The following is a 72,089-nucleotide window of genomic DNA, read 5'->3' on the forward strand; positions in this document are numbered from 1 at the left end:
AGGATGGAGGAGCTAGCCAGAAGGTGTTTCAAGGGCTCGAGCCCTTTCAGCCTTTTGACAAGCATGGCTGTGCAAATGCAGAGCTGTGACCTTGGCAGCGTTTTTTTTTACCCCGCTCCGTTTTTAAAAAAAACCACGGGCGGAGGGGATGTTGTTCCTGATTCCTACTGACTGTGTGTGCTCTCACTCGCTCTTTCACATCTCAAAGACAAGCTCAAAAATCTAAGAGGTGTAAAGATAAATACATCCCACAAGACATCATCATTCTCTGAGCAGAATGAAAGAAAATGAGAACAAGCTGGACGGTGAGTTTAACATCTCTGCTCTTTTCTGCAGCACTTCCCCTGTGCAGGATTTAACCTCCACGACTGTTGAAATGTAAACTGAATGAATGAAACAAATTTAGGAAACACGACCGTTATTTATTTTTCACAACACGACCCTAAGTATTTAAGATGCAAACACATTCATATTCATGACACTCTCTCCGGGACAAAGCCAGATTAAATCAGAAGACCGGGCGAATAACAGGCGGATGGATTCCTTGTTTGAAAGTTTCAGTAATAGTGCTGAAAGTCCACAGAAAGAAGTGATGAATGAAGCAGAATCAGGTCGTTTGAAATCCTCCTTAAACTTAATGTGTTTTAGGTAACTTGTTTCTTGGTGTCTCACTTCTTTTTATTGGCTTTTCTTCGACCAGAATCCTTTTCACCGCGCAGGGGGTACTTGGCTGGAATAATCTTTAAAAGTGGCAAATATGCTGCGCTGGTGGCTGAGTGGTTAGTTTGTGCTCCACAGGTACAAAGGCTGTAGTCTTTGAAGAGGGCGGTGTGGGTTCAAACCCGATCTGTGACTCCTTTTCTCTGCAAGTTATTCTCCACTCTCTCTCACCCTGATTCCTGACTCTATCCATCATACTGTTTCCACAATAAAGTCACAATAAGCCCAAAAATAAAAGACGTAAATATCAAACACTGACTTATTAAATGTGATCACTCGTTTCTCGTCTAATTTAAAACATATTAACTGTTTTCAATACTAGTTATTAATCCAGACAGCAGCAATCAATGTGTTGTTTTTCTATTTTGTGCTTTTACTAAATTGTAAATATTTAAAAAGAATTCACTACAGGATGTAAGACTGGCTACACACCAGATGATTTTAGTACAGATTTGAGACCCGATTCACCCCACAACCATACGGGGGCGTGGCCTGATACCAGGCTTGTCGCTACCGTTTATTTATCCAAATAATCCTCAAGTGTGTGGTGTCAAAACGACCATTTTACTTCTCCTGATCGAGTCTGAGCCTCTCCGATCTCGAATCCTACATATCAAACAAGTTTGATATGTAGGATTCTAGATCGGGCCACCTCTGTTGGAATACCTGCAACAGCCAATGAGAGTGTGCAGACCGGGAAACATCACCAACTGGATGTTGCGTCCTTTAACAGCACACAAACATGGCAGCAAACATGAACACAACTGAGCCCCCGAGCCAAGTGGAATATTGAAGAAGAGCAGCTTGTGTAACTATGGCAACAACATGAGTCTCATGAAGACAAACCACACAGCCAGCTGACCACATCCATCGTCCTCCACGTCTTTTTTGTCTTCTGAAGTCACGTTTGATCACGCAAGTTTCTGTGAGATCTCGTGTCTGTGATATCGTCTCCAACGTTTTTAAAAACAGTTAAGATCTGAAGACGGTCTCGTGTGAAGCCAGCCTATAGAGAGTAATAATAAGATGTGTCTGTTTGAAATGAGTTGGGTCTTTTTTTTCCGTTCCCCTTCAGTAGACGGCAGACATTTAGCACATCCTGTGCAGAGCAGAGCGATGTCAGAGTTAACATATCTACCAGTCGGTACATGCTGAGACAAAGCCTGTATGTAATCTAGACATGACATCTTTTCTTCTGACTCGCTCCATGCAGAGGAGAGAGACAGATTGTTAAATCCACTCAACGTTGTGCACTTTAGGTATGAACACATTTCTCTGTTCAATCAGATGTCTGCAGACGATTCCATCCCTCTCTCCTGCTCGAGTGCAGTATAACAAGTTTGGATCTTTGCATTGTTGTGTGCTTTCTATACTGCAGTAATGTGTGCTGCAAATGCAATCTTTGTCATATAATATTTACAAGTTAAAGAGCACTTTACAAATCAAATTATCCCTCTTGATTACTGGTAATCAATTGTTTGTTTAGCCGCTCATAAACAGTGATTTTCCCATCACTTCTTCACTTTGCTCAGACTCTCAGATTCCATTTTTGCATCACCACGCTTTTGAATTTGTATTTTTTTTCCCGCTCGGTCAATAGCAATTGATCAGACGATACCTGTGCTTCCCTACACTGCCCAGACACTTCAAACGGCAGCACCCCGGCTGGAAAAGCTAAGGTGTTACTCTTTATTCCCCGAGCATCAAACACATCCTCGATCAAACGTCAAACTCTTCAAACAAGGTGTCATCTGCAGCTGTCCACTCGGGTTTGATGTGAGGAGGTGTAATGATACAAAGGATGAGCTGGAGCTCTACAAGATTGAACCCGATCGCACGACACCGCCTCTGATATCTGAGTACGCTATCCGCTGGAGAAAACCAAATGAAAGCTGACAGCGTACACAGCCCGGCTCGGTCCGTCCGCTCAGGTCTAATTTGTGTGTCTGTTCCAAACTGAAGCTGCAATCTATTACCTGCCAGTGTTAGAGTTAGGAATCAATACTTCACATTGTTATTTTAGCATTCACAGATGTAGACACACTTCCTGCTTGGCTACCACACCTGCAGGCCGGAGTGACGGAAACCACTAATACAGCTTGAGCGTGGTCACAAATCAAAACCAACCCTCGAATGGCCTACCTGTTTACACAGGAAATCAATCCATTTGAACTATGTACAATTTGCTACACCACTTTACTTGTGGGTTGCTGCTATTTTTTTTAAGGCAGAAATGGACACAGACTTCTCTGGTTTCACTGCGGGGCCCGGGCACAGGAAGCCGGCAGCCTCACGCAGGTCCGAGAGGCAGAAAAACTTAGCCAAGTCCAATTTGCTGCTGGTCTCCCCGAGGAGAGGAGCGGTGTTGATTTTGGCACTCGCTTCCAGTCCCTACCAACAAATCCTGCCTTTTTTTTCCAGACATGTTGGCTCAGGATCTCACTGGAGAGCCAGGGAAGAAGAAGAAGAAGAAGAAGAAGAAGAAGAAGAAGAAAGAGTGAGGGGGGAAAAACAGCCCCGGGGCTGGAGGAAGATATTGTATGCATGTGCACTCAAGCACAAGGTTTGTGGCCAGCTGCTTAAGGATTTTTCTGGGGAGTCAAGATTATCCACACAGTCAATAGAGAGAGAGGCGGAGGGAGAGAGAGAGAGAGAAAGGGAGAGTCGTGTCTGCTGCCAGTGCAGCTCAATTCTACAGGGGGGAACAGAGAGACACTGTCAGCGCCTTTTTTTATTCCTCTTTTTTTTCTCAGCCCCTCGCCATAAGAGAGCAGCTCCACGTTTCTCAACATGCATACAAGCATCCATACCAGAGATCTGTAGCTCTCACTGGTTCACATAACTTATGTGAGTTTAGTTTAACTCAGAATGTCACAATTGTCCTCTGCGGGGTACGTGACACTGAGGCCTTCAAGTCTACAAATCCTTGAATTAAATACATTTGAGACTCAATGGAAAGTAAAAACCACATCCTGGACTTTCTAGTGAAGTAACACAAAGGTTAGAACATCATCTGCTAATGCCACTAAACTTACATGATTAGTATTTTGAAATGTGTTTGTAGAAACGGCATTACAAGAAGATGGTTACTTCTGTTTCTAAACCCTAGTGAACACTCTTCATTTTTCCCAGATTATTTGTTTTATTTTTTATTTCAGGCTTTTTTGTGACGTTATTTTAGAGACAGGACAGTTGATAGAGTCAGGAATCAGAGAGGGAGAGAGAGAGTGAGAGAGAGTGGGAAATTACATAAACTCATAAAAATAAATGTTTTTAGTATTTAAAGTAGCGATGGATGAATATTAAAAGCTGCAGATTTATTTTGCAGATTTATGTAACAAAGAATATTCCCCCTGGGTGCGTTGATTTCCTGTGTTTCTAATTGGCACATCATGTATTTTAAAATTGGATAACACCTGTTTCACAGTGGTTATTTCTTCATACATACATGATATTCAGGTTTTGATTGCATCAGAAGAAGAAAAAATAAGTTCTTGAACATAACACACTTAACACTCGTCTTCTTTAAGTCATGGTCGCTGGTTTTCTGTGGACTTTAAGATTTGATTTGAAGGCGGATCTTTCCCACATCCTGACTCTCCCCTGCTGTCTCTGTGAGTGCTTCAAAGAGCAGGTATCCTCAGCCCCCCCCCCCCCCCCCCCCCCCCGATTGAACGCTCCCAAGAACTAAAGCTTATAAAGAATACAACAGAGAATATAAATAACATTCAGATTACATTCTGGTCAGAAATATTTTTGATATCAAGGATTTCACAGGAAATGTTGAGAAGAGAAAAACGCTGTAGGAGATGAAAATCAGAGGGACTGATGTGACGTCTCCTCTTTTGTCGTGACACACTTGTTACAAGCTCGCCACGTTACAACATGGGAGAAAAAAATCCCCCCTCCTTCATTTGAATGGTTTTCATCTCTAAAGACTTGGTGTGACCACTTCATCAATTTTAAGAATCTCGGTGTAGAAAACTTGTGCGATTTGCCCTCCACTGGGAGGCTTCCAGATGTTAGAGCACCAAGCGATTAGCATGGCCCTGACATTAAGAGGAGGGGGAGTCTGGGATACAAACATATTAATAAACCGCTCTCCCCGCAGGCCTGCAGCCGCCCAGCTGCTGCTGCTGCTGTGCAATCGGCTCTTCACATGGCTGTAAAAATTGTTTTCTTCTGCCTCTTTGCAATCTCAGCGACTGTCTCTGCACATAATCAACTCATATCAAAATCCTTCTCCAGCTATGCGGACCCCCACAGTGCCACCGGCCACACACTCGAGTGAGGGCATGGTGACACGACAGATGAAAAAAAAAATAGAAACGCTACCAACCCTTTGGCAAAATAGTAGAAGAATATATTAGCTGTTTATCTAATGAGGGAGGAAAAGGGCAGAGATGATTTCTGCAGTGCTCTCCAGAGCGCTCGTGTTGAATAAATAACACTTCTCAGATACTCCCCTTAGAAACGCCTGCATAATTATTTCTAAAATTTGTTTGCAGAGGTATCATTTACCCCCGTTTCCGCGCTGCAGCTGCACAAAATGAATTTGTCATCAGGTTTAAAGCTTTTTTGGCAGGCTATCCCGGAGCCAGCCGAGGTCCTTGAAGTAGGAAACGGCTTTCCTGCTGCTCGGCTCTTCTGCATCCCAGCAGGTCCGAGGATTAAATTTACGCCTGTCGTCAAAGCCTCTGACAGGCCTTAAAGGGAGAGCGGCGCTGCTCCGGCTCCCCCAGATATCACTCCTAGAGGACAGGGAGACGAGGCCCTTCTATAAGGGGGGGAGGCGCAGAGAAAGTGGTGCCCCGGTGAGCTGGCATAATAAGACTCCAGGCTTAGACTCCACGCATGCCACTACACACTATGTCTCTCTCCATCTTGCCTTTTCTCTCTCCCCACAGCCATGTCATCAGCGCATGTCGCCTCCCTCCTGCTGATGCCGCCTGCTCCCATCAGTCTCCCTCTATCTGCCGCCACCTCTCCTCCGCTCTCAGCCATTTAAAAAAACATCTAGAGAAGCACAAGTTCCCTCGATTGTACTCAGGAAATTCAAGATCCAGCTCGGACGTGCACTTTTAATCGCAGGTTGGTTTCTTATGCATGGCACAATGTTTCGACTCAGCACGTTACACAAGTGCTTCATAAGGAGAAAGTGTAGGAGACATGTGATCAGAAACTTAAAGGGCGTGCAGGAGATTAAAAGTCTTTTAGACCAGATGCACTTTTAATCTATTATTGAGAATTTAAAGTTAATGTTCAGAATTTAATTGTACAACTTGTGGTACTGAAGCAGAGACTGTGACCTTTACTGTGTGGATTATTCTGGCCCCTTGAGTTTGGCATTTTGGCTGCCCTCATCTTATTGGTGCTTTTTTGGAACCAGAAGTGACCATATTTGGACAAAATGGTCGATATAAGCTTTGTTCTAAGCAACGCAAGACGTAAGCAATGTCACCCGGTGGTTTCTGAAGATTTTTGAAGCCGAACGATGGCGGTCACCTTGCTGGAGAGGGTCTCAACCAAACTTTAGATCAATCCAAAAACAGGTAATGATGCAGCGCTGAGGCCTTTTGGAAGCTTTCAATTTACCCTGGAACACCTGAGTCAAGTCAATCAAGTCAAAAGCAACATGGATGCCTCCGGGAGTACCTTTGTTGTGTTAGCTAATACAAAACGATCATGACGCAAAAGCCACATGACAACATGAAACTTCAAGTGTGAATGATTGATTTACACCAAACAAGACTAAGTTGTCAATAAACAGTAAAGTGTACAGCTTATGCTTTACTGTAGACGCACGGAGCAGCCACCTTTGATCGTGATCTCAGGGTCCTAAAGTGCCTCCAAGTATGAGTCAGAGTTCAAACTTCAGGGGTCATTTTGGAGGACGTATCTAAATTTCTGACTTCTGAGATTAAATGGAAAGCACCATTAAGCCTCCGGACAAACAGCTACAACACACCCGCCTGTCACTCAACTCAGCCACGCCCCTAATTATGCAAATGTATGAACAGTTCTGAGGCTTAATAAAATCAAAACAGATGAGTTATGAATAACGTCAACCCTCGTTCAGTTTGTTCCCAGAAAGAGAAGAGCTAAAGAGACCAAATTAGTTTCTGAAGCCGGCTGTAAAGACATTTATTTCTGCTCTCACAGTGAACATGTTCATACTGGAGTTAATGGGGATTTTTGTGCTTTTTGGAGTCAGCCTCAAGTGGACACTTGAGAAACTGCAGTTTTTTTTGCACTTCAGCATTTGCTTCATTTTTGGACACAGTTTGCACTCATGCCTGTGCATACTGCAAATGTTCATTATGAGTGTAATTAAAAAGGTTTTACAAACACAGAAGATGTTTTATAACGTCACAGCACTGAAATACTGCCAGTAGTTTAGTGTATAGATTGACACCTCGCTTATGTTAAGCTGACACTTCACTGCTGAAATAAAAGGTCAAACTCTCACCTCTGTTTTATGACTTTCTCGAGCTCTTACATAGTCTCGGTGAGCCCTCCAGCACCTCTCAGCTGAGCTATTGATTTTCCTGATCTCCTCCTCCGGCTCTGCTAGTCGTTATAAGGTGTAACAGCGGTCTCCATGAGCTGCTCGGAGCCTGCTCGTCTTGCGCTCCTTCAGACGCTGCGTCGGGCTCAGGAAACAAACCTTGGGAAAATGTTTGTGGGAGGGTTAATGAATTTAGATCTGTGTTTGCAGCAAACACAGCCTTGCTATATCCATCTCAGCGGCCTTGAAGTCGGCGGGCTCGAGGTTAGAGTTGAGTCGTCTCCGAGACAATGCAGCTGATTAGGAAGGCAAACACCAGAGACTGTGGAGCAGTGTCTCGCAGCCAGAGACCCGCTAAACACTACGCCAAGGTCCACAACAACAAAGCCAAGACCCATGGGTAAAAGAGAGAGAGGCAGATAAAGCCTTGAAGGCAGATTGAAACCCATATGGTTTACTTAGCAAATGAGTAGAAAAGACTCAGTGTTAGAGCTGCACATGGAAATGTCAGACGCAAACCAGGTTACACTTTAAAAACTACAAAAATGCCTCTCAACAGAAATCAAAGTTTTATATCATCAAAGATGGTTAAACTTTCTACTTCCTCCACTCCATCTCCCTCGATGATGCACAATGTGTATGTGAAAGGGAATTGACACATAATTTCAAATGTACCTTGCAGGCACATGTTTACCTAAGTACAGACATTTAACCTGTTTTTTTCAGTGGAAAATACTTTTTATTAGAATATTCAACATAACAACAGCTGGTTAAAATGTGTAGATAATCCTCTCAGGAAAGTTAAAAAATGAAATAAACGGTTTCTCCAAAAGCTGGCCCTGGCTGGGACTAACTCATGGGTTGATCTTCACACACTCACAGACGTACAGGGGGATATTGATGTAAGATAGTGAGTGACGTGTGGACACTGCGAGCTCAGCCACTTATTGGAAACACATTGCAGAGTTGGAGTTCATCGCTGACAGCTTGCATTTCACAGCTTGGAGCCCAGACGCAGATACCGAGTCCTCACTGAGGGGAAGCTTTTTTTTTATATGTATCAGTTCATAAAGACGACCAAAGGTGATGAATCATAACTGTAAAACATGACTGTTTTGGGACCAAAAACAGCAACAATTTCTGTCCCTCTCAGATTCCTCTTTGTAACTGTGAGAGCCTCACTTGTCATGCACAGGCTGAGCGCAGATTCAGTTGCACATTTAAACGGGGATAAATAGCATTTCCTGAGGAGCGAGCCAGCTCTTATTGGAGATGCAAGTTTGAGCAGGGATGGCAATTTGTGCCCATCATGCAACACTAATTTATAATGACACCCCTGGAAACGCTGCCTCTCGTTTCATTTGCAATGCTAACTCGCCTGCAGACCACGCTAACACGGCTCAACAGTCGGATACGGAGGGGGCTAATTGCGCAGAGGTGGCCGGTAGCAACATGAGAGCCTATAATTGGAGGACACGCTCAGTGTGTGTGAAGCACCATTTGCATATCACTTCCTCTGTCTCTGTGAGGTGAGGGAACATTATTAGCTGGAACACTCGCAGCGTCCACAGTCGCCTCTCCCTACATTTATTTATCTTTGCCTCACATTTTCTGTGTCAGTCTGTCCGTCCTGATAAATCCGTCAAACTCTTCTCGGTATGTTTCTCTCTGTAGACAAACTGAGTCTGAAGATGATGCTTCTGATTAAGGGCTGCTTTGCATACATTTTATCTAGTGATACCAAATATGATACCCAGTAGTTTTTGAAGAAAAACAAAACTTTAAAAACCAGCTACACCCTCAAATTCATGGTGAACCGGGTCAAACGTGCATGGGCAAGTGTGAGTGCGCACTAAAGGCCCCTATTTGTTCAGCAACTATCGGCACCTACAAGGCTTGCTCATGATACCGCCTAACTTTGTGTATTAGCACAAATTGGGTCTATAATTAGCGAAATGCACAGCATGTGCTATTACAGTTTGTGGGTAAGTCTGTTCGTTTTACAGCAGAGTCTGAGCGATGTCACACGCTGAAGCTAACTGTTAAGATAAAAAAAAAAATCAAGGTTATTTTGAGCTTTAACTGAAGTTTATTTCTGCAGACATCACCTGTATTATAACATTTAAATACATTTTATGTTAATGACTATGAAACAAGTCACAAGTGATTCAGTGTGATGTTTTCAGTGTGTGACCAAAAGGATAAGCGGCATGACTTGTTTCTTTAAAAACTAGAGCACTAACTTTCCGCTCTCTGCCGGAGCACTCCCCTCTCTCAGACCTTATGGGGCTTGTTAGAGGAGACAATACACCGAGGAGGAGCGGAGTCGTCCAGGCCTCCTCCCTGCTGAACAATGAGCCTGTTGTGTCCTCCTCAGTGAGGAGAAGTCCTGGGAGACCGAGGAGGCAGCTGTGGAGGGATCCTGGGACAAGGGCGAGGACTCTGGAAGGAGGAGTTCAGCAGAGGGAGGGGGTGAGGTTATGGTGTCTAGAGGGCCTGTGTGTTGTGGGAACCCCTGATCACCCTGCTCCGCCAACCCCCCCTCCCCCAAATCTTTTCTGACTCCAGAAAAGGCCAATGCGACAGAAGTGCCATTTGCAATGCAGATCATGTCCAGGAGGGAGGAAAAAAGAAGCCAGGAATCAATGGTCCTGTATCAATCTGCTGACTGCTAATGTCCTCCACATTCTGATTCTTGACCCCTTCCCAGACAAACCTCCATTGTCCCCTGAGGGCCCCACCTTTTTCCCTCCAAAGATGCCACATTAGGCGAGGAAAACCCACAACTCCTTCTCCTTTGAAGACCGACGCAGTAACTGTCATTTAGAAATGTGTTTAGCAGGTTTGAGGCCTCCATATAAAGGGCTGAAAGGAGAAAAGAGTGAGAAGGGGGTGGGTGCAAAAGTGGGGGGACCAGTCAGTGTTTGGCCAACGCAACATTTAACCCTTGTGGTCATTGTCATAATATCCTAATTTGTGTCACAAATCTGGTTAAAGCGACACGCTAAATCAGCGAGAGAAAGGGGAGAGTGTCAGGTGACACAGCTCAGCGACAAAAGGAGGACGTTTGAAATCCCTCATCACACCTGAGCAGACAGACCGGCTCGTTATTTTTTAACATGAAGCTTCTAATGGACGAACATCAGCCTGATAATTAAACGCGCCAATTAGCAAATCAGAACATACACTATGTCTTTAATCTCCGACGGGTGATAACATCACAAAGATGTTTCGCTTTTGATAGAAAAACCTCAGAAATATTCATCCGAGTGTTGCTGATCATTCCCTGGGTAGGATGCAATTTGTAAAGTTGATTACAAATCATTGGAGCGTGATGAGCACGTACAGTAACATTATTCCTGATTGCTTCACAGCATGAGAGGATCAAATCATTTCATGCTGCTGGATGTGATGCATTATTGCGTTGACTCCCCGATAGACAGAGATAATCAGTCCTGTAAGGATGCGCCGCGATGATGAAAGTGTTCCTCACAGTGGTTCCTAAAATCTAATAGTTTCAGGTGTTTTCCCGAGAAGGAGTCCGAACTGGCTGCATCTGTGTCCAAACTTCTACACACACTGATTCTATTCCTGTAAAGGTGCACAAAGTTGAATTTCATAAGGAGACGGAGAAATGACACCAAGAAACATGAAGAGAGAATGTCTTCATAATTGCTCACTCCGTGTCCACTTCTCACACTTCTATGGAGCCTTTCAGCGAACTCTGATTAATCTTAACCAGGGTGACCATACGCCCTGATTTGACCGGGTTCATCCCTTTTTTAAGCTGTATCCTGAGTCCCCAAAAATATCTATAAAACACAAACATGTCCCGGTTTAAAACCAACTAAAACACCAAAACACTACACCGTGCATGCAACACTGATTCGTCAAGGCTGGAAAAAAAAGCACCACGAGTCAAAAGGTCAATATGATTTGTCTGTATGTGTGCCGGTCAATCTGGTGGTTGCCGCTGTTTTTCTTAGCTAGTCTAGCTAATCATGCTAATAGGACCTGCTCATAACAACAGGTAGGCGGGCTGTTATGAAAATGAATCCATAAAAAAGATAAAATGATGGAAACCATCCCAGCTATTTTTAACCATTGAAGTGTCTCTTGACCTCTGGAGTGGGGGAGAGGAGGGGGGACGGGCAGAATACCAGCGGGGGAGTTAATTGGCCGAGATTCTGCAGCCAAAAGTTCAGCATGTGCCGGGCGGCTGACCTCAGATTATTCATTATTCAGCAAGATGGAGATGGAGGGTCGTCCTGTTGCACCTTGTATCTAATTGTGAGAACACATTTGGATGCCCCCCCCCCCCCCCCCCCCCCCCCCCACCCGCTCAGGGACTGACTGAAGACTTACAGTCATGACATCGCCCTGAGGTAATAATGGTCACATGTGGATGACACTTTATTTACTGGACACGTTTAAAGCACACAGACTGGTTTATATTCCCTCAATGTTTGGACCAAAATAAGAGCATGAAGTCGTATGAGGGCAGGCTTCACTCATCATGAGGGCTTTTTCATCCACCTTTGCATATCTGTTACCCCGTAGAGCATATGCACACTTTCCCACCAGGCTGCTCCTGCATTAAAAATGCTATACAGTGCATTAGCTAGCAGTGAATGGTGTGATTTGGAAGCCAATCTGTCAGCTCTGCCTGTCCACGAGGAGCCTGTTCAGTCCTGTTGCCTGCTGTTTATTTATGAGCAGGTCCGGGCCCAGCGTTGTTAATCATTCATGAAACTTCGACAGGCCGCAGAAGAAGAAGTCAACACCATGCTGCATCCTTATCCCCCCAACCCCAACCCCAACCCCACCCCCCACCTCCAAAAAAAGAATAGTAAAAGAAAGAACACATTTTGCAGGAATTGGAAGAAATTCTACGGAAGCCCTAAGCGGACATTTAGCCAAACATTTTATTTACTCCATTTTCTCAAGATCTCAACTTATTAATCTCATTATCTCGGCATGACAAATCTAATTTCCTCATTATTAACAGATTCAATCTCATTATCATGGGAAAACACGGCTGGTTAATAACATTTCAGTTGATTCCCATGATAACAAAATGGTTTTCTAATGATCCAGAAAACACAACAATAGTGTGCGCACTGTGAGTGACCAGATCACAACATAAACGCTGCTGTTGTCCACACTAATGAGGTAAGATGTGAGGCCTATTTCTGTTTGTTTTGAGCTTTTCTAAGTCTGAGGAAAGGAGATAAATAACTTCCAGATCTTGAGAAAACAACTAGAAATGATTCCTCATCTCGGGAGTAAACAAAATGTATGGATGCATAGCTGCGCAGGGTTTCTGTTTAATCCAAAAACAAACAACCAGGAATTCATAGTGAGGGATGTTATAACAGTACGTCTTTTTGTTCAGTATTTGATAGCTCAACACCTGTAGCATTTTGTGATTTTGTTGGAATTAGGCTTATGGATGGTACGGGGCAACTAGGCCTAGTGTAAGGCGCCCTGAGTCATACTCCAGACGCTATAAGACGCAAAAAGATTATGTGGCTATTATAGATTTGATTTGGGATCCCTTTAAATTGGATTATGCATACAGCAATAAAGGGTTAAAAATGAACAAGGGTTGCTAATGATGGCTGTGCCTCTGTGATCGCCAATGTCTAATAATTCAACCTCCAATTATATATCGACTCAGCTCGGCCTGCTGTTGTTTTCCCCTCCGAGGTAACTCATCAAATAACACAAACCCATTACATCCACAGCGGAGAGTCATGGACCCAAACTCCATCCTCATTAATAAGAGAAAACAAATAACGAGAGGGGTGAAGGCCAAATAAATGTAAATGTTCCTTAGAGAGAGAAGGGTCCATTCTCTAACTGCCCACCCCAAAAAAATCACTGTTGTAAATCACAGAGTTGAAAAGTTCAAATTAAAATTGTTGACACATTTAGCACGGGGCCCTCGAGCAGGCAGATATTAAACGTAGGCGGGAGGGGGGGGGGGGGATAATAACTCGATTAACAGGAAGTAATGTGCTCCGTTTATAAAATAATATGCTTGACCTCAGTGCAAGCGTCTGGACATATTTTGGGAATTTTTCTTCTGAAAGAGGGGAGGACAGATTAGGTCAACCTTTGCAGGATAATGGAGGCGGAGCTGCAGACGACCATTTCAGTTTGTGAGTGTGTGTTAAAGAGAGAGAGAGAGAGCGCGAGAGAGAGAGCTGGCTTGTGTGTACATGCTGGGGTCAGCTAAGCTCTCCTGGGTCAGTTTGAACAGTGTGAAGATCATAAACCCATAAACCCACTCAATTAGACTCCATCAGGACGCCAGCAAACACTCAATAAATCAGTCTTAACTGACAGCTCAGCTCTGAGTGACATCGTACGAGATGTTTCCTCATGAGTCTGAGGAGGCTGAACTTTAGGTTTTTTCTCATATTTGGCCTGAATACAAGTGAAAAGGTTAAGAGAATTTAGTAGACTGTAAACCAAACTGAAAACAGGTGGGGTTGTTACTCCAAACTACCAAAGGAGCAAATTCCAAGAAAATGTGGCATCACTCCCAGTTTACACTTTCACAAACAGAACTCAGGAGTCCGCCATTGTTGTTGTAGTCGACCTTCCTCCCTCATGGCCATTGCCTGGAACCATGAAGCGCATGTGCAAAAGTCTCTGTTTTCAGAGGAACTGCATATTGTCAGTTTGAACGACAATGGAGATGGTGCCGAACTAACAATTTAATATGCAACTGTTTGTTCTGTTTGTATTCGACTTTTATCTTCATGTTTTTCTGGTAGCAAGGCTCTGGTTCGATTACTTTTGGACTTCTGGCTGCACAAAATAAAAAATAATGACGGCAAAAGGTCTTAAAAAAAAAGTACTCCACAAACCAATGATTGACATCCCTACATCCACTTCTTTCATACTGTATTGGCAACCATATAGATGTGGTCAAAAACTCTGCATTGACGCTTCTCGACACGTTTCTGCTAAACTGACTTCATGACAGGTTCATCACAGAAAAGCCTGGGCTGCATTTACAGTCATTGTTACATAACTTTAGTTCTTTTGTCAAGAGTTATTTAACATCTTACACACCTTCTCAAACAACACAACCTCAAGGAAAGTGATGATTACATTTTAATATATTAGATGAGGCATGATTTAATATTTAATATTATGATCATTCATGTCTTTGTAATGTACACAAATGTGTTTTCATGTGCACATACTGAGCGTGTGTGTGTGTTTAATGTAATCACAAGCAAATTCTTCAGCCTCGTTTCCGCCGCTCGATGACAAGATTGGACAAATGTTGAGGCACAGCTGCACACAGAAGTGCTTCAGCTCTGCTTGGAAATATTTGTGGTGCAGCAGTGCCAGCATCCAGGGATTAAGTGAAGGAAGGCTGCACTCCTCGGGAGATGGAACATCTGTGTTTCTGAAGGGCAGTCCACCAGATACCCAGCGGTCCTGCAGGAGACACGAGGTCCAGCTCAGGCCATTTGAAAAGGTTAGCCAATTAGCCTTAAACCAAATGGATCCCACAGTCTCACGCTGCACTGTGTATTCTACAAACACTGCTGATTGGCTGTGCAAACAAATTCCACAAAGTAAAATAGAAGAGTTGAATAGGTACAAGGAGAAAAGAAAATGCATGCAAATTATCCTCTGTAGCCCTGACGATGATTGATGAGCAGCGATAAATTACTGTACATTAAAAGCTTTGATGCTCTGAGTCCTCAAAAAAAACTACACAAGTTAGTAATTTGAAAGAGAAGCTGGATGAAATACAACATTTTGTAAAGTTTCCATTTACATTTCAAGAGTGTCCTGAAAAGAGCGTGCAGAACAGCATGAAAACATGCGCTCAATGAGGACGCCTTGATCTCTCTGGGACAACAAGCTCCCAACAGGAGAAAAGATGGATTGGGGACTCGGAGGGTCACCACTGTTTGTGTGTTTGCTTTTGCTGTTTGCAGAGAAGGCCTCTTTTTCTTTTTTTTTTTTACGATGCCATCTGCGCTGAAGCAAGAAAGGCCTGCATTGTGTGTACATGCAAGCCCCCTTGTGAATGATCACTGTGTTGAGGCGTTAATGACAATACCATTTGAACTTCCCACACTGCTTTTTTTTTTCTTTCTTTCATGGTTTAAAAGTTCGACTCCGTGCGCCAAGGAAAACAAGAGCGTAATGGACATTTTCTGGCTGAGCAATTATGTGAAAGGAGACGGCCCTGGCGTTTTGTTTGTGATGGTTTGTGGTGGAGTTAAATGCTGGCCGGCTCGAGGGAAAAGTGCAAAAGTTCAGTGGATTGGACGGATGGTTGAACTGGACTCGGGGTACATTTAAAGTTACATACTGAGCAGTAATTTGAGAGATTTCCCATGTGAACCTTTGCTTAAGTCAGACATGTAAAGCCCTGCTCCGGTGTGTTTTGACATTTATATCACCTTTCATGTAGGACTCAAGTCAAGTACTTTCAGTCTAGTTTAATCCCACCGTTTGATTAATAACGTAGGACAAATATCAAATATGTTTGAGTCAAAGTTCAGACATTAACACTTTGGCTTGAATAAAATGATATTTGAAGATTTGAATCATTTAGACGAGTGGTTCTCAAACTTTTTAGACTGCGTACCACCTCCGAAAATATTTGGCTCTCCAAGTACCACCATTATAGTAGATGTTAAAATACACTGTAGGCCTATTTCTACACACATTTTACGCAGGAGGCAAATATATTCATAAAAATAATATTATTTATTATTGACTGCTGGCAGCCACACTGTAGGACTACTAAGGGATAGCACTAGAACTGGCACTTAAACTAACACAACTCTGATATTTTCCCAAATCAAAAAAAGTGCAGCACAATACAAATGACAACTTAATACCAACAACCTGTTTGAGAATATTTATATCTCCAGTGTTTCCCACACAGTAACGATACCTGGGCCCAAGTATATTTATGACCTGTTCTTATTTAATTTTTAATTTATTCATAAAATTGCTGCGTGCGCGCGCGAGAGAGAGAGTGTGTGAGAGTGCAGGCTCCGTGCAACCAGAGCCTCTGTATTATAGGGCTCTGCGTTCAACATAACAAAACTCCCTTTAAAAAAAATCCTTCTCGACTCCTGCGCATAGTTAAGACAGCAAAATAGAGCAGAATCACATCAGCTTCAGAGCTACAGAGAGAGAGAGGGTGAGCGACTGTCCGTACACTCTTGTAAATGCATCACAATGGAAACATCTCCTGGCTCCGTTTTAAAAATGTAAATGTACAGCTGCTTGTCACCGATTCTGTTCTGAACTCCTATAAATAACAGAATATCTGTTAATGTAGACCTACAGCTGTTTGCTGTTGTTTCAGTACTGAACTCCTATAAATAACGGAATATTGAGTGGCTCGATAAAGAAGCTTGTTGTGTCCGATCATTTGTATGTGTTGTTTTTGCATTTTGTGCATTTACTCAATTGCAAATCATTTAAAAAGTCACTACAGGATGTAAGGCTGGCCAGATGATTTCAGGACAGATTTGGTGCCCAATTTGATCCCCAACAATACAGGGGAAATGGCCTGATACAAAGCTTGTCGCTACCGTTTATTAGTCCAAATAATCCTAAAGTGTGTGGTGTCACTACAACTATTTTACTGGTCCCGAACAAGTTGGAGCCTCCCCGATCTGGAATCTTAAATATCAAACATGTTTAATATTTATGAATCCAGGTTAGAAAGTCTCTGACAGAATACCTGCAGCGGCCAATGAGAGCGAGCCGACTTGAAAGTGTCACCAACTGGATGTTGCGTACTCTTGATAACTCACCCTCAGCTCACACTGCAAATTGTATAAAGCACATAATCCGTCTTCACAGCCAGGATGTCATCCGTATTGTTTTTTTTTCTCATGTTCAGTTTTTTGCTGCAAAACAGAAACACAAAGCAGGAAAGCCAGCTGACGATTCTTCTGAAGTCACATTTGATCACATGAGGTTCTGTGAGATATCAGGTCTGTGACATCATGACTACAAACAGCAGGTGTGTGGTCTCACGGTCTGGCTGAATCATCTAGTGTACGTGTGCAAGAATTCTAATTTGAAAATCGATTGAAACCGTCTTTATGTCTGTGGTCTCCCATGGATTTTAAAATCGGCTCATGTGTAGCCAGCTGTAGTGTTTAAAACGATGGCAAAAATGGAAGAAGGCTCCTTAACAGCATCGTCCCAGTTAACAGAAACACATGTTTACATCAGCTATAAAAAAATGAGGATTGTTGTGGAACATTGTTAATTTTAAAGTGATCATAGTTCTGGTCTTAATGCATCAAGTCTGAGTGTCAACAAGTATCATATTATCTGTTCAATTAACAGTGATGAAAAGTCAGTTGAGGGTTATAACACTGACATTGAATGTTGAACTGTTTGAGCTCAAAGGTAACCTCTTCAAGGTCAACTGAAGCTGCATTATCTATTCATTTATAAGACTCGAGTTGGAGAATATCCCGTTTATTGCAGAGTTGAAAGTGGGATTTCCGATCCTGCGATGTCTTTTGGACATGGGATAATCTATATGGCATATTCTGGCTGATGAACAATCATCAGAGACTGTCAGAGCAAGTAATGGATCATTATTCTCACAGAGATTGATTTACAGTCCAGGATGTCGGCCAACCGGCCCTGATGTCATTTCTCCTACAGCCCAGGGTGTCACATACGACACACAAACTACTGGGAGAGGAAAAAAACAAGACGAGGGGAAAAAAAACGTAGTGTTGATCGGAGGTCAAACACGCCTCATCAACAGCTGATGTCTCACCATGTAAAACTTTTCCACTCTGTATCTGCAGCTGCACGCTCTCTGCCTGCGTGCAATCTCTCAGAATGTGCTTGCTCTGCAACCAGCCCCTCGCACAATAACTGTCATTCCCCCTGCTTAATCACATCAATTTGTGTTGCCGTGGCTGTATGGTAGTTGTTGTTGTTGTTGTTTTGCTGTTTCTGAGCATGCCCAGAGGAGGCGTTCTCCTGAGCAGCTACGATGAGGGGTCTGTCTTTTTCTGCAGGGTTGATGCAGGCAGCTCATTAGCCGCCTTTCTCCTCATCCCTAAACAGCTCGGTTTGCATATTGAAGCAAATGGAAAGTGAAGGTGTTGGAGGCAGGAGAGGGATGATGGGAATCCCACTTACCTCCTGATTGGCATTTTTCTGCCAGGGCCTCCTCGTCGATTGGGGAGAATAACAAGTTTCCCCCCCCCCAAAAAAAAATACATTTCTGTCTTCAGAGTTTAGACCCGGGACTCGACTGAAACACTCGGCGCTGCTGTTCTGCTGTGGTTGCAATCACTGCATGAACCCTTAACTGCATTTATACACAACTTTCTTCTACTTTCTCTGAGGTACAAAAAAAGAAAAAAGTAAGCAGCGTTTTCATGCATCATTTATCAACATATTCAAACTTTAGTCAGTCTTATTTATTTAACTCTTTCAATGCTAATGAGCTGGTGATCCAACATTAAAGAACCAAGACGGTGGAAGAGGATTTTAAGTGACACAAAGACATACACTAAAATGATTCAAATGCAGACTCCAAGGGTTGGAGTAAGGGGGACCATCCGTCCCAATTTGACCAGGACCGTCCCGAGTCCCCATAAATATCTATAAAGCACGGATATGCCCAGGTTTTGAACAGTCCCTGTCCTAGTTTTAATCAACCAAAAAAGTAACACCGTGCTTGCAACACTGATTTGTCTGAATATGTCAATCAATGTCATTGCAGAGGCTGTTGCTGTTTTAACCAATAGAAAAACATCACTAACGCACCACGAGTCAAAGTTCAACACTGAGTTGAACTCTACATGTGTCAATCAATCCTGTATTTGCAGCTGTTGCTTAGCTAGCCTAGCTTATCATGCTAACAGGAGCTGCTGCACAGCGACAGGTAGGCGGGCTGTTGCGTTGAACAGGAAGTCAGCGTTTTCCAAAGAGCCTCAGGAGTGTTACAGCTTCCTTCGAAAAGTAAAAGTCAGTAAATATGCTGCATTTTGCTTTCATGGTGGAAATGTCGACATACAAAGTCATATTACAACGAGCAAGCAAACCGGTAAACAGGCTGGTGACAAACTTTAAAGGGCTGCTCAGGAGGGCACCTTGTGTGACCCGCGCAGGTCGTTACATGTGGGGACGATAAATTTAAAGAATACTGGTTTGGAGGTTTGAAAACATATAACATTTGACTAAATAAAAAGTCAGCTCAATGTGATGTCTGATGGAAAGTTGCACTCCTGCAGGCTCCCTTCTGAACACGAGACAGTTAACCTCCAAAAATGTACTTTTTACACATTTCCAGGACTCTGGAGCTGCTCATTCACAATCTCATGAAGTGTAGGGAGTGTGTGTCTCTGTGTGTGTGTGTTTGAGTAGCAGTAAATTAGCATGCGGCTCCATCTGAGGCAGAGAGCACGGTGTGGCTTTCTGTCAGAGAGGAAATGAGCTGAGGGGATCTCCTGGGCCGAGGCCGGCACTTTGGTCGGCAGAAACGTAAAAGAGATGGAATTCCAGGCCTGGAAAAACTCATAACTCGTGTATGAATGTATGGATCCTTCAGAGGCCTGGCAGACCTTTCCAAAGTAAACAAGGTCACTGTGGATGCTTTGTGTAATTTTTCCAGGGGGGGGGCGGGTTTCAAAGCGCAACGTCCTGTGCTAATTAACCCCCGTCATGAAACAGATTTTCTTTCTGCCCACATTAAACACCAGAAGTGTTGATTTTACATTCAAGTCGTTTCTACCTGTGTGAGAATCAAATCCACTCCATCACCACAGTTTGATTTAAGTCAATATTTGATTTACAAAAAGTGCCATTTTTCCCCAGCCTTCCGTCTCAAACCAAGTTTTATTTTACAGCTGCAGCTAAAATCAGATTCAACCCCTTTATGAATGAACTTTTAAATCAGGGAATTATAAGTTTGGGGTTTGAAGGGAGTGAAAAAATAGTCCTCCAGAAACTTTTTTAAAAAGATGTTTAGATTTTGTGAAAGTTATCTCATCATATTAGTCAACTGTTTCAGAGACCCCAGCCTATTCTTAAAAAGCCACAGTTCAGTATGGACCTTACAGTAGACTGAACCCTCGTGGTCGTTCAGTGGTCATCTTTTGGGTCCACCTCAGTAGACTGAACATTTCTGCATGGATACTAATTTCCTGTTTTTTTTTGCAGTATTGTTTGGATGCATCCTTTCAGGAAATGAGTTGTATTTTAACACCCACAATGCTTTGCGAAATTAAATGTAAAACGTCACTTCACATGCGCCTCCAAATTTAAAACAAATGAGGAGGGATCCGGCCGGTTCGGGTAGCGCTCCTTTCAGAAGTTAAGTTGTTAAATTGTTTTCAGGAGTGCAGATGTGAAAATGGCTTTTTGAATGTGGATGGATCAGGTGCAGTGTTGAATAATGTGGGGGACGGAGTTCCACAGGGAGGGGGCAGCTTTGGAGAAGGTTCTGTCCCCCCCTAGGTTCGGTGCTTGGTTCTGTGTGGTGGAGGTTGGCGTTGGAAGAACGGAGGCTACGGGATGAACTCTGAATGACCCCGAGGGGTAGACGTATTGTGCCTGTATCTGCACATGACTTGTTAACAACAGATTGTGAGGGTTTTCCACCTGGCTGGGACATCGTACTACAATTTAAATATCCTTCAACTCTCCGTCCACTTTGGTAGAGGGTCGATTTTATTAACACGTTTCTCCTGTGAAGTCACTGCTCTGTTTCTGTGTGCTTTTCAGGCGCTGTGAGAAATAAAGGCATCACAAACTGAGACAGAGAAGAAAAATAAAAAACACTTTGAAGTTAATCATGCAAGGGGGGTGCTTGTCAAAGATGTGTTTCAGCAGGACCCCAGGCGACACCAGAAACATCTTTTAATCTGCACAGGGGACGTGTAAACAGTCATTAAGACGCTGGGAACGCTATTCAGGCTTTTCAGCTGCCTGAAAGATGCGGGACGCTCTGCCAATGTCTACACAAGCGAGCGCTGCGATGCAAAGCCGACACTTTCAAGAAAAAAAAATAAAATTGGGAGCTTGTGTGAAGAACTTTGTGCGCACCTTTGCGATTGACACGCAGACACACAACACAACACACACACATCTATTCAGGGCTGTGTGCAATGTGAAGGGATCCAGTCAGGCTGGCGATAATGTAGTTTTTCTTCTCCGGGGTTTCTATGGCAGATGTGCTAGCGCTGTAGAAGCGGAAGGGATGCACTGGGGGCTTGTTAATTAGCAGAGTGTTTTGAAAGGCCTCGCGTCCCGCCTTGGCTGGCAGGTTGGCAGCACCTGATTAGTGAGGAATAGCGAAGCGCTGAGACGACGCTCTAGTTCCCCAAAATAAAGAGAGGAAAAACTCACTCTCTCTCTCTTTTTGTACACACACACACACACACACACACACACACACACACACACACACACACACTTGGAGGCCCATATGCTGGCCTCATTTTTTCCTTGTCTTCACCTGACAAATTGCATTCACGCAGTAAAAAGCGCAGACACTGAAGAGGGAATACATGTGTCTCAAGCGTCTCTTTGAACTGGAAATGCTAAGAAGATCGTCAGACATGCAACACTGTTTTCCGACGTGACACATGTTCCTCGGGAAAGATGGCAAACTACCCTGTATGATGATGCTGATATTAACAAATATAAAGTTTACACAGTTTGGTTCGATTCAAATCCGTTTTGAAGTTTCTGTCTGGTCCTGCTACGCTTATGCCACAGATTACTTCCTGGATCAGTGCCTAGTGCCTCTGAAATAGACATATGCATATCAGTAGACAGCCAAACTGGCAGGTTGCATTCATAGAAGTGTGTGAAACCTTCAATCCCAGCATTTGAATGACAGCATTTCAACGCAGGCTGAAATTACAGTTCAGCAAAGGTACACATTACCGTCTGTGTGGATCCACACAGAGAAGGGATGGGACGGCTAATCACAAGTTACAGCAGCTCATGGGCAGCGCTGGATGTCAAAACTGAATGACTGGTTGATCCAGTTTCTCGTTGTTAGGCAGGATCCCAACAGAAAACAAAAACCACGATCATATATATAAGCGATCATGTCAGAGAGGACGAGAGGTTTACACATGTGACGGCTCCTGTGTTTGGCAGATGGTGAGCTGTGTGTTTTAGGGTATGTGCTGGGCTCCTCCTGCAGACAATATTTGGTCCCTCGGGGGTCTATGATTTCAGGATATTTGTGTTTGTTATCCGTCTGCTGCCCTCAGTGTCAGGACCACCATGGCGAGTCCTTCCCCTTTGGGAATCCTACCAATCAGGGCTCCAACTGAGACGGCTCATTTCAGCATTTCAGTCCTAGGGGTCACACAGGACCAAATAAACTTGAACCTTTTGTTTATTTCATTTAGGCTCCATATATGTGTGCTGCAATAATGGAGCAGTGACATCTGAGGCCAGTTTTATCGAATCGGATCTCACTCCTAACTTTAGCTTCAACATTTGCCCAAAACCTTTAAATGTGAAGCTGTAGGTTTTGCTTTAACATCATCTGTGGATGCTGCTAAGGTTTCTTTTTTTGGGTGGCTTTTTCTGCCTATATTTAGAGATAGGAGAGTGGATAGAGTTGGAAATTGGGGAGAGAGAGAGAGAGTGGGGACAGACATGCAGGGAAGGAGCCACAGGTCGGATTTGAACCCGGGCTGTCTGCTTGGAGAACTTCAGCCTCTGTACACTAACCACTAGGCTTCCGGTGCCCCTGGAAGATGTTGGAGAGCACCAGATAAGAAGGTAAACGGGAGCAGAGATGGGTAATGTAACCCCCAATTTTTCACATACTGTGTGCGTGCCGTGGTCCGTCAGCGCCACGCACTGCGCCGTAGTTCGCTGCCACTCTAGTCAATCATTGTGTTTCCACAGCGAGCGCCGCGGTCCGTCTACGGGGCGAGCCACCAACGGCACTGCGCTCTGCTCTGTCTCAAATACGCTGCCAGTCTATTTTCCATGGAGTACGCTGCAGGTATGCATCAAGCTGGACAGAATATCACAACCCAGACAGGAAGTCAGACAAGGAAACGCACAACGAGCGTCCGGACAATTTCAAAATAAAACACAATAAACTGACTCCTGATCGTATTTTCCATCACTTTATCAACATGACGTCAAAACAGGCAAAGAGGAAACAATAAATCATCCTCAGAAAAACAAAGCAACATGTGGTTTGCACACTTTTCACTTTCTTCCCGCGTGATCTTGTACTTCTCCTGTGATGCGTGTACAGCTGCTCATTGCTGCGCTCACATTCCAGAAACGCATCCAGTGCGGTGCGCCGTCCAACAGAGCAGAACTGTGGCGCTGACGGACCGCGGCAGTGTCAGCTGTGACAGAAAGGGTTAAGTTTCTCAGTCTCACATGACATCTTGGACAGGAAGAATGAATCTCAAAGAAAGGCCACCCGGTCACCCCGCAGTCAGCCAGATGGGGACATGAGATCTGGGGTGGCACAGGTTACCAGGACCTCCCCTCCACTGGTCTCAGGTCCAGCTAATGGACATCTGTCACAGTCCCACGACAGCAGACCGACGCCCTGTCAGAGCCGTAATGAAATATGTATGAAACAAGGATGTTTAGCAGCAGCGAGAATGAGCGCTAATCAATGTTTCGATCCACTGGCGCCCAACGCGGAATACATTTATTATACATTATCTTTTCATGCAGTCAATTTTATGCATTCCGATTCCACCTCCAGCCGTACTGCATTGAAATGAGGCAAAGCTGAAATTGTGTTTAAAATTTAAAGTGGTCCCATTGCCCCAAGCTACAAGCCCTCTCACTGTCATGCACACGAGATTGTTGGAAAGTGAGACGTTTTTTTTTTTCTTTCTTGCAGCAGCTCTTCCTTTCGAGCTTTGACAATTGCACAGCGAGGCCTCCCTGCGACAACAGCAAACATATTTGTGCCACAAAACAACGTCAATTAAGCTCTTCTAATTATGCTAGCAAAGTGAAAAGGTGTCCTGCGTGGTGAACGCGAGCTAAGTGACCTGAACAGGAGTTAGCAGCAGCAGCCAAGGGCAAAGCTGGCTAATGTAAACCAAATCCTGTACCTGGGGAGCACAGCCTATTCAGGCTAATCCGCTAGCCTGGAGGCTGCTGCTTTTAATAGGGGCACTGTGGACCCAGTCATTGTCCTCTCTACTCAAGGAGCCCAATGCAACATGTTAGCCCCACCGAGCTGCGAAAAAGCCCCTCCACCCACTCCTGCCTGAATATTTATCTGAGGCAAGAAGAAGGAGGAGGAGGAGAAAGGAAGTGAGATTTGTGTGTTTGTGCGTGTCTGAATGTGTTATTTGAATGTGCCAAAAGTTGATGACATGCTATTTTTAAGACAGAAAATTCTTAGCAGCACAAAAAGAAAACAAAGTGCATTTCACATGCGAGCTTGTAAAACAGCCCAAGATGCTTTGAGTCGAGATCAGTGCCGACAACAATGCAAAAACGGAAATATAAATAGACTGAAGGGAGCGCGGATCTGGTGGATTGTAGTGGCTGTATTATCAAACGCACCTTTCTCCGCAGGCCTGTCATTTGGCACCAGCCACCGAGGGAGCAATAGCAGCTGTCAGCAGCAGCCCTTTACATATCTATCCTCCCAATACATCTCATCACATTCAATTCATTTTACCTGAGGCAGTTTTGTCAGTCGTCCTCTCAGATTCTTCTGTGTGTGTGTGTGTGTGTGTGTGTGTGTGTGTGTGTGTGTGTGTGAGCTCCGTGCATGTGCCCACAGTGTGTTTGTTGTATTCTCAGTGTGTTTGTGCGCGTGTGCATTCATGCATGTGTGAGCGCAGAAAGCAAAACCGTATTTACACACATGTTTACCCCGGCTGCCAAGGGAGCCTGGAGTAAGCCGAGGGGGGGCTGCTGGGGTTACACAGCAGGGGAGGAAGCCTGTCAAGGGCTGCCTCGGTAAACCTGCTGATTATTTGTAACATTAATTCACACCTTCTTGACCTCGCTGCTCGATCTATATGCCAGTGCTGGTCTCAAGTGGCCCAGCAGAGGAGGCCAGGCTCATACATCCTAATCCAGGGCCGGCACACGCTACAGAACTACTGTCTTTTGTTTTGTTCATTCTCTGTTCCTGTTTTTAACAAGTGGTTCTAACACATTTTTTTTCTAATATTGGAACCCTTTTTGAAGTGATGTTTTCGCCCTGGCCAGCACAAGATATTTTTGGAAGAAGAAACTGCCTGCATGAAGAGGTATGAGTTTCAGCACTGCACCGTCTGATTGTGTTCAGTCCTCTCACAGCTGCTGATACTTTCCTCAGTGAAATAAAAAGACAGGAAGGGTTGCAGTTGCATTATTGTTTTCCCCCAAAAGGCATCGCTCTCATTGTGCTGATGTCCTGTGCTGTTATTGGCTAGCAGAGAGCAGTTTGTGTCCCACATGAAGGCAAACATTTGAAACCATGATCTTTTCATAAATCTCACCGAGCATGTGGTTAACCCGAGACAATCAGGATTTCAGTATCAAAACGTCTTGGTTAGTTGAAGAAAAGTTCTTGGTTTGGCTGAAACGATGACCAATCAAGGACCTGAACAAGTGACACCAACAGCTGTGTCCTTGAATCCTGCACATCAAGAATGACAGAGACTCCAAGCAGACAACAAAGCAGTGAAGACAAATTTCAAGGCAGCGAGTACTCGCAAATCAAAGCACAATAAATACTGCAGAGGAGGGTGGAATAAGGCAGGGGTCTTTTGGGCAGGAAAATAGAGCGTACAGTTTAATTGTTGTCCCTGCAAACCAGAAATTGGACTCTAAAGACGTTTTATTTGTTGGAAAAAGTTCAAACTAAATGTTTGCCAGAATAATTGAGTGTGTTCACATGGACTTGAGTATCCCAGTTTTGATCGGGTTTTCCTGTTTTTGTGTTTTTGCACGTAACCATGCTGATTTCGCTACCTGGAGAACGTTGAAACTAAACGCAATAATGTGGCACGTACGCGCCTTACACTGGTTTTTGACAGCTGCAGACTACCTGTGCAGGCGCCACCTCAGCTGAATATGGTATCGGCAAAACAAACATGGCGATGGCAACGAGAGCGTCTTACTGCTTGACCGTTGAAGACACTGAGTTTTGTCTTTCAGTATTGACTTTATCGACACCCAGACAGTGGTTAACAGGTAGCAGGATGTCGGTTTCACAACCCGAACGGTGGAGCAAATCAGGTCATGTCGGAAAGAATCAGAAAAAATGCTGATCTAGCAACTTTTAAATGTTACTAAATCTTGGACAAATAAGACGCTATAATCAGAAATAGAGATTCTAGTATTGATCATGTATACAGGATCATGAATATCCAGGTTTCTCTGTGTGCGGATATGATCAAATGAAATGAATATGACCTTATGATGAATAATCTTTGAACCAGGCTGTAATTTTTCCCCCCGCTTGGACTTTTCTGGTGTCCTGTGCATGTTTAGACACATCTATGTGCAAAAATTCAAAGTCCGTGGAAACGCGGCTTCTCCTACGTCCTCCTGTTAGCTGTAGCATTAGCTGCATGTAACGCTCGGTTCTAGCCCCTCTCGATAAAAAAATTGTCAGTGCGGTGTCATTGTCAGTGTGAGATCACTGATCTAAGTCCATTGGCTCGTTGTGGCAAGCCCTGCAGCTCATGTTGAAATTTCCGAGACGCATGCTGAGCAACTGACCAATAACAACAGAGCGGATCGGCAGACCAATCAGAGCAGATTTGGCCCACGTGGGGTCGAACAGTGGGGGCTCAGCAGAGCGTAGCTGACGGACTCAGAGCGTAGAGGGAGCAAGGAGGAGCAGTACATGAAAACAGACACTTTTTTCTGACTTTATCTATTGTGAACGTACAAAAGTAGATACATAGATTAAATATACGAACTCCAAAAAGGGCATAATATGGGCTCTTTAATGGTGCTTAATTATGGTTCATTTTAATTCAAAACTCTTTTGTGTGAATGCGAGTGTAGGGGGGTTGGAGGTGTGTCTCTGTAGGAGAGCGGATACTTCAGAATAGAGGAGGTGTGGCCAAACAGAAGTTTGTTTTGGTTTCCTGCTGGTGCTCGATGGCGACATCTACTGGATCAATAGTCGCACATTCTTCCTTTGAGTAAATCTGATTGAAGGTACTGTTTTTACTTTGTTGCATTAATCCATAATCTTGATTTTGTTCTGTCCTTCAATTTAAAAACTGTCTTTCTGCTCTTATTGAACAAAATTTTCTTGAACAATGACTTGATGTGTTGTAATAGTTTATAAATGATTGCATCAAGAATTAAATATTTAATATAAATGAGATGTGATGTTGAACTTTTTATAGTTTTAAATCATAAGAGTCATGTTTGTATTTTGAACTCCAGTAACCCCTGCAGTACCAGTAAGATCCCCTAGGTGAACATCTGAGAAACACCTTTTAAACATGAAGACATTTCAATCAACGACACGCAGAAACACTGATCTTTGCAATGCACCAAAAGTCACTTTCTCCCTTTCAAAAATATTTTGATTTAGAAGTTGTATTTTTTGCAGAAGCGAGTGAAGAAAACGTCGTCCGACTGCTTTGAGGGGGGAAAGTAATCACTCTAAATGTAAATTAAGATTTGCTAAATGTAAGTGATGTTCCATTCTGGGTGCTTTGTGAGGTAAAAACTCCCCAGGATCTGCGTGTCCCTTCTGCAAATATGGCTGGAATGTAGAGGTCAGATTCATAATTAACCCCTTACACTTTTTAAGGGAAGGAACGGGTAGAGAGGCGACGCCAACTGCTAATGTACTCAATTGCAGGCGGGCTGTTTTTCCTCTTACTTTATTTCTTATTTGAGCAAAAACTGATTGAGAGCATCATCAACATTCCTCACACAATGACATTTCTCCTCATAATCTCTTTTTAAAAATTAGTTTCCTTCCTCATTCGGCTCTGTATTAGCGAGCAGCGACTCCTGTCCCAACATTTTGCTTCTGTTGTTACCGCTCATCAGCATCACAGCCATGTCACCCTTTGATGGCTCAGTTTTGGTGGTTTGGAGGGGGGGCTGCAGGAGTCGGGTAGCTTCAAGCTGGGTTCAGAGGTTAATTGTTAGTATTTTGGTTTGTTACTCCACGTGTAGCTTCCATCCACTTTGATTCCCTCCTTCACCTTTTGACTGGCGTGGAAAGGCATGGCGCTGATCGCGTTTGGCGCTCATTAATAGTCAGAATCTGAGGGAGGCCGAAGCTGATTGTGATGCTTATTTCGCCTCCATGTTGCAGCTCAGTGTCCCGCCGAGGTGGACGACGGGCTGGCAGTCTGGTGGGCGAGGCCGGGGGAGTCTCGGCGGGTGATGAAAATGCATTCTGCGGGCTTAATTGAAGGTAGAGCTGTCATGTTGCACGCAGACAGCCACATGTAATTATTCCAGTCTGCCAGGCTTCAGTTTGCCTGTCAGCTACCTGCCTGGGCTGCCTGCTGCTGCTGCTAGAGGGTGTGCAGAGACAGAAAGCGAGGGAGGGGTAGAAAAGGGGATTGATAGAGAGAGAGAGAATGAAAAAAGTGTGCAAATGCGTGTGTGTGTGTGTGTGTGTGTGTGTTTGTGTGTGTGTGTCTGTGTGCATGCACGCTTGGCCTGGCTGGGGAGTTTCACTGGAGGGGTGCATAAAAAGCAGTGATCTTCCAATTTGTCTCAGCTGCTCGTCCTCTATCTTTAACTCTCTTTCTACAGAGTTTTCTCTTGTGCTGGAACCCTCCAGTCAATCTTCTCTCCTCTGTTTCTGTCTTCCTCCTTCAGGAGGAGACGCAGAAGGAGAGAGAGAGAGAGAGAGAAAATACAGAAACTGAGGCATAGAGGAGGAAGAGTGAGCGACAGTAAATGTAGGCCCTCCACAGATAGCCCAGGCCGCTAAACATAGCCCGCTTGGTTCAACATCGACTTCAATTTGAGGAACCTCAGAGTATTTTGTTCCTCCATGTGGCAATTAGGATGTCAAATCAAACTTGGGAAGGCAAACAGCAGAGCAAGCCTCCTCGCTGCTATTTCCAGACACCACGTCTCTGTCTCAAGCACACACATACACACACCAGCCTCTTTCTCTGTCACACACACAGCTATCCAGATCTCCTTAAGGATTACACAAACTCTGCTGTGAGAGAGCTTCTTTCTCCCTCACATGGACACAGAAGCACACACACACAGTGTTATGGAAATGATCACATCCCAGAACAATGCAGAGTTCCTGACCCAGCGGTCCAAGGAGCCATAAATCGGGGTGGTTCAGCGAAGGCCCGACCTCTGACCGCTCCACACCAGGCCTGTCCTTACTGTCAGTCAGGCCTTTATCTCCATCTGACCCCTTAACATTACCCAGACAACAACGAGGCAAAGTCACAGCCCTGATCCCCAATCACACGCCTTTTTATTCCCAGCATTTCACACCATGACATCAGTGTGTCCTCTCTGCTCCAGGACTGATCGCTTCCATTCAAACTTGTCGTGTTATCAAATACACAAGGAGCATGTGATTCTACATTGGTTTCAGCTATTAAAAAAAAACTTCACTCAAAGGCTACAACAATGGGCTACATAACCCCATAACACTGATGTCAAACATGTTCTCATGCCATGGTTGTAAAACAGCGCAAGGTCTTCATATTATACATCCAGCCATGTTTACACTTGCAGGAAACTTCTAAAAAACAAAAGTTTTAAAGTCTAAAGTTTTTCATCAGGTCTTGCCTCAGGAGACCCCCTGACCCCCCTCCCAATCGACAGGAATAGTCTCACGCTTTGAGGTGCATGTGTGAACAACCAGATCAGGAGCATTTTAGGAGCAATGCTCGTAAAAGTCTTTAGAAATTTTCAGCAGTGCATATGTGTGAAAACTGACTTATTTTGACTTTTTGAACATGTCAACTTGAGGGTTGTGTCCAATTTATAACGCTTTACCTTCTGAAGCTATAAGTTCAGTCAAATTGGACAGTCTGTTTTCATTTCAACATTTTTTCTGTCATTTCTGGCATGCCTGACAATTTTGAGTAAACCATGGGGTTCCTCAAGGCTCTGGTCTTGGCCCCTTTTTTTATTTTCTAATCATGTGCTGTTGTTGGTCTTACTAATCCACTGGTTTCATGACACATGGCCATACACCAGAAATTAATTTCTCAGAAATACCTTGACGGTTCGAGAAGCTGCCCTGTGTCCACCTGGCGTTTTCGCGCTGTCCGATCTGTCTCTATGACAACGGCCGCTGTATGACCAACACAGCTCCGTTGCTTTTTTGTTTTATATTTGAGATTGTTTATTTCCCGATCAGACACGGAGCAGAGAGGATGTGGGTACAAGACATGATCAGCAGGCGGCAAAACTACGGGGAATATCATACGTTTGAAAAAGAGCGCCGATGATGTCAACAATGTCTTTCTGAAAAGTTGAAAGAGTGCTCTGAGCGGCCGCACAAAAAAGGCGGAGCTCTCAGAAAAAAGACACTGGGCGCAGCGCTTTTTCTCCAGATGGACGTATTCTGCTGAGAACACTCTCTACTCATTGAAAACAATTATAAAACAATGATGATGCTTAAAAAATGCTTGGTGGACACAGGACCTCATTCTCGGTCATAGCTGCAGAACTTCTGTGACTAATGGCAATGTGTGAAACTCTGACTTGAACTTCAAACCATCTATTGTAAAGCGTGTAAGATTCCCTGACACACCCACACAGTTTGTCAAATTTAATCCAGTTCGTTGACATCTTCCGTCTTGTGTACACCTCCCTAAATTCCAAATATTTCAGATATTCCCGACCGGTGGGAAAGCTCCATACAAGATAAATATTCAAGCCCTGGAGATACTGTCAATTCCTCTGAGCACAGAACAAGCCTCACACCCCTCTGGTTCACAGGACTTTTCAAAAGCACAACCACATGAAGGCAGTGTCTCATTATTCCACTCGCCTCTTTCCTTTCTCGTCTTTTCCCTTTTTACCATCAAGCACTATAAATTATAATTGCTCTGATCTCATTCAAATGCGTTTAATGACAGAGCAATGGGGGTAAATGACAGCTTTTCAAAACACTTTGTGAATCAGTAACCTAAACCTCAATCTGTGTTTGCATTCACCCACATGTTCCTGTGTGCGCGTGAGATCACATGAGCGTGTTGGTTCTGTGCCAACATAGGGCAGCGTGCACTAAACGAGATAAAAGAGGGTTTTTTCCCCCTTAAGAATCCCGCTTAATGGAACGTGGACCCTGCTGTTTGTCTGCGGAGGAGGCCGTCCCAAGGCTGGAGACGCTCAGGAATTCAGGCTGAGTGGGGCAGGGCCACCAGGGGAGGGCGGGGGGACCTGGGACTCACTCTGGGTCACTGATTCTAAGGTCACCCCCCCCACCCCAACCCTCCATCCCTCCCTTTCAACCTACAATATGCCATGAGCAACAATATTCCTCAACACTGCTAATGGATCCACCCATCCTGCTAAACAACTAATTTAATCTTGGATTCAAACGGCAGAGAAATCCTATTTTTCATACAAAAAAAAAAACACCCGGGGGTTGGGGGTTTAGCTTACATCATTTGTTGCCAATGCAAATCTTCTTTTGTATTATTGTAATCATATTAAGAGTCATGAGCATCAGAGTATGAATCCTTTATTGTTAAATCTGGGACGTATGTTTAATTATTTGAGGTCTAGCTGACAAAAGGGTACAAAGATATTTAAAGTTTTCTCTTTCACTATAATGGAGCTGGCATCTGAAAAAGAGGGTAATAATAATAATAATAAGTATTGTTTTAAGATGGAGTTTGGTTTCTCTGAAGAGGATTAAAGCCCATTTCTGGTCTCAAGAATTAAAAATTTGAGAGCGCCTAATAACAGGAGAACAGATAAGTGCTGGGATGAGTTGTAAAAAGAACGATTTAAAAAAGTGTTTTTTTTCCTAAAGTTGGAAAAAGACGGAGAAATAAAAACAGAGACAGAAAGTTGGAAAACAGCCGTCATGGCTCGAACAGTACCGGAGTGACTGCAGCTGCTTCAAGCTCTGCATCATTTAAACTGGAACAAACCATCTACCCAGGTAAGCACAGGGGGGCTTTAAAAAACACTGGCTTCTCAAACTTCATAAAGAAATAAACCATTTTGATATTTTAGAAACTTTTCCATATTTTAAGCGTATTGGGTCAGGTAGCAGCATGCTAGCTTTTCATGGTGAAACATATTTACCTTAATGTCATCTACTTTTTATCAGCTTACCTTTTTTTTTTCTTTAAACAATGAACGCCCCCTGCCTCCAGGGTGCAACAAGGCACACCTGCTTTCAATATCTATAAACGAGCAGATGGCACACCTGTGCACCAGCTTTTTAATGTGCATCGTCATGCATTGGAAACCATTGTCATGCAACACAACGACCCGAGCGCCAAGTCTCACTTATACACTTTAAAACATTTATAAGTTGAATCTTTTTGGTATTTTTCCTTTTAAGGTTTTCGATTGAGTAAGAATCAGTTTGAGTTCTGATTTAGTGTCCTCTCTCCTCCCCCCTTGGTTTCCCTTTAGTGTAGTTTAGTCTGCAGATTACGGGGCGGTTGCTGTTGCAGGATTTTAGCCGCCTCCTCCCAATGTGATGACAAGCTCCAGAGGAACCCTTCACACAGCTGGAAGCTCAGGGGGCCCCAGCCTTCAGAGGCGTGCTCCGGCCCCTCCACACAAACCATGCTGATGTACAGTTTTGTCTCTTTTACTCCTCTCCCTCCCACTTCCCCTCCTTATCTGCCTTTTTTCTCCTCTCTTCTCACTCGGCCCGTTCTTCACTTTGACCCGCCCTCTCTCTGAAACCTTGTAGCAGTTCATGTGGAGTCGGTTTTCACAGCAGATAATTTATGGTATTGAAAAAAAAAAAACAGGAATTTGGTCAGTGTGATGCCTTCAATGTTTTTCTGGCTATTTCGCTTTTAACCAACTCATGATCATGCCATCTGAAAAATGATGAAATAAACATCACATTTATATTAAAATAACTGAAACATGTAGCTAACCTGGTTATCTTCCTTTTTTCTTTCTTTGATGATTGATGTTTGAGTCATTATTAGCTTTGCAAATGTAATAGGCAACGTTACTCAGTTCACTGTTTGGTCCAATCTGAAATATCTCAACAACACTTAAATGCTCTTTCACTTACATCTCGTTAAAGTTTCAGGGTTAGAGTTTACATTTCTCCAAACTCAGATTCTTGCAGAACAAACGGAATTCACATCAGCCTCAGTCTAAAACCTGCACAGTTTACCCGAGCAAAAATGATTTAGCAGTACCTGACCATCTTATCTACAAAATGTTCCATACATCAACGCTTTATATGTTATTTTTTGATCCAGCAGATGTCGCCCTTGAGCACCAGCATGAAACCAAAACAACTTGCGGTGCATTGTTGTGTTAGCATGCTAATGCTAGCGATCTTTATTATGATCGTATCTTCACACTGCATGTAAATTTACCTGAAATGAGCGTGATCTAGAAACACAGTTAAGCAGTGAGTACAGTATGTTATTCTTCTTTTCTCTAGTCCCTCATATACGAGGGGAGGAGTCAGCCGGCCGTCCTGGCGATGTAAACAAAGTGAAGATAGGACTCTGAAAACTCTGAAAACATCACAGACAGTGGGACTCGGGTGTTACACCCATTGTAGACAGTCATGACTCATAGAGTTATTTTCAGAGGATATACTTGATTTATATTATATTTAAGTGTGAAAAATCACATGTAAAGCCTTTAAATCATGAGGTACAACTGTAACACAGGACAGGTTCTGATTAAACTGTGCGTCTACCACCAGAACAAAAGTCACTTCTTCAGTGTGAATAAGCTGCAAATCTGGGCCAACCACTGCAGAGACCCACCATGGCCCTTGGGCTCACTTAAGGAAGGCCTGTAAAAACCATGACTGATTTACATCTCTGCTGCTTGGGCTTCCGCAGAGCCCCCCCGGTCCCTCTGTTGGTGCTTCAGAGATCCAGGGGTGGGTTTGTGAGGGTGAAAGACCCACAAAGGGAGGGAGCAGAGTGAGGCCAGGAGAGAATAGCAGTGTGGAAAAGAAAGAAGAGAGAGAGAGGAGAGAAAGAGAGGGGGGTGTAGGAGAGGGGGAGAGGTCATGAGGGCAGTGCAGGGCGCTCCCAATCAGCGCTGTGTAAACAGGCCTCCTCCTAGAGTGGACAGGTTGCAGGGGGGAGTCCTCCACGGGCCACTGGGGCTGTCAGCAGAGCAGATAACTGATGGCAGGAATGTGGCATTTGTTCTTAAAAAGAGGGAGAGGAAAAGGGAGGGAGGGAGGGAGGCAGGGGGGAGGAGTTCAACTAGTGGCAGAAAGCGGGGCCGCCAATTAACATCTACTTGATGCATTTGTACAGCCGGGCCTCTGGCTCCTTAAGCCCTGCAGCTGCATCTCTGCTGGCAGGCAGCTCCCTGCCTCCCCGACCCCGTGTGCTCACACACAGATCCCCTTAACTACACAACGGCTTCAGCCTGAGTCCCCGGCTCTACAGAGCTCACATTGTCAGACAGTTCAGTCATTACTGCGCAGACTGCCGCTCATGAGTCCTGGTTGTAAAGCCTCTAGATATTTGGCTTGGAAGAGTTAAAATGCAATGGGTGATGCATGAGTGATTTTGAAGTTGAGCATCTTATTAAGCAGCCTCCATTCAGCTTTTAAGACCATTTCTAAAGACTGCAGACGATATTTTGATTGACATCTCTCCAGCTCTGTTGGAGTATGTTGTCACTGCACGGTGCTGTGCTGTCCAGGTGACTAGAAACAGAACCGTCAGCATACACGTGCATCAGCTGAGATGTTCTTAAAGCTTTGAGTGCAATGCTAATTAATGCCTCTGTAGACTCAGCTATGGATACATTTATGCAGAAATTAACTCAAACAGGTCTGTAGTTGATTTTTAACAGTGTCCACAAATCTTAAGATTACAAATCTTAAAATCTTGGAGCTACGACCTCAAAAGCTCACTCTCCCTTGGTCTTCAGTCTGGAGTGAAGCTCAACATCCATGGTAAAGAGTAATCATCAACAGTCTGCAGTAAACTCCACAACTTGAAAAATAGACAAACACAGTCAGCAGACATCAATGGATGAAGGTCATCCTGCAGCCATGTGACAACTTGAATCAATGGTTCAGGGAAATAAGTGAGTAATTATTGTAAAAAATATCTGAGCATGAGCATGAAAGTTTTCAATATCTCTAGATATTAGAAATATAATTTAATGGACTCTTTCACACAGGCAGAATCCAAATAAAGTTCTGAAGTAAAGAATCAATGATGACGAATATCTCGATGCATTGCGTCCTCCTCAGAGTCAAACCGACCTCCATCTGTGGAGGGGCTGAAGCAAAGACTTTCCCTCTACTCAACAATTTCTCTCGCCTGGCTTAATAACAAACTTTAAATGCTTCTAGTTTGCACCATGACCCTAAAAACTACATATTTAGAAGGCTGTTGAGGAGTTACGTTTTAAATAGATTTATACGCTGATATAAGAAATGTAATTATGGAAATATACATATTTGAGGATATGATTATGTCTCCTCTTTTGTGAAGCCTCTACCTGTTTCTTAAATATTTTTCTCTCAAATAAAGCATATCAGCACACATTCCACAACCACCAGCTCCCCGTCCGGCTCTGTCCTCTCCATTTACATAAAGATTGTGGTGAGGATGATTGACATCAATTTGGGAGTTAAGCTGCACCGATGGGATTAATGTGATCCACAAGTCAAGTCCTGTCTGCAGCCTCTGCGTGTGTCCTGTCTGCTTCGAGACGGGCGTTCATCTCCCTCTGATCCCAAAACAGTTATTAGCCTGTCCTCCCATCAGGAGCATATAGAATCAGGATCTGAGTCCCCTGACCTCACGTCTGCATTCAAAAGCTCTCCCTCCATGCCCTCAATCTGCAAATGGAGCCATGATCCCCGGCTTTGACCCTCCCTCTACCACCACCCGTCGTGGTGGCCTTTGAGGCCAAGTGAGGTGTAAACAAATCCAATATACGCTGCTTTGTGTGGCACCCCAAGGGTCCCAATGAAGTTACTGCGGAGGTACAAATCACTCCGGGTCACGGTTTGCTTGCTTTTTCTTGCTCTTATTTCCCAGAGGCTCACAGTTCCCCTAGCCGAGAACGCTACCCAGCCACCCACCGCCGCCATCACGCACGTTTATTTACATTCAGACGTCTCAGATTGATTGAATGGGCCCCTTTTTGGGATAGCACCTCCACAGGCCTGCTTAGTGTTCAAACCAGAGACCACCGTGCAGAGATGGAAAGGTCCACAAGTTCTGTTCCTTAAATCATTATACCCGCTCGCTCTGGATGTTACACAGAGTGAGGACGTTGGACCGTCAGCTTGGCCATTTATCAGTGTTGGCAAAAGCTTCGACAGCGAGGTTGTGTAAAGGATGTCTCTTCATGTCATGATTTAAAGGAATTTAAAGTAAGAATTAGGTTGAATTTAAATGCACTCATACTCATAATTCAACTGAAACCATGCTGACATTTCTGTCCTGCAGGGTTCTGTGTTTATTTGGTTAAATTCACAAATATTATCTGTATTGATTTCCTGCTGCTTGCAGCCACTTGAGGCTGAGCAGTGCCCAGTTTAGAGGACGAGAATGGTTGAAGGGATTCTGAAATAAATAGATCATCATGCAGAATTTTTACAAAAGTCAAAAAAGTTTCTGCAAGAACAGACACATAGACCTTTAAAAGTGCTTTTTAAAATAGAGTCTAGAAAATCCATTTCTTTCTAACGACATCGAATAGTTCTTAAAGTCACTTCTCAAGGTGAATTCTGTCTCTAACACTTAAAATTTCACCTTTCTGGTGTGAACAAACATGTTTTAAGAGGCAATAAGTTGTGTTTTTCTTTAATATATCTGGAGTAAAGAAAGTTGAAGCACTTAGGTATGAGGGATAATGGGCCTGATTGTTTTCCATCAAAGGAATATTATTTGATATTTGATATTTATATTATTTGAAAAAGAGACAAAGAGCTCTAACGTTTGCAAATATTCTGAAATAGAGAGGTTAGATGCATCACCTTTTTACCTCGTTTTAGTCAGTGTGTCCAGCTAACAGTCAAAAAATACAAAAATGTGATTAATCTGAAATAAATCCTTTTTTAATGTGCTTCAAGAAGATTTATCCATCTGCGGTAATTTCTGGAAACGTCTCCAGATTCCCTAGCAGTTTGTCTTCATTGCTTCACTTTTTTTTTTCAGGGACGTGCAGCTGAGCACAGTGTTGTGTAAATAGGGGTGTGCAAAACAGTGCCGCAGGTCAGCGGGGCAGAGGACAACTATCCATTTCCTGGAGAACAGCCTCCCCTGACCTGGCAGCCAGTTATCAGGTCACAGCGGGTTCAGCCTCAGGGCGGGGCCCGCTGCTTGTCTGCATGTAACCTACGGTGTTCGAGACGTCCAGAGGAATTTCGCACAGAGCAGATGCTGTACCGAGCAAAAACAAGCACTACTGTCTGGCCTGAACTGGACAGCAGTGATATACTGTAGCTTTGTGGTGTTATCTGCTGGTTTCTTACTCAGGCTTTAGCAGGTTCTCCTCCCTCTAATGTTACTCGTGAGGCCTCAGACTGAACAAATTAAACACTGATGCTATTGACAGTAATCTGCTGTAGTATCATGGTGAGTGTAGCATGTATAGAGGGAATTACAAAGACAGTTTCAGTATCACTGGATGCTAACAATAGCTCCTTTGTGTCCATTTATGTCACTATGAGACACAGGACTCTGAGGAGTCTTCACTTGCAGTGGGGATGCACAGTCCATTGGAGCTGCAGCAGATTTCATTGTGTGTATGTGAGAGAAGGACAGAGGTACATGCATCTGCCTGCGTGTGAACACATGAATAAGAGATTTGGTTATGGCCCAATGAATCAATTCACAAAAATATGATGCAGTGGCGCTGTAAGACGGCAGTTGCTCCAGATGCATATCTGTGGAGTTCACTCTCGGGCTAATTGGATGTGACACGTCTGCGAGGCTGCTGACGACCAAACTAATGTGAGCAGCAATGCAGTCGGACTTGTCAGTGTGGGAGGACGCCGCTCAGTCAAGTCGCAGCCCGTAGATATTCTGCTCCGACTACAAGTGGTGAGATTTACATGTTCACAAACTGAACAAGTTCACAAACATGTTTTAAACATATTCCTCATAAACCAGGTTACTCCTCCAGGAACACCACATATCTCTTCCAGTTGCACCCATTCCAAATCTGTTACTGTAAAGTTTTGATGATTGATTGCACGATCATGTTTTTATCAAAATGCCCCTGTTTACTTTGGGTCAGGATTGCATTCATACTACTCACCAGTTATTCATTCAGTGTTTAAGTTGAACTATTCTGCTGATCCCAGTTTTAAAACTCACATTTAAGCCGTTTTCACACACTCCTGAAAGCATCTAATTTCAGGAGGAATGCTCCAGATATTGTCCTGACCTGGTTGTTTAATGTTCATATTATGCACCTCACAGACTATCCCTGTCAGACAGGAGGGGGGGGTCTCCTGAGGTAAAACGTGATGTTAAAAAAAGACGTGGAAGTAGCAGACGAAGCAACAGAGTCCTCTATAGACACTATAATGAGAATATGTGTCTTTGTATCAATGCTACGTGTAGTTGAAGATAATCTCAATGTGAACTAAAGAGTGGAGAAGAACATACTGGAGAACAGGAAACATGCAGCAGCAGGTTCATTAGAGCACGGAGATGGTAGTGGACAATCTAAGCACCGTGCAGCAGTCACAGTATATAAACATCACCCCCCCCCCTCCTATTTGCTCGATGTAAATTCTCCTGATTATATCCTGCTGCATTCTCACATCAGCTCACTCTGACTTTCTGCAGAATAAATACGAGGAGGCTGGAGGAGAAACTCTGGGTGAAGTCCGAGTGAATAATGTGTCTGTTTGCGTTCACACATGCAGCTCCTTCTGAAAATATCAGGAGTTTTCTGCAGGTGTGAAAGCCCTACAAATGAGCAGTTTGAACTCTTGTCTTTTCTAACTTTTTCAACCATGTATCGATTGTTTAAAGTTATTCAATTATTTTGCCTACAGCCTCAGAGAGAGAGATTAAGAGTGTAGATGCACAAAAGTAAATCTGTTTCCTCTTGAGAACAAGTAAACATGCTGATTTAAGTTCTGTATAACAGTGGTTAATTGAGGCTCAAATACCAACCTTGTACCATTTACTCGCGCATGCTTTTCTAAAATGTTCCCATGTTTCACTTCCATGGATTTAGTTCCTCATCTTTTCAGCCTAACCATCACGGTTTGAGAGGCAGAGGAGATTTAATTAAATTGGTCTTGGGAGATGTAATTAAGCAACATTGCGAAGCTGCTGCTCTTTTCCAAACCCAGCCGGGTGATCGGAGGATAGGTGGGTCTGCGCAGCATGTCCTCAGGCTACCTAGCTAGCTGGTGCAATCACAGTTCTGTCTCACAGCATCAGGTATTTTAAATATAATGGAGGTTTGGCCTGGTTTCTCTTTGCCCCACTTTAAGTTCCCTCTCAGCTCCGCCTAATTAGACAAAAACAGCTTCCTCCTGTATCCGCCTCACATTACTGAGGCTTCTCCACGGACACACACAGACACATGTACTTATTCCACATTCACTTAGTGTACGCTCAAGAATGCAGGCGAGGAAGACGGTGCAACACCTGCGCCTTTATTACTGATCAAAGTTGCACATTCGTATTTTAACAAGGAGGGACCACATCCCACCTTGACAAAACGGGGACCTTTTTTTTGGTACATGCAGCTCTGTTCATTATCTATGGAGGAATGACAGGATTCAGGATCTGGGATTGCCATTTGCCGAACGCTGTCACACGCTCCAACGCACTCCAACACACTCCAACACACTCCACAAACCAATTAAACCAAATTGACAGGATTGTTCAAACCGGTCTGATTTGTCAGTTTCTCCCTCCTTCCACACACACACACACACACACACACACACACACACACACACACACACACACAGAGAGATGAACACTCACACACACATGCACACACACTTTTTGCATGAGATTATTTAACGAGAGTGTGTCTGTGTTTGCTTTTTTGGAGTGTAAGCTATTAATATTAACTACAACAGGAGAAGGCTGAACTTTCAAAGATTTGCTGTATTTTGTTCACTTTCACAGAAACACAGGAGAGAAGGAGGAACGTAGTTACGACTCTACAGCACGCTCAATGTAACTTTCACTTATTTTTATGGCGGCAGAGCGATGTTTTCAACCATTAGCATCAATAACAGTAGCATGATGCAATTTAAATACATATTTGAGCTTTACATGAATAAGGCTGCATGTAGCATAGCAGCCACATTTCACTCCTACATGACTGAATCTAACGCTCCTGTTGGGGACATACATATTTTATAGCGTGTCAATGCTCATTGGTTTATCACAGCACTTCCAGACCCGCTGGGGTGCAAGTTCACTTAAATTAAACTTGCTTTCTGGGTTTTTTTTGGTTGGGAATATTTAAGTATGCTGTTGGATCTCCATGCTGACAGGGCCTGAAGAGATTTTTTTTTTTCCAAAAGCAAAACCTCAGGGTGAGATGTTTATTGAAAATTCAATGGAAAGGACCGTCAAAACAGCCTGCAACACATTACGAATTAAGTAGATTCTGATATGAATATACTGTTACACTCAGAAGGGGTTTCATAAAACATGGACTCCAGTGATTATCGAGTAGGAAAAAGACTGGTCTGATTTTATCCTGGCTTTACTTTTAAATAAGAAATGCAGTAAAACAACGATGCCTTTCCTCGTAAACTTTAGAAAATGTGCAACTTGATGAGAGACTCTCTGATGAGTTCTTTCTGTCAAAATAACTCTCCAGCAGTATTTCAGTGCGAGTCAAGTTTTACAGAATCCCAGCAGACGTCTCCCTGAGCATCCCCGACATAAAGTAACATCAGCCTCTGCCTCACAGACGCTGGATTTCAGCTGCGGTCAGCTGTGTTTTCCAGCACACTTCAGTCTGCAGCAGCTAATAAGACTATTTCAGCCTTCTACCTGCAACCCATGGCTGAGATGCACTCCTCAATAATGCATTAGACAGGCAGGCTAGCACCCCTGGGTCCACCCCCCCCCTATCTATCTTTCTCTCCCCCCCCTGCACATACTGTAAAGCCAAATACAGTGATGATGATGATGCCTCTGCAGCCTGACTCAAAGGTGAGTAAGGCCTATTGATTTGTGGACAGAAAGCACCACTTCTCATCTTCTCCAGGCCTGGCTGAAAAATGGATTGGAGTGAAGAGGGTGGTGGTGGTGGGGGGGTAACACACAACAAAAACAAGAGGGAGATGGAGAGGGCAGAGGAGGTGGTGTTGGGAGGATGAAGGGGGGGTGGGGTGGTCAGAGGAGACGGACAGAAAGAAACAAACTGGAAAAATAAGAGGCACCGGTGCTTTGTTACCCTTTCAGCTGCGGTGACATCACTGCACAGCTCCCCCCCCGAGGACGGAGCCGAGAGGAGGAGGGAGGAGGGGGGAGAGGAAGAAAAATAGAAAAGTTGAGGCGAGGAGAGAAGTGGCTGTTGCTCTAAGAAGCAACTTTCGTGGGCTTTTCTAACCTCTTGGGCATTTAGTCACAGAGTTTAAACCCATGATAACTATCATGTTGTGCTACATGCAGTTTCACTTCAGCCAAAGAGAAACAATTTCTCCTTACTCGACATGTTCCCTAACTAGAACCTACGGTGGCCCTGAGAGATGATGAACTGTAGCATAAGAAAAAACATGCAAGGGGACTCACAGAGAACTTTCTAACTGTACACACCATGCAGGGTGCCTGCTGCGTTATTTAAAGTATACGTAGAATTCTTACACTAAAATATCTAAATCAATTAAAAATTGACTGATCCAATTTTTGCATCAGGAAACGTGAGCTGCTACTGAAATCTGAAATTCCTCAGGTCCGTTTCACCCGGTCGTCCTTACTATGATCAACTCAGAGTTTGTTTTCATCGGGTGGTCGAGCTGATGTAGCAGAGAGAATCACTCCCATGATTCCCCGCCAGCCTTGACGTCATATTTTGTTATTGTTTTGATTAGAGCCCCCTGGTGGTTTAATTTACATACTGTGCTTTTACCTTCATTGGGTTTTTCTTTTATTAATGTTTGTCTTGTTTCCTCCCTGTTTTGTCTGCAAAAAAATTAATTGTAATACAAGCAAAAGAAGAAGTCAAAACAAACCAAGTTATGACAGCACAGCTAATTACACAGGGTTGAGGAGGCATAGGACTCAGGGAACATAGAGATGATGCCCAAAAATGTTATACGCCCATATAAGTTTAAATAACTAATTAATAACTCTGAGTCTATTTCAGGTTTAAAATGTTGATACCGTAGCAAATATTTGCCATTCGTTATTCTTGGCCCGGTTTCCTTTGTAAAATAAATCTCTGATTAAATTAGTTAAAATTAAGTAATTTGCTTTGGAAAATATCTTTAGTGAATCAGTCATAGATTGAGTAACACCACACCCAAACCTCGGCCATGACTTGTATTCCCGAGCATCTGAATCAATTTCTCTGGAAACTTGATTTTGTAACTTTCATTTCTTTGTGCAACGTTCGTTTGCTGGTAATGTCTGAACGTGTTTCAGGTTGTGTTTTCTAAATTTCCAGGGATTTTTTTCACCTTATTTTAATTTTAATAAAGATATTTTTCGGTTGAATGTCTCAACGTGCATGTCTCTAATTGTAGTCATCACGTCCACCAGGTCCCCCATGAATGACTAATTAGATCATCTTTAAGGTTTGGTACACATTTTAAAATCCCCTAATCCTCCATGTCATTTTTTGTTGGAACATTAGATTTACACACTCGTCTTCAGTCGAGTCGTCTGATAAACAGTCACGCTTACAGAGTGAATCAGAGCGGAGCTGAGATAAAGAGCATTGTCTCCTCATTTGTCTCCGTCCACCGGTGGCTCCCTAAGTGGACTTGCCATTGATAAGTGCACAATGCTTCCCTTCCCGCGCAACAAAGGCTCCCTCAACCAGATGGCAAATTAGTGGCAATTGTTCAAAAACAATGTGGATGGCTGATGACAGACGCTGAGGGCGCACGGCGGAGACAGCAGCAGGCCGTTGTTTGGACAGAAGATTTTTCCATTCAGACTTCTCCTGCGCTGCGCTCCCACACAGAGCGAGTAAGGGGGCGACTGGGAATCATTATTTAGTACTCCAGGGGCCCGACCGTTTAACACACATCCGCCAAGTTCAATCTGCACCGACAGACACATGGACCTGTGATTTCTCTTTCAGCGTGTTAGTGGAAAACAGATGAGGTGCTGCTGATGCGCTCGCTCGGGCAACAGCTTTGACAGCTAGCTTCTTTTTTCTTTCTTATGAATCTGTCCACGCCTCGGGTCATTAAAGTAGCACCAACTTCAGAGTGCTTCATTACGAGGCTGACAGATGAAGGTATTAGTCAGCTCTTCTCTTCATTTTATCACCATGTGAGAAGTGTGTTTCCATGTGAAGCCGTTCCTCGATTTCAACTTTTAAGGGGTTAAGAGATTTTCCCTCGCTGTTTCCTCCATCCTAACACGTGTCCTGCTTGCATAACTTCGCTGAAATAAAACAATTTGTGTTGTTTCTGGCCTCTTCCAAAGGGTCTCCTACATGTTAATGACTTCAGCAATGGAGCTAGTGACACATTGCTGACACACTTGACAATTCTCACATTTGTGTGTGCTGGGGAACATTCTGGCAGATGTTCATTTTTATGATGAATTGCACCTCTTGCTCATTGGCGTCTGGCTTTAAGAAAATAAAATTACTAATGTCCTGTCGAAGTTTCCGAGGTATTTTTCCCCCCACAGTAAATTAAAATGTAAAAATGACTGTGTTTGGGTTGGTCAGTCGTTACAATGGCACAGGGAGAGCGAGATGAGGTAGTGGTGTTCAGGATTATATTTAGAGAGAGAGAGAAAGGAGGGGGAGCTCTGCTGGAAACCACAAAATGAAGAGGCCACAGCTTCTGTTCAAACAAGCATAACAAACCGAGACTTATTTTAGCCTCGCTGGTGAGCGGTCGAGAGGACACACTCCACTGAGCGGACAGCTGCGGTCTTTACCAGAACCACAATCTATTACCATTAGACAATAAATCCAAAATAAAAAGACAATGCCAAGAATAACAGCCATAAAATAGAAAAAGATCACCCCAGTACAACACAGAGCGCTTTGAGAGCGTGCAATCAGCTTTTATTTTACATGGCAAGCTGTTCCTTTACCAGAACCAAAAAGAGGGAACATTTTAAGAAGGCAAAATAGTCAAGTACTCTGAGGACTTGGGATGCAGGTTCATATTTATGTAAGATCTTAGAGCTGTACATTTAAATATTTTTGGACATGCTGTCCTGTTTTTCTGACCTTCTGAGTGTTGTATGGATGTGCTGCTGTGGCCTAATAGTATAAAGTCGAGAAGTCATGTTTTTGTTCTTGGCTCACATTTGACAGTAACTAGTCCACCTAGTCCACCTAGTCCACAGAACGATGTGTCATGGATTGAGAATGAACTGGACCCAACAAAAAGGCTAGAGGCAAAAGGGAAAACAAAAGCTTACAAGAACAAAATCCAAAAAGGGAAAACAAGGAAACACTGGAAACACTGGAAACTCTGACATTGACAGACAAACTACACTCAACTTACAACAATGATCTGACACAGAAGGGAAGAAACACAGAGACTAAATAGACACTGCTTCGGCGCAGTACGAAAACAATCTTGCCTAATGTGAAAACGCCCTAAATCTCCTGCTGTGACGGACCTTATAAAAGACCAACTCCTAAATATTTCAGGGACGGGTTTTCCTGAAACTCTCTTGAAACCTTTGTGAGTGTGTGTGTACAAAAGGCTTTTTTGAATCTTGAACCTCTGTTGGAAATGACACAGTGTTCTGTCCCATTGTTGTCAAGTTATTTCACATTGATCCAAAATGTAAAGATTAAACTAAAAATCACTAAAGTAATGAGGATTCATCTTGTGGGGACCATGAAGGCCATAACATGGAACAGTCTGTGGACCAACAGCACCATCTCTGGAGCCAGCTAAAAAGAAGTACATGAAAATAAAATACATTTAAACACCTGAAGGAAAAAGAGAAAATCCTTCTAAGTAACTGGAGCTCCTCGCTGAATTCTTCCCTGGAACATTATTTGTAAAGCCACATATTGACTGAACTCTCCTGAAATACCACAGGGGAACATTTAGTATGTTTTCTCCCAGGCCCACAGTGGGGGGTGTGGGTGGTGCATCTTGAAGAAAACATCGTCTGTTTCTTCTCTTCTGCCCAAACCAAGCCACTCTCGGTCTGAAAATATCAATTCACCTTCTCTTTCATCCAAATCTGAGCAACGCCCCAATTAAACACAAACATCAGTGAATCCAAACACCTGTTAGTGACGATGCAAGATTTTCAAAGACACTCTGAACTTCTTTGAACGTCTGCCTCCTCTCTCCATCTCCTCCCTTAAAGACCATTGATTTACAGCCTGTGAGTTCATATAAAACTTGATGAATGGAGGGAGATAGAGAGTGTCCTGTGTGCATCAACAGTGGAAAAAAAAAGCAAACCTCCAGGGTGACGGAAGGGGCGACATGTTCAGGCAGGTCGACTTAAAAGCAGGTATACGGAGCCCCCTCAGCACGTCCTGGCACTCCAGTTCCTGCCATTTGTTCTCGGTCTCTGGGATAAAAAACCTGAGCTGAAAGAACAGGATGTCGGATGTAGACAGCTCTGCTGGTTTTGGACACGTTTGTCTGCAATTATTGTCTGAGTTCTCGTGAGAGGAACCTGTGAAGACTTCCGTTCTGTTTCCTCTCCTTCCCCAACTCTCACAAGCCAGCGATCTCAGTGGATTCACCTGAGGAGAAGATTGAGCAGAGTCATACGAGACGTCCCATCCTCCCCTCGGCTTCTCCTTTCCCTTTCTTTCTGTCATTTTGCCTCAAATCATCATTTGGAAATCTACCCCACAATTAAGTCATTTTCCAGGAATTTGGCTGCGTGGTTGTGGAGCCGGTCTGGTTGGGAAGCGTGCAAAAAGCCAGAGCTGGGGTGTGTTTTACTCTCCTCTTCCTCTTAAGTGTCATTTTTCATGTTCTTGGCAGACTGTCGCAGCAGCAGCAGCAGAGGAGACAAGTGAAGGAATTGTCAATACAAAACCGCCATCATCGCCAGCAGCAGTAAATAAATATCTCACCTGTCCCAACACTTCCCTTTAACGAAGCGAGGCTAATTCCCCACTTGAATCGAGCGGCGGCGATCGGTTTACCAACATCGTCAGCCCTCGCCTGTCATCCCGCCTGACATGTGTAATGATAACAGAGCTCATGCTACAGCCTCCCTGCCTCATCTCCCCGTCCTCTTTACACGGAGATTAATTTCAGCTGCAGCTTGACAGACAGACGCGTCGTCGAAACCTGCCCCGCTGCACAAGGTTACAGAGTCAATGCTGGCTTCAGGAATGTGCGTGCACCTGCGTATGTGTGTGTAAACGCATGTATGTGTGTGTTTCATTGCCTGCCTCCTCTACAGCGCCTGCCAAAGCCACTTCCTTAAACATGTCAGACATAATCCTGTCATTGCTGGAGGGGAAATAGTCGAGGCCGGCGAGCGAGCAAGCCTGAGAGACGGAGCGGGGAGGTAGAGAGATGATAAAAAAAAAGAGCAGGATATCTGTCCAGGTGTGACTGTTTCCACCAACACACCTGTGCCACAGACACATTTAGAAATAAGCAGAGTTATCCTCTCCAAACCTAGCACTTATGCAGCAATTATAGTTGTATTTTAAAAACACAAAGCCACAGTAGCGTGGATAGTGGATGTGGCTTTGAGGTGTTCCTGTGTTTTTGGCAGAGCTTCCCTTTAAGTGGAAAAACACAGATGTCAACAAGCCTTTTCCGGAATCTTGCACCTCATTCTTTTTTCGCACTAAACCCTGGTTATTTAGTCACGACAAGTCTGCAGATTTACAGGATCTCTCTGAATAACCATAGCTTTGATTTTAGTAGTTTAAAGCATAATTCTACTTTTGTGATCAGTTAAAGATGGAGTCAGTAGTTAATGTTGGTTGCAGCTTGTAAACACAACATTCAAACTGGACTCATCGCCCCCAGAAGCTCACACTCACTGCAGGACGTAGTGTGTACTTTTACCACTTTACGTACACTGCAAGCTACCGCACGCTAGCACAAGCTAACCGCCGGTGTTTGTCACCTGCCTGTCCAACAGGAAGCAGACCAACTCAACACCAACTGGTAAAAGCACACCGTTTTAGAACGAGCTTTATCCGCTTGGCGTTTCTCATCTCTATGTTTGTATCTTCTCTTCTTTGTTGCTATGGCAACATCCCCCATATTCTGCAGTTTGAATCATGTCCAAACACTGAATTGACTCCTCTCCTGAGCTCACCTGCTGTGCTGTCATTGGCTGGAGGAAACACACAAACACACAACCAGAAACATCCCGAGTCAACCAAAACAAAGCAGAACAGTAAAATCCAGTCAGAGGACAGAGTCTCTGCAGACACAGTCACCAGCACACATGTATGGAGGTCCAGAAGGGACCATGGAGCAGCTTCACTTTAGGAGAAGTCTGTTTTTTTTGTACAGACTGTGCCTTTAAGTAATAACTACAGAAGTGGTAACACGGTGACTTAACAACGAGAAATGTTGAAAACGGTCCAGCAGATGATCTCATGCTTTTTATTTGGAGTTAAACAGAAAACAAGTTCACCTGTAAAATCTAGAATAATCCCTCAGGGCACTGCGTATCTGTCCCTCCACTTCACCTCTGCAACATTCATATTGAAGGCGAACCGTCACAGGGACGTAAATACCACGCCCTGAAACGGCACTCTGATGGGTAAAAAATAGGGGTTTAGTTTGCTAGCTTAATGCTAAGAAATCAGGGGAATTAGCATCGTGATCTCTATAATTTTGACTTCAGAATTGATCTAATTCGCTGATCAATGTTCAGTCTTTTAAGTTCAGTTAACTTAGTTTCTCAGCCTGCCCGTTTATACGAGCCATCCCTGCTAATATGACGACTGCTGACATTTTCATAACTATAAAGGGATCCAGTTATGCAACTCATCAAACTAAGTAACACCTGGAGATGCAGTTATAAAAAAAAAAACACATAAGGCATGTCAAGGCAGATATATTATATAATATTATTCAGACAATTTAGACAGCGAGAGTCCAGATGGTATCATGTCTAAGGAAAGCCAGCACAAATCTCAGGCATAAACTCAGACATCTTTTCTACCCCAGACCTTGGATTTCAGTGCAGCAATGAGAGATTACAAAGCTGCGCCACTGATAGTATTTGTCCATACGGAGAAGAACATGAGTGCGTTGTCTGTGAATGCATTCTCCTGTAATTGTGTGTGTTCCTGTTGACATGTTTCAGTCTTCCCAACAACTGCACCAAGTCAGAGATTGTCCCGGCCCCGAACAACACAGAGGCTCTGATAGCAGAGGGTACCGACGGGCTGGCAGGAAGAGATACAAGATTACCGTCCCCGAAAATAAAGAAGTCAGCCTCTCCATCCCATCTGTCACCGACACCAACCTGCCGTCTCCGCCGCTTCAGATTGTCTTGGCACCCTCTGCCTTCCTCTGTTCGTGAGAGCGGAGATTTCTTGGCTGACAGACACAAGCTGAATCTAAAGAGCATATGCAGTAATTCAAACTGTGCCTGCTTGTTTTTGTATATCGAGGCTGCACAGGGGAGAAACTGAAGGTGCAGTCTTACAAAACTGGTGACAAATTATTGAAGAATATAAACTTTAAAGGCTTTATATGTGATTTTTTGATCCAGCAGATGTCGCCCTTGAGCACCAGCATGAAACCAAAACAACTCATGCTGCATTGTTGTTAGCATGCTAATGCTAGCAATCTTTGTTATGCTCGTATCTTCATACTGCATGTAAATTTACCTGAAATGAGCGTGATCTAGAAACACAGTTAAGCAGTGAGTACAGTATGTTATTCTTCTTTTCTCTAGTCCCTCAATTAAACAACTTTTATACGTGAGGGGAGGAGTCAGCCGCCTCCCGGCGATGTAAACAAAGTGAAGATAGGACTCTGAAAACTCTGAAAACATCACAGACAGTGGGACTCGGGTGTTACACCCATTGTAGACAGTCATGACTCACAGAGTTATTTTCAGAGGATATACTTTCTACTAATTTCTATTACATTTAAGTGTGAAAAATCACATTTAAAGCCTTTAATAAGAAATTATGGGTGACTCAGTTGAATGTTGAGATTTTTCAGTTTATCACTTGGGCATTTTGCAATTTAAAGACAACAGACATTTACAGTCTGTTTGCATGTAATTGCCAAAATCAGAAACGTTCAAATCATTTTCTGTAAGTGAAAGTCAAAAACAAGTTGCCATGAATCATCAGTGTTCTTATGGCTATGCAAAAAGCCGCTTTCATATAGGATATGCACTTCTGAACATTTCTTGAGTATTACAGGAAGACTGCACCTGAAATCCTCCTGACCTCGTTGTTCACACATGCATCTACAGCTGGAGACTATCCCTGTCTGATGTGTGTGGGGGGGGGGGGGACATGACATAAAAAGAATGATCGGCAGAAGTGAGTTTGCTACATGTAGTTCGAGGAGCGGAGAAGACCATACTGGAGAACAGAAACATAATGCAGCTGTTTCATAACGTGCACGGAGGTGGTAGCAGTCTCGTGCAGATAGTTCATGGTCGTGAATCGATCTCAGGGAAATAACATGACCAAGCCCCCCAACTCGCTCGAGGTGAATTCTCCTGAATATATCCTGCTGTGTTCTCACATCACCTCTCTGACTTTCCACAGAATAAAAATTAGGGGGCTGGAGGAGAAACTCAGGATAAAATCTGAGTGAAATATTTGGCTGTGTGCGTTCACACATGAAAACTTTTTCTCAGGAGTTTTGTGCAGGTGTGAACAAGGCTTTAGTAGATTTCTTTTTTTGGAAAGGCCTCTCTTGAAAACGAGATCTTGATCAAAAGAGACTCTGTGTTTAAATTAAGACTTCTATAAAACAAATGGATCCAACAAGAAACTATAACATCTCTGCAGAACTTGTGTGAAAAGCATCGTATTCATGAATCAATTTTAAAACCAAAGCAATTGGTTATAGAAGTCTTAACATTGTTAAGCACCTTGCAGAACAACTGCTAATATCTAACTTGTCATTATGTGTTTTTGCTTATTTGCCTGGATGTGAATACATGTTTCCTTAAAAGAAGGGACTCGTTTAGTTACTCACACCTCTCAATGAATGCAAACTATACACCCAAATTCTCGTAATATTTCATTATTAAGAGTGACTAAACCTACCAGTATAACACAGAAGTATCCATACTGTACACAAGCTTTCACAGTAATCATCCCATGATTTGTTTGACTTTGTGATAGAATTTAAAGTCGATAAATGCTGCCAAATAAAAGGATGGACTAACTGGTATTCTTTGTAGCAGTGTGAAGCTGCAACACACTTTTTCCTGCCAAACCTGCATCAGTTCCTATACTGTTTTCCTCTCATTCGGTCCAAGTTTTTTTGAGGTTTCTCCCTCCCGAACAAAATGCAGGAAAAGCATTCCAGCACTTGTACCGTGCAGCTGTAGTCCAACATTAACAAAGCCCTCCGAAGCATATATCACCCTGCCATGGAATTCAATCTTTCACAGAGGTTCGAGAAAACAAACCATATTCCCCTCAACCAAGGCTGGAAGTAGCATCTGTCAATAAAGCAGAAATGAAGGACTTGATTATACAGCTGGCTGGCCAGGAGCCATCTCTCCGAAGACAGGAGAGGAGCGAAAGAAGAGAAGAAGAAGAAAAGTAAGAATTTGGTTGTTTTACTTCGGCAGGGCCCTTCCTCACCCATGCTATGCAGCAGCTGTAAACGCACCAGTCAAAACAAATCTGGGATGCCAAGGGCTATTCTGCTTTCTGCACACACCCCGGCTCCACCTATACACACAAACACAAACCTGTGCGGTGTTTCTTTACAGACTTCTTCTCCTCCTCTGGTGTGCATGCTATATAAGATATCTGTTGTGGTGTGCGAGGCCGGTGGCTGAGTCTAACCTCGCTGACTGGAGCGTTCATCCACCTCCTCATCGCTTGCAGACTGAACTTTCTCGTGTGAATTCAAACACAAATAATCCGCTCGTGAACAGTCATGTTTGGTTTGAGCGCTGATGGATACAGCAGAGGGCTCAGGAATCTGCTCCGTTCACATATATGTGCTCTGCTCTGAAGAGTTACCTGTCCGCTGTGTGTTTGAAAGCCTCTGTGGGTCAACAGAACACTTTCAGAAGTGGCCGATGATGAAGTTTGAGAGCAAGAAATGCAACTGGAGCTGATTCAGAAAGCAGAGAGCAGCTATAAAGATGTCTGTAAATACATAAATATACACAAACAGCTACAGAGGAGAAAGGGCAGGTATGCATTTGTGCTGAAATTACTCTTTTTGTCTCTCATGGGTGCTACTTGATGACAGGCCAAGTGGACTGCTCAAAGGCTGTGCATGTGTATGTGTGTGTGTGTGTGTGTGTGTGTGTGTGTGTGTGTGTGTGTGTGTGTGTGTGTGTGTGTGTGTGTGTGTGTGTGTGTGTGTGTGCAAGATCCACATCTCCTCACCCGGTGGAGCCAAGCTGCATGAAGCGCTCCAACATCCCACCTAGCAAAATAAACCGGACGATTAAAAAACAACATACAGACCCAGCTCCACTCAGGACCTTCACCTAAACTTTTCCAGTGCTGCCTCCCCCCCATTCACCCCCCCCCCCTCCTCCTCCTCCTTCCTTCCCTTCTTCTCTCTCCTCCTTTCTTCTTTTTCACATGCTTTTACAGTGAGGTACGCTGAAAGCTCTCTTTGTTGCCACGGTCTGTGGCGTTTGAATGGTACCAAACAAGCGCCCAAGTGCACCGAGCCCCCAAGACAGCCGCTGAAAAGAATTCTTCCCCTGACTTCTCCCTGGCCGAGCGACAATGAGTGGGACCACTCCTTTCTAGTCAAGCCCGCACTAATGGCTAAGACAATATTTGCAGGAATGAAGGGGATTTAATTTGCATTCAGGCTGTCTCCATTTCTTTTCACAAGTCTCGGGCCTGCTCAGTTCAACTGTGCCGCAGCCTCTGAAAGTTCGCATTCTGCCGAATTTGCTTTGATTTTTTCTTTTTCACCCTCTCCACCACCACCACCCAAACCCCCCCAGTCCTGTCTTCTTCTTTTTTTCGGCCTTTCAAACACCATTTGCTGCCCTGTGCTTAGTTTCTCTAATTCGAAACGGGAAGAAGGGGGTAGGGGGTGCAAGGAAAGGAACAGGTGTGGGTCAGAAGAGGAGAAAAAAAACTGTCTTAAAGAAAATAAATACCTCTCTTTTCTTAAACAGAAAACCCATCCTTGTTTTTGCACAGTCTAACTAATTGCATTGGTTTTCAGATTATCCTCAGGTGCAATACAACTAAATCAGAGCCCTCGTGATCTTGAAGGGTCCACATGAAAGTGCGACTCAAAAATATGTAGATAGAACAGCCTGCAGGATTAACTATGAAAGCTTTTTATCTAAAAACTGATATTCCAAAAGCTATTGTTACAGGTTCAAAAGTAGCTTCCGGCTACAAAAATAATTCCTTGGCCGGCGCCCGATTAAACAAAGTAATTAGCAAAGTCGTTTTAAAAAGCACGGTGCTTTAGATTACAAAAGAAAAATACAACAGGCAAAAAAAAAAAAACCCTAATGCTGAGTGACAGCAGAGAGAGTGTTGAGATGCCGTAAAACACCAAACTGTGTTTTCCTCCGGGCTTTTTGAAGTCCTTTAAAGCAGCACACACACACACACACACACACACAAACACAGCTAATTATCACGGCTACGTTTTTACCCATTTGATGCTGAAAATGAAAATGTTCCTGAGGATTGTTACCATAGAAATCGCCTCACTAAATGCCTGTCGCATCAATTGCTTCTGTATAACTGACTTTTTTGTTTTCGTGGCCCGTGAGAGGCTCAGCACGAAGCGGCAACAAAGGGACGGCAAAGAGCGACGTCAGTTTAAAATAAGAGGGCCTGGAATGCAGCCAGAAGGTGTCCATCCATCCACACACACACACACACACACACACACACACACACACACACACACACACACACACACACACACACACACACACACACACACACACACTGACAGATCGTTTTCATACTTAAAGACGACAGTGAAATCTATATTTGTGATGCAGGGCTATGAAGCCGTGGTCTGCTGCGTGTTTACTGCCTGAAGAGCTGAGCATCGAAGACCAAAGCACAATTCTGTTGAATCACTTTCACATGCATTCATGGTATTTGTAGTATTTTTTTACAATGCAATTTGTATGAAAGGTGCTGTATAAATAAAGATTGATTGATTGATTGACGGTTGAATCATTTGTCAAAGCGTTTCAAATAAACAATGACTTTAATTTGATGATGGCCTTCAATTAAAACTTTAAAATGTAAGCCTCTTAGTGGCATCAAATTAAACTTGTATATATTGATGTGAGTCACACATTTTTAGGTTCAGATATATTTCAGGCTGAATGGAAGTTACTGGCCTACAAAAGATATACAGCCACGACCGTGCACGGTTAATATTTTCACCCAGAAATCACTTAAAGACATGTTTTATTCCAGTTATTTAGTCGGTTTACATTACAATTTGTTGTTTCATGGGGTTTTTTTCTGTCAATTTAACCTTCTGCAAAATCACAACTTGTGATAGTCAAGAAATTAAAAAAAATATCACAGCTGTGTCCCAGAGCTCGCTGGAGGGATTATATATCCCTTCTGGACTGGGAATGTCTCGATATCCCCCTAGGAGGAGCTGGAAAACGTTTGCTGGGGCGAGGGGTGTCTGGGTTGACTTGCTTAGCCGGCTGCCACCTCGACAATTCAGGGACTGCATCCGTCAGAGTGTGCATTAAAGACTGATTATGTCACCCATTACATGTGTCCAAAGCTGCTCCTTCTAATGCGGCAGACAGAAGTGTCCTGCCTATCACAGACCATGAAGGATCAATCCAGTCGTGGTCCAACATATCCTGAGATTCTTTGCACGCTAATTCAAATGAGATGGCGGATGATTCACGTTACAATGTCAGACACCTTATTGGTTTAAACTCGGTCAAATAATAACTAATACTTCTGTTAAAAAAAATATTTTTCCAGCAACAGGTAAAGTTACATGATGCTAGTTCTGTTAGCTAGTTTCTGGTAGCAGCTGTCGAAGTTGCTAGGCAACAGGAATAGCATTAAGAAACAAAAGACAAAAAGATAAGTGTGGAGACGACAGAGACACAAACAGGAAATCCACTGTAGACTAGACCAGGGGTTCTTAAACTTTTCAGCCCGTGACCCCCAAAATAATGGGTTTCAGAGATTGACGCACAATCCCCCCCCCCCCCCCCCCCTGTTATCTCGCGAGACCCCGGGACCCCTACTTTGGGAACCACTGGACTAGAGCATCTCATTTCAGACCAGCCTGAGTGGTCTACATGCATGGGCTACAAAGGGCAGCCCCTGAATTGGGACACAGCTACAGAATCGAACCCAATTCTCCTCATTTTTTGTGGCAGCCAGCACAAACTGTTGATGAGTGAGCCTAATGTTACCTCTTTCTCCTGGCTGCATGCATAATCAGATAAGAATCAGTGTCCATCAGTATCTTTTCCCCAAACATCCACCTATTCCTTTAACATATAGTAACACCCTCGAGGAAATATAGAAACATTCAAACTTGGATACCAGAAAACTGTAAGATGAGGGCTGTTGTTCTGCAAACCAGAAACAAAACATCCAGGCAACGTTTCTTTGACAATAATTTGTCCTCCGAGGTTGAAGCGCTGACATTGTTCCTGCCTCTAAACTGCAAAACGTTGCTGTTTTAAAGACATCTTTCAGCAGGAAAAACACATGTAGCCTCTGTCAGGAGGTTTGTGCCTGTGGGAGCGTGAGAGAGTAAACAGACGTTTGACAGGGCTGTTCACACACACACCACAATAAAGCAGAGTGTGTTCGCGTATTCTCTTTGAGATGTTGAAGCGCGGCTCCACGTGGGGTTTTTTTTTCCCGCTTTTGCATGCACGCAGTTTTTCCTGAAAGTTGTGTTGTAAATCATAAATATTCAGTTGACAAATTGAATAATAATAGGAGGGAGATGTGCAAAAAACAAGATGTCTGACCCTGTGGATGACCTCTGCAAAATAATGGCTGATATGTTTTATTATTGAATACCAGCTTCTGGAATTTTGTTTCAGTTATAGCTTTGCATTTCGTCACCTGTGAGTCATCTGCTCCCAGGAATTTACAAGCGTGAGACGCTGATTGTGTTTTTTCCCTGAATCACTGAGCAAAGAGAAAGGTGTGTGTGTGTGTGTGTGTGTGTGTGTGTGTGTGTGTGTGTGTGTGTGTGCGCGCGCGTGTGTGTAACGTGAAGCTTGGACACAAGGTGCTTCCTCTGTGACTCCCTCATTAACTTCCAATCAGTATTCCTCTCCAAATTACCAAGACTAAACTTTTATCAACTCTCAAACTGATAAAAATAAAAAATAAATAAAAAGGAGAGATTGAAAGAAAGTTGGATGAACTTTGGAGTCCAGGAGCAGCGAGGCAAACAACACCAACCAAACTCCAGTCAATAAAAAGGTACTTTTAGCCTCAATCCACCACTGCTCCAAACCGGTCCGCATGTTGGATCTGTGGGGTCAGCAGAGAGAGGGGGGGGGGGGGGCATCTGCTGTCAAATCAAACCTGGTTGTCAGAACTCACACACACACACACACACACACACACACACACACACACACACACACACTTCACCTCTCACATTCACAAGATGATGGAAAAAAAAACTTACAAAAAAAACGTGGAAAGGTTGAGTGAGAGCTGGAGAGTTGGAGTTGGTGAAGTGGGAGAGAACAGCTGAGGTTTTGAAACGTGTGTTGGTGTGTATGGGGGGGGGGGATCTGGGGTGAGAAGCTCACTCATATTGAATGAGCTCCCAGCTCGCTGTTTGCAGCCTCATCCAGGTCTCAGATTCAGGGGGACCAGCTCCTCCACCAATTTTTTCGCCCGCGGTCATATTGACTCCAGCCAGGCTGTTGGGTCTGATATGACTGCAGGCTATGTGTGAGCTCGGCTGCACCGCTGCTTGGCTGGTTTCTCCTTGGACAAGGAGGAGATGGGGGGGGTGGGTTGGGAGAGAGTGAGGGGGGGTTTGGGAGAAACCCTGAGAGTGTGTTTAGTTTTCCACAGGGCAAATACCCGCGCTCCCATCTTCCAAATTAACGAGATGAAGTCCCGACGATAACGATTCTGACAGCTTGTCTGTCTGCTATCGGCCTCGCAGAAGTGAGAGGGAGCCGCTTGTTGTCTGTATGGCAGGAATTCCAATGAGCCCGGTCCGAACGACTGTTTGCATTGGTAATTTCATTCCCAGAAGGCGTCTTAATGAATCTAAATTGGTAAGAGCTCTATTCCTGTTCCACTCATCATGATAAGCTGATGTACTATCTAGGCACTGGTTCATAATATTCAAAACTCAGTTTGACTTAGAACCAAAATAATAATAATGATGAGCCAAAAACTCACATATGAGCAATGCACATAAATCCAACTCTTCACATTCCTATCTTCATTATATCACTGTGTGAGGCTGCCACAGGTGAAATACTCCTCCTGTTAAAGCTATACTTAGAGACTGACAGGTGTCCACCCTCTGTGTTGTAAAACTGAGCAAGGACGCGCTACAACGGCTCTTTTGATTCATGAGAATCTTTCCCCGACGCGTCACAGCTCCCCGTCGATTTAGATTCTGAGGTGAATTATGATGACAGCTTCTTAAAAAACAGATTTCTGCAAAGACCCTGCGTCTGTGTTTCACTTCTTCTTTTTTTTAACACGACATACAGTTCTGTTTTAAGACCACATGTTCCTGATTTTCCAGCTTTAGTTTTACTGATTTGACTCCATGTGCAGGATGCAATGACTAACATGTAAAGGGAGAGTTGTTGATTAGAATGCAAATGGTGTATTAGGTGTTTGAAAGGCAGACTGTGTTTACTTGCATCACGTTCCAAACCGAACCAACGGCCAATCAGATAAGAGGAATCCCCCCTACTCATTAACTTCTTGATCTCACACTCACTGAATTCCCCTAAAGAGGGAACATTAGCACACTCAAATGTGTGCATTTCCCTGGATATCTGGTGTCTCGTATAGAGAGTCACTTTCATCTGTTTTTGTTCCTGTATGGATGAGCAGAACAGCCATCTGAGTCCTCGTGATCTGTTGCTTCAGAGTGGATCCTCGGGGTAACAAACAACATCGCTCGCTCACCTCGGCTGAAGCAGAAGTGACATTAATCAAAACATTTGTAATGAGGACATTAAAGAATATGTTTGATTCAGAAGCTTGTGACAGTTAGACTGACGCCCTGGACTGTGTTGTCCCCACAACCACCGGCGTCCTCATTCATGCACGGCCTGCTCCGACCTCCACCTCAGCAGCGAGGATGAGTGGACAGTGTGAGGTTTTCTTCCTTTCTAAGATGTTGTTAAGTGTATTTGGTTTGTTCATCTCAGTTCAGGCACAGGAGTCGGTTAAGTAATAAATCATTGTTGACTTTAAAAGGACCTGGACCCTAATGTACAGGATCAAAGTTCTACGTTATTTGGCCCATTCGACCAAGCACCCCAAACGGGGTTGCCAGGTCTGCGGCTTTCTCGCCGACTTGGGCTACTTTATAGGTGCTACAGCGGGTAGATGTGTTTGTCCATGTGTTGAGTGGACCTATTCTTGATGTCAGGTAAATGAATAATGAAAGTCCATATCAAAAATAAACTTTGTTGGGGCGCTGGTGGGGCAGTGGTTAGTGTGCGTGCGCCCCATGTATGGAGGCTGTAGTCCTCCAAGTGGGCGGCCCAGGTTCAAATCCAGCCTGTGGCTCCCTTCCCACAAGTCATTCCCCTCTCTCTCTCTCTCTCTCCCTGATTTCCAACTCTATCCACTGTCCTATCTCTCTATTAAAGGCACAAAAAGCCCAAAATAAATCTTTAAAAAAAAAAAAAAAACTTTGTTGATAAATCCAACCAAACCAACGAGCAGATAAGCAGGTAAACATGGAACATGTCACATGACTAAATACATACACACACACACACACACACACACACAGTCCAGCTGTGCTGGCACAAACACAGACATCGTTGCCGCCTGTTGGCAGCAGATTAGTTGTGCTATAAGGTGAATTGTTCTACACGTTCACAGAACGATATTTTATGTGCTTTTCTTTACAGCCCATTTAGGAACTAGGTTTAACAACTGTGTGGTGAAACCTGCTTTCAGTCCCGGTGTTCTGACCATGTCTGGTGTTATTTTGTAAATATCACAACACATTTGATAATGATATCAATTCTGCTGTACTTTAAAGGCAATAACTATGGTGTGAGTGTGTTTGAGTTTTGGCATTAGGCTGGTTTTTGAGGCTGGCTTTATTAGCTGTTTGGCTAGTTTATCTGCTTTTGATTGGCCAACTGTGCTGGTTTACTCACCCAGACCTGGCAACCCTGCCCCCAAACAGACTGGATACATCTTTCTCCTACAGTAAGTGACTTTTGTCATATTTCAGGTGTCTAATATTGAAGCTGACGCAGTTTTCACCCGCCATGTGTCCGCTGATGGTCTCACTGAATTTAAAGGTTTTGCATAAATCATCGCCTGACTACGTCTGAGTACTGAAAAGAAAAGAAAAAGAAGATGCCTAAAGTAAAACAAACAGATGGAAGTTCCATGCTTTTTATTTGGCACAAACTGGAAAAAAACAATGACATAATACAAAGTGAGGGAGCCAGCAGCATAAACAGCTGTTCAGCACAACAGAAATAAATCATGGGAGCCGTTTTTTATATGTTTGGCGTTTATTTGAGCGGTTTCAGAGAGAAGCAGCAGCTCTGCGAGCATCGTGTTTACAGAGACGATGTGCGCTCATTCACGTTTAAAGTCTTGATATTGTGTGTTTTGGAATCTGGGATTTCCCCCCGTCAGCTCGTTCTACAATTCACTTAGCAGACGCTTTTATCCAAAGCGACGTACATCAGAGAGTAAGAACAACACAAGCAAGGATCTAGAAAAAAGGGAACAATGTCAGTAAGAGCAAACGATCAGCTTTGAGTCTGATTGGACACACAGGTGCTGACAGGAAGTGACCAGAGGCAAAGCACAACATTGAGGGCAGTTCTTGAGAGCTCTAATCAGTATAGAAACCATCTTATAAGTCGTCGTTATCAAACAAAAACCATCGTCACTACCATCATCATCATCAATAATATGGAGACCATCATCATTAAGTTAGTAGGTATTCATGAAAGAGCTGGGTCTTTAGCTTTTTCTTAAAGGTGCAGAAGGACTCTGCAGATCACATGGAGTTTGGAAGTTCATTCCACCACCGGGGGGCGACAGAGGAGCTTGTTAAGTGGACTATGATGCTGTACGAGTTACCATGTGAGTGAGTTCCAGCAGCATTTATCTGCTAACAAGTTCAAAGAGGTTCACACACACACACACACACACTCACAAAGACTCATGCAGAGTTACTAATAGACAAGCATAGCGTTATCCTGCAGTCTCAGATGCTTACTAGTCGTTCGATGAGATGTTATTCATAATTTGCAGAGTGAAAAGCATCACAGGAGTAGGTTTGATTTTCTTTATATGTCGGGGTTAAATGAATGTGCAAATGTGATTTTCTCACATCACACAGAGATTTAAAGAGCAGCTTGTATTGTGTGAATTTCTGTCTTTTGTCATCACTCTGAACTAGACTGATACAGCAGCTTGCTCAGTGGCCTACACGTCCATATATCATGCTGCAGGTATTCCTTCAGCATTATTTTACGGTTGCTATCGTTTCCTTATTTCTAATGGCTCTTGATCACAGAGCTCCAAACAAGCAGAACTGATTCTGAAGTTGTACCTGGATCTGGTCCGGAGACCAAGCTGCTGTATGTACTTGCTGGGAGTGATGTTGCTTTGGTTTGTGTTTCCAAAGTTTCCACCTAAAGACCACCAGTGTCCATTGTTTGTGTGGTATGTGTGAAGGTTTGCTGAGGTGGTCTCTGAGGACTTTGTCCCGGTCTTTGTGAGTATAGGCCATCGCCCTCCGCTCTGCTGCACCACTATGAATACATCTGCTTTGTAACACCACATAAAATAACAATTTCATTAAAGCATAATTGCAGGAGTTTGACTCAAAACCGAGACCCCTGCAAGAAGGCGGTGTTTGCCATGCAGGGAGGAATAAGATGTGAGGAGGGTGTGAGGATGCAGCGGTGGCCAGAGTCGGTGCAGGCTGTTCTATCAGCCTCCAATTAGACCTAATTGGATTGCTAGTCACCCTTTAAATTAGCTTGGCTAACAAGGTTTCCTACAGTCAAACAACTGTGTGCAAAATAATGAATAAATCCCGTATTTGAGGTGTGAGGCTCTGTTGTTTCACACTCAGAAAAGCTCAACAGAAATACCAATTAAGTGGAAGCCCGGGCATCAGAGTTAACAGAAGAGCGAGCGTGAGAGAGAGAGAGAGAGAGAGAGAGAGAGAGAGAGAATGATGGAGAGAGAGAAAAGAGGGAAGCAACAAGACACGACTAAAGGTAAAGGAATGTAATATTTGCCTTCCTGAGATTGAATATTTAACGAAGCACACGGTTGAAAAGTAACACAATGCTCAGGCATTGACATTCCTATTAATTTTTAACCAGCTGAGCAGAGCGTTCAGTGCCGTGTTCTCTGGGAAGGTTTTGCATATAGAATGAGGATGCAGCATGAAAGCAGCAAAATTTAAAAATTAATCACACGTCAATATGGACATGTTGCAAAATTCAGCTAATGTGAGTGTGTGTGTGTGTGTGTGTGTGTGTGTGTGTGAGGCTGCAACAGATACATTACAGCGCTTAGCAATAAGCACAGTCGGTTGTTGTTTTGTGCGGTGTCGACTGCTAGTGTGTGTGTGTGTGTGTGTGTGTGTGTGTGCGTGCGTGCGTGTGGGTGTCTGGGTGTGTTCGACTCTATTGTTTGTTTTTACAATAGACTATCATGTATTGTATCCGTATTTAAAATTGAAGCCAATGTTGACATGCCTTTAATCTGTGTTCGTTTAATGACCAGCGGGCCACACAGCAGGCCCGCAAAAAGTGACCCCCGATCCGTGTGCACGCCACGGTCCATCAGCGCCATCGACTATAGACTTGCAGCATATTTGAAACAGAGCATAGTGAAGCTGGTGGCACGACGGCGCCCGCTGTGGAAACATAATGATTAACTAGAGTGGCAGCGAACTACGGCATAGTGCGTGGCGCTGACAGACCGTGGCGTGCACAGAGTTTGTGGAAATTGGGGGTTAGATTGTTTTGAAGTCTATGATAAATGGGTCATACCTCTCAGTTGATTTATTCCCTCAGTAAACAAGTTTATGGTCTTAATCTCTAGCTCAAAGTCTTCTTAGATGTATCATGATGATATCCCATTTAGAGTTAAACAGACAACAAAGCAGGAAATGCTTTTAGGTGTGCTACTTTTCAAAGTTAAAGCTCGATTAGGACTTCAACTGTTCCAGTATACAAGACTTGAATTAGCATTCTTGTAAACCCTAGCATGTTTTCATCCTGTATTTTTACATCCCTGACCCTATTCAATAAACAAATAATACATTGGGTGACCTCCCTGGGGCTGCATCCTATTTGTCGTTCCAAAGTCGAGACTTAAAACTAAAGGTGACCGGGCCTTTTCCGTCAGGGCCCCTCGACTTTGGAACGACCTCCCTAAGGAGATAAGACTCGCAGATTCCCCCAATTCTTTTAAATCCCTTCTTAAAACGTACTTTTACAGACTTGCTTTTATGTGATGTCGTCTTCTTAATGTCTTTTCTTACTGGTTTTACTATTTTTATCTTCTTTTACATCTTACTGTCCTTTTATTTATGCTCTTATTTTAACTCCTCTTATGCTTTAACTTGGTCATTTTTTATCTTACTTACTTTGTCTATTTATGTTTTATATTTATATATACTTTTTATTTTCATTATTATTATTATTATTATTATTATTATTTTAAAATGTATTCACTTGTTTCTGTTTCTTTTCCTGCTCTTACCTTCTTATTGCTGTTCTCTTTTTATTTGCTTTGAGCTCTTTTAGTTTCTTACATCTTTTTAAATCTTTGCTCCTCTTGGTCTCAGCTTGTGTTGTTTGGTTCTTGTGTTGCCTGGGTTCTTATGATGGTTCTTATGATGGTTCTTGTGATGGTCGGGTTATATATGTCTGTTGGGTATTGTGCACTATAGGTTCTTTTCTGTTGAATTGTATTTAATTATTTTGAGTATTTTGCATTTGTTATGTTCTTGCTGTTGTTTATGTTCTTCTGTGTTTGGTTTAGTTTGTTCTTGTTTTTGCTGTTTGTCAAAGCACTTTGTAAACCTGTGTTTTTAAAGGTGCTATATAAATAAAGTTCTAAAGTTACATTTTTTAAATACCACAAGCAGACACATGGAGACACGGCTCAGAGTAAGCTGTCAGGGCGTCCAGGCCGAGATGATTCAACATGGCCGTAGAGGAATAGAAAAGCTCCACAATAAATGTTAGAGTGATTCCTTTTCATTCAAGTCAGATCATATTTGATTTATTGGACATTTTTCAGGACACTTCTGCAGCAATTGTGTGAAACTTTTCTCTCCACTTCCTCTCTGAGTCCTGTGCAATAGTAATTCAGAGAAAGAGGAAATGGTCATGCATTTAACAACCATTGTATGTGGACACGGTGGCTTAATGCATGAGCTGCATGAGGCCCTTCAGGGAGGACGAAACCATGCAGGACTGGCTTTTCAATCAAATCAAATCTCCATGCACCATAGCAGGAAACTTTGGCCTCCACCACAGAGGGAGAATGTCTTATCCTGATAATTACATTGGGATGTAGAGATCGCATTGCCGAGGGGCGAAAATAGTCCCATTGCTAAAACTTCTCAGTGCTGCAGCGAGCTCGACGAGGCTACAGTCACACTGCGTTTGATCCTCGTAAAATGAGAGAAAATCAAGCAGAGCCATGAAGTGTCCAAATCCATTCAAGCCTCTCAACGCTGGAGGAACATGTGTACATATCACTGCATAGGAAGACACTGCTTTGATTTAACTTTAGGCTAATATACGGCCACTGACACTACTGAGGATGAAGGAGATCTCTGGCTTCTTTCAATGTAAAGAAATCCAGATCAACCTTTTTTAACAACGTTGAAAAAAATACTATTTTCTACACCTCAATGAGGTGCTTTGGACATGCTAAATGATGTTGTACTCTGTGAAGGTGTTGTGCAAAATGTGGCAACTCTACTTAGTCAACTGTAGTACTGCATGCTCTGTTTTAATTGAGATGGGAAATGTGTGATGTGTTCGGCAGCATTAGCAAGACAATAGCTCAAGTCTGTGGTGTGAAATGAGGCACTTCGTGAGCACTCCTGCTAATCATTTGTTTGCACTGGCAGTCAAACAATCACCAACCAGTGATGAGCTAAAGCTGCTTGTCTCGGTGTTAAGGCAATTATTGAAATCAACTGATCTAGTTATTTTAAAAAGTCAACGAGTCAAGTTTCAGTTGTGGGTACTTTTGGCACCATGTCAAATAAAAAGACAATATCTCTGGTTCATCTTGAAGTGCAGTGATTTTAAAAAACTGTTGGTGACTCTTTTGTTTCTTACAAAGATGTGCTAGAGCTAAATGTGATGCAAACATACTCTCACTAGGGAGGCTAACACAGACATCTACATCCTGTTTCTATCATCACCATCGAACACAAAGCCATGCAAAATTAAAAATTGGTTTATGCAATTTTATATCCACCTACAATCCTGAAAGGATGAAGCAACCCGTTAAAGGACCAATCAGTGAGATGTGAAGTGAGTGAAATGATTAAGTGACCTTACTATCTGATCAGACATTAATGAAACATGATATGTTGAAGTGCTGGCTTCTCTGACAACAATGCAGCAGCCAGTATGTCCTCCTTCTAACTTTAGATTCTGCTCCTGAATGATCTGGATTTGTTTGGACCAGAGAAGGAAGGCGGTTTTAAGACGACCCCCCACACAGCCGTTTTGGACGCCCCTCGGTTTGCCAGATATGAGAGCAGTTATCAGGTCAAACCAACAGGTGTTGCAGCGATGGAAGCGGGCAAGAGAACTGGTTCAGATAGAAGTGACTTTCTTTAGTTTTGTGAGTCAGCATGCTGACATTCACAGATTAGATCTCAATATAATCTAAAGATGAGGCATGTGCAGGTATTGGCAGTATACTTCAGATAAAAGTTCTGACTGAAGGAATCGTAAATGCATCCTAAAGGAGACCTACAGTTTTGATCCAGTTGTTATTGAGACATTTCAGACAAATGATGATTCCCTGAAGTGCTTGACAAATATCTGACAAACATTGCAAAAGTTTCATGAGCTAAAGCGAGCTTCCTTAAATTGAGTATGCATCTGTAGTTTGTCGTCCTGCATGACTCATGATATAAGTGTCACTATGTTCTGCTTTTAAATCATCACATAACTTTCCTATTGAGTCCCTTATAACCATCCTTGTATTTTACCCTGAGAACAAAGCTTGAATTTCTGACATTTGTGTTTCAATGTGAAGGTGCAGATGTCATAATCTGAAAATTAATGTTAAATACCTTTGACAAAATGCTCCGACCTGGTTCAATATTTATATTAAATATAAAGTACATGAGCTCCATCATTCTGTACACTTTAAATACAAAGTTTCAGCGTTGCTCAGTTAGTAAAATTCACATTTTGGGGGCGCTGGTGGCGCAGTGGTTAGTCTAGCGCCCCATGTCTGGAGGCTATAGTCCTCCAAGTGGGCAGCCCAGGTTTGAATCCGACCTGTGGCTCCTTTCCTGCATGTCACTCCCCACTCTCTCTCTCTCTCCCTGATTTCCAACTCCAAAAAAGCCCAAAAATAAATCTTAAAAAAAGTTAAATTCACATACTACTGAATCTAAGATCTCATGGAGGTCTTTGGCTTCTCGTTAGGCCTCAGTGTAAACGCAGCATCTGATCGCCACCCGGCCCGGTGTTCACCCGTGACGCGGCTTCCCTAATGAGGCATGGAGGCCGGGTTGTAGGTTATGGGAACCTGGGCCGTGGTCAGACCCTGGAACTGTGGACAAACAGGAGGACAAATGCAACAGGTGAGATCTGATACTGGCCCCATTCACCTGGAGCCAGGAGAGGGGACACTGCAGTCTCTGACCCTGATGTCACTTTACTTAAAAGTTCAGATTACCTTCACTTCCTCTGTAAACCTCCAGCAGCTCTGGAATGATCTAACCCAAACCATTACTTCCTTCTGTGTATCTTTTGGTTTCCTGCAAGGGAGGCTTGCTATTTCCCTTTCTGTCAAGCCTCACTTTCCCGTATAAACACCCAGGAGGAGGAAAAGGAAATATTACAGCTTTAAAAGGCAGTTAATATTCATTCACTTAAGCAAAAACTACATCTCCTGTCAGTGTGTGCAGCTCCCGATCCCTGCCTCGGTGTCAGATTAGCAGCGAGTCGTTCATGAATATACAGCTGGTTACCCTCATTTCACAACATTAGTGTGTGTGTTTGGCTTAGAGCCAGTACAGTAGGGGTAAATAAAGTAAATACAGACAGGCCTTGCAGATGCTAATGTACTTAGCGTTAGCGGTAAACAAAATGAGATTACTGGGGAGGGAAGGCAAACTCTGAATTTGATTTACTCAGGCTTAGCGTAAACAGCTTGTCAAACTCTCTGCTCGGCTGCTCTGAAAAGGCTGCAGAATGTGTATTTGACTAACAAGCCCTGTAAGTGTTTCTTATTGTGCTCGTATTATTCAGAAAATTACCTAGCCAATTGTCACAGCACTGAGAAGTGAGAATACCTACACACTTTCTCACCCCAAAAAATATAGTTTTTTCTCCTTTAAATTGTTGTTTTTTTAATTGATGGAGGATTACGAGTTGCAGATGGATCCGTTCACTTCCAATAATTATTCAATTTGAATCTGCATTATGCAAACAGATAAATGAGTGTAGCACATACTGTACAGTAGGGAGAGATCACCTCCATGTAAATTAGTCTGTGCCACATTAACATAATCCACATTATAATCCAGAGGCAGCAGCACAGGCCTCCTCACAACGAGTCCGATAACAAGACAGCCCTCCTTATGGGAATAAAACTCCGCTAAATGAGATGGAGCCAGGCTTAGTGCTCTTATTATGTGATAAATAGGATTTTCCAAGTTTGAATTTTCTGCCATTTTTTCCCCCGACTTGCTCTCTTTTTTTTAAAGTTTTGATGACTCCAGCAGTCGTATTATTTCTGCCTCCCGCCGCGAGGAGAAAGTTTTCAGTGTCTCCCTGCAAAAAAAAAAAAAGAAAAAGCCAGGCTAATTGCATGTCAATAATTCAATGCTTAATTTTAATGACCAGGAGAGTTCATTTACTCTCCGTCTAGGCTGCCTGACGATGTGATTAATGGGGATGAAAGATAAAGCTCGCAGAGGGGAGAGAGAGAGAAGGAGAGGATAGATAATGTAAGGATTCTTCTATTCTCTTCCTCCCTCCATCCTTCCCACATGGCAGAAAGGTCTCACAGACTCCTGAGTCGACAGTTTGGAGGAGCGTGTGGGCTGCCGGGGTACATACCGAACAGGAGGAGGAGGAGGAAGAGGAAGAAGAGGAGGAGGAGGAGGAGGAGGAGGGACAGCAAGGGAGAAAGCGTCTCTGAGAGCAGCATTTTCAGACAAGACCTTTTCTTGTCCTATAATAACTTTATTCAAAGACAGGACAGTGGATAGAGTCAGAAATCAGAGAGAGAGAGAGAGAGAGAGAGAGAGGGGGATGACATGCAGGAAAGGAGCCACAGGTTGGATTCGAACCCGGGCCGCCCGTCTTGAGATACTACAGCCTCTGTACATGGGGAGCGGCAACCTGAGAGACAAGACATTTTGCCCTTTCTCCGGTCCTTCATTGGATATTTGTAAAATCTAAACAGTCAAGAAGAAATAAAGAAAACGTTTCCCCATAAATTGCTTTTATAACAAAGTGTGCGACCACAAGAGTGCCATAAAGAAAAAAAACAGAATGAATACATGGAAGTATAAAAACAAATCTGTGGACATATAATAAAGAGTAGAGAGTTAAAAAATGAAAAGAAATGTAGAAAAAGAAAGAGGGATAATTATTAGGGATAATATTCTCAAAAAATTATGAATAAGGGATTATTAGAATAGAATAGATGTTTATTGCCATTTGCACAGGTACAGGACAGTACAGGTACATTGGAATTCTTGTGCGTTTCTCCCTGAGTCAGTTTCTACAAAAAAGTTAAAATTATATATAAAATAGACTAACATTATAAGAAAAAAAAAGAGTTAAAGAGAGAGAGTAAAAATAAACAAGTTGTAGTAACAGCTAAGTGATTTAAAATAAACTGTACAGAAGTTATACACTGTATTAAAGCAAAGATATAATACACAAAAATAACAAAGGGGAACACTGTACAATGAAATGAAAATATAAATATGTTTTCTTGTCTCTACTTTCTACATCTCTTATTTACATTCGAATTGAGTTTTCAAATGTTTTCAAAATAAAATGTGTACTTCTGTAAAAATTATTTAGACATATTTATCAAGTAAATTATTCTTATAGCATAATAGATATTTTTCCTGAAGTTTTAACATTTTTTGTCACTTTTTAAAACTAAAGTATAAAGAACAAATGTCCAGTGCTCTTGAATTCTTATATATTTGGTTATTCATTTTCTTATATGTATATTTAAACATGCATTTACTTTTTTTTTAGACATTAACATGATTTCCTCTCCTCTGTCTCCGCACAGACTGACGGACCGACCAGGAGCGGTGAAAAAAACTGTCAGGAAATCTACTGTTGATGGGTCATCATCCTGAGCAAGGTTACCTGTGTTTATGCAGAAAATACGCTGAAGGTATGCCTAACACATTATTATGAATTGAGCGGTAAAGATTCAAAAGTGAAGACCCCCCCCCACCCTTCCTCAGGTTCTCCCCTAGCCGGTTTGGAGGGAGATAAAGGCATCACAGACCACTCCTCACAATAGCAGCACTTCCTCCAGTCCTAATGGCCTCTGAGCCGCAGCTTTTGTCCCCTGATTAGCCAACCTATTCAGGGATCAGCCCCCTAATTGCGTAGCCTGTTTAGCTACCCGGCATTACAGTAAGAATTAATGAGACACAATTACTGCACCCAGGAAATCTCCCATCCCAGCGACCACTCCGATCTGCAGAGCGACCCTCTGAATAAAACCTCCTTGAGTCTCGAATTCATCCTACTGTCAGAAAAATGTGGAGCACAAGGTTTTTTTTTCCCCCCTTGCAGGAGGAAAAAATACATGTATTTATTCGAAGCTATCTCATAATTAGGCCCTAGAGTGAATGAGTGAATGAGGGAGAGCAGGAGAGGAGAGGGGTGGGGGAAGGGAGAGAAAGCAGTATTCAATAGCAAAAAGGCCCACAGATACAAAAGGCGGAAGAATGACAGGCACAAGAGTGAAACCTGCTCGCAGAAATGAGGAGGAGGGAGACGGGGAAGATCGGTCGGAGAGGGGGGATGGGAGGAGAGGAGTCAGGACTTGAAGTTTAGCCACAGATCAAAATCTCTGTGGCTTTGTGGGAGAGTGTGGAGAGCAGTCCAGGCTGAAGCTGCTTTCTGACACTTTCAGACGGGACAGTGAGCTCTTGAGACCCGTCCACATGGGATCAGATTGTTGTTGCCTGGAGAAAACCCAGGCTGTTCTCTGTTTCAACAAGGGAAAGACCCTGAAGTCACTTCATGTTTTATAACCTCAGAGGGCAGCAAACTTGAGGCGGGAAAAATTCACATGATTCAAACAGTGGTTATAGTCCTCTGACATCACACCAGGCAGGAAGCTAAAAACGCCATCATTATGTTGTACTGCAGTGTTTAAGTTACAAGCTGTGAATGAACAGAGCATGACTCCATACTTCATTTTTCAAGCTAAACAGGTACAATGAATGTATTAACTTTAGGAGCAGGACCAGGACCACCTAAACCAGACCTCCAGTCACCTGACAAGTCTACTTATACCGAGCCATCCCACTCCACTCTGTTTGTCTCAGTTCTTTGCACGGATAAGTGCAAGAAAACAGATGGAAGGATGTATGGATGGATGTCCTTCAGTTGGTCAAATGCTAATGTTACATGTTGAATAACGACAGCGAGCTGGTTTTCTAATAATAGGTCGTTTTTCCAGCTTTAGTGGTCAAAAAAACACGACCCTTGTTTTCACCTCCCCTTACATATTTTTTAATGCTGAATTTAACACCAAGGAGTGTTAAAGTTAACATGATGTCTACAACTATTTTGATAATGTTTAGTTAGCCCCACATGTTTTGGACAAACAGACATTTCTATTTCACAAGTACTCAAGTCTTCATGTGGAAATGTTGACACTACATCTCTTAAATACTGACAGGAGAATTTCATACACCTGGATGTTATGCGTTTTGAGGTCAAACAAACTAATGGAAAACGTCATCAGCTAACCATCAGCGCTAAGACCTCAGCACGCCTTGGCGGTGTTGACGCTCAGGACGTTCTAACTGAGACGGCGGTGTTTGTCTGTGTGCTGACCTCTGTTATCATCAGCTCTGTAAATATTCACTATCCGTCTAATCTGCTGCTGCTAAAGAAGTTTTTCTTTGTACAAGAAAAGACCAGTTAGGAGTTAGGAGGCTGAAAGGTTGAAATTCTCCTGCTGCAATTAACGTGGACGCCCGTGTCACTCATCAGCATTCTGTCTGCAGCTCTTTGCAGACGAGGAGCTAATCAAACACAAAGCGTATTGATTGCTCGCACACACACACACACACACACACACACAGTCATATGGTCTACATGTGCAGCTAGGAGAGAGCAAGTGTGTGTGTAGAGCTTTTCAAGTCCTCTTATGTTGGTTTGTAAGTTCTGAATTTGCTCAAGATTAGCCTCCATAAAGAGGATTAGGACTTTTGTACGGAATATTTTCAACACTGGCGTAGTCATTTCAGGAATGTTCAGAGGGGCTTTCAGAGTGTGCTGTTTACTCACCTGTCAGTCTGTTTTCCCTTTTTTTTTACTGATTGAAATAACACACACACACACACACTGATTCTGGTGCCGTTGACTGTGCAAATGCAGGTACATTAGCCTCAGTGTTATCTGCACTGGGAGCCTGTCTGTCTCCGGCTCGCTCAGAGAGGTTTACCTGAATGGCCTTTGTTTCCCGGTGACCCCGCCTGAGAGCAGGTCGCAGCCTGAAGCTATTCCACCCTGGACGTGACCCTCCTCAAGTTTCCAGCCTCTCAGAAAAAATAGAAGAAAAGAAGAGAGGGAGGGAGAGGAGCGACAGGGAGATGTAAAAAGAGAGGTCAGAGGCTCAGGTGAGCTTTAGCGTGTAGCCTGTCAATCAGACATCATACAGCGTAGCTCAGGGGAGGCTCTCCCTTCCACTTCACCCCCCCCATCCCACCCCACCCCACCCTTCACCTCTGCTGCTCTGTTCACCTTTATATGTCTTTCACGGCGCATTAAAAAACACTCAGTTCTTCTTTATCATATTTTCCTTGAGCAATTTGCAGATTTTTGATCAATCTTTTAGCGTTTTCATGCAGCTCTTTCAGACAAATGATGTGGCCTGTGTTTGCCCCTCAAAAGTGTTATAGTGTGACTTTTTGCTTCCTTAGTTGTGTGATAACATTTAAGCATCCTACTTTGACTTTTAGCAACAACAAAAGACACAGACATGACAAATTCAAAAACGTAATCACCAGAACTAGAATCTAGAAATGCTACCTGAATTGCCACACAAACCAGGCTGTTAACCAACAGCATAATAAGCGTAAAAACTCAATAAGAATGCAGTCACGACCCCCGTGTTTATCCTCCCTGATTGCACAATTAGTGCTGCAGCCGACTAAGCACACTTGCATTGTCTGGAGATGCCGATCTTAATGGTGTCACTGGCTGATAAAGACGTCGGCAGTCTATACGAGGGCAGATAACATCAGCAGCGTGAGAGTCAAAGCATTATTATTACGCTGGGCCTTACCTGCCTGATGCAATCAGTGAAAATAAAACAAAGTGCCCTCAAAGGAGCTCAGTCAAGCCTGCTAACCTCATTTCAGCAACAAGATTATTTCAATTGATCCAATTACCGAGTGCTGGAGTGGAGGCCCCGTAATGTTAGAGGTGGGAGAGGGTGACAGGAGTTGGCTTTTATCTGGCAGGGTTGTTGCACATTGCAAAGTTAGATTCAGGAGTAGATGGAGGGGGATGCAGCTGTTCAATCAGATAGAAACAACACAACAATAAGGGTGTGGACACATTTCCTGAGGTCAGAGGTCAGCAAAATGTAACTGGCCTGAGAAACCTGTCACACAGTAAGATTCAGTCGGCCAAGTTTGCATCACAAATGATTCCATTTCACACAATTTACCATTTGTGCTTGAATAGCAGTGTGTTTTACTTTAGCTCTATCTATTGTCTTCATTCCTGTTCTGTTCATCTCTGGTGTTGCACCCGTTGCTGTTCCTCTTTGTTCTAGAAACTACTGGACGGTCAGA

Source organism: Labrus mixtus, chromosome 19 (genome assembly GCF_963584025.1).
Source record: "Labrus mixtus chromosome 19, fLabMix1.1, whole genome shotgun sequence".
Classification (NCBI taxonomy): Eukaryota; Metazoa; Chordata; class Actinopteri; order Labriformes; family Labridae; genus Labrus; species Labrus mixtus.